The 69,092-nt window shown below is 49.9% G+C and overlaps 1 protein-coding gene across 2 annotated transcripts; it reads right to left on the bottom strand.

Moving 5' to 3' along the window:
- Positions 1-45,974: 45,974 nt before the first annotated feature.
- Positions 45,975-52,716, bottom strand: TARDBP (TAR DNA binding protein). Of its 2 annotated transcripts, XR_009933908.1 has the most exons (7): positions 52,666-52,716; positions 52,131-52,383; positions 51,257-51,420; positions 50,808-50,948; positions 49,657-49,827; positions 47,118-49,288; positions 45,975-46,296 (listed from the first exon to the last, which is right to left on the bottom strand). XR_009933908.1 is itself a non-coding variant. In XM_062507596.1 (6 exons), exons 2-6 carry the CDS (start codon positions 52,366-52,368, stop codon positions 48,758-48,760), a joined length of 1,245 nt encoding a protein of 414 aa, XP_062363580.1. In that variant the 5' UTR covers positions 52,369-52,383; positions 52,666-52,716; the 3' UTR covers positions 45,975-48,757. The 2 variants fall into 2 exon arrangements, 1 of the variants encoding a protein (XP_062363580.1); XM_062507596.1 differs by having other exon boundaries at positions 45,975-49,288.
- Between the last annotated feature and the right edge of the window lie 16,376 nt (positions 52,717-69,092).

Here is a 69,092-nt window from a genome sequence, read left to right as displayed (position 1 = left end):
TTGGCTTTGAAAGGAGGCACTTTTCCCCAAGAAGCCAAACTCAAGAGCCCACTTGGCAGGTGTCATTTTGTAGGGCACGTTTGGGCCTCCGATGGCAGCCAGGTTTGGAGGAGGGGGCAGCTTTGGTCTGGGAGAAATCCTCGTCCTTATGGAATTTTTGTAGTCTAATGCCCAGCACGGGCCGCAGGATAGTTAGGCAAGTTGGCTTTGAAAGGAGGCACTTTTCCGCAGGAAGCCAAACTCAAGAGCCCACTTGGCAGATGTCATTTTGTAGGGCACGTTTGGGCCTCCGATGGCAGCCAGGTTTGGAGGAGGGGGCAGCTTTGGTCTGGGAGAAATCCTCGTCCTTATGGAATTTTTGGAGGCAAAAGCCCTGCATGGGGCGCAGGCAAGTTGACTCCGAAAGGAGGCACTTTTCCCCAGGAAGCCAAAATCAAGAACCCTCAATGCAGGTGTCATTTTGTAGGGCGCGTTTGGTCCTCCGATGGCAGCCAGGTTTGGAGGAGGGGGCAGCTTTGGTCTGGGAGGAATCCTCGTCCTTATGGAATTTTTGGAGGCAACAGCCCAGGAAGGGCCGCAGGCAAGTTGGCTTTGAAAGGAGGTACTTCCACCCAAGAAGCCAAACTCAAGAGCCCACTTGGCAGATGTCATTTTGTAGGGCACGTTTGGGCCTCCGATGGCAGCCAGGTTTGGAGGAGGGGGCAGCTTTGGTCTGGGAGAAATCCTCGTCCTTCTGGAATTTTTGGAGGCAAAAGCCCTGCATGGGCCGCAGGCAAGTTGACTCCGAAAGGAGGCACTTTTCCCCAGGAAGCCAAACTCAAGAGCCCACTTGGCAGATGTCATTTTGTAGGGCGCGTTTGGGCCTCCGATGGCAGCCAGGTTTGGAGGAGGGGGCAGCTTTGGTCTGGGAGGAATCCTCGTCCTTATGGAATTTTTGTAGCAAAAGCCCGGGACGGGACGCAGGCAAGTTGGTTTTGAAAGGAGTCACTTTTCCCCAAGAAGCCAAACTCAAGAGCCCACTTGGCAGGTGTCATTTTGTAGGGCGCGTTTGGGCCTCCGATGTCAGCCAGGTTTGGAGGAGGGGGCAGCTTTGGTCTGGGAGAAATCCTCGTCCTTATGGAATTTTTGTAGGCAAAAACCCCGCATGGGCCGCAGGCAAGTTAGGCAAGTTGGCTTTGAAAGGAGGCACTTTTCCCCAAGAAGCCAAACTCAAGAACTCACAATGCAGATGTCATTTTGTAGGGCGCGTTTGGGCCTCCGATGGCAGCCAGGTTTGGAGGAGGGGGCAGCTTTGGTCTGGGAGAAATCCTCGTCCTTATGGAATTTTTGTAGCAAAAGCCCAGGACGGGCCGCAGGCAAGTTAGGCAAGTTGGCTTTGAAAGGAGGCACTTTTCCCCAAGAAGCCAAACTCAAGAACCCTCAATGCAGATGTCATTTTGTGGGGCGCGTTTGGGCCTCCGATGGCAGCCAGGTTTGGAGGAGGGGGCAGCTTTGGTCTGGGAGAAATCCTCGTCCTTATGGAATTTATGTAGTATAAAGCCCAGCACGGGCTGCAGGCAAGTTGGCTTTGAAAGGAGGCACTTTCCCCCAAGAAGCCAAACTCAGGAGCCCACTTGGCAGATGTCATTTTGTAGGGCGCGTTTGGGCCACCGATGGCAGCCAGGTTTGGAGGAGGGGGCAGCTTTGGTCTGGGAGAAATCCTCGTCCTTATGGAATTTTTGTAGGCAAAAGCCCAGGACGGGCCGCAGGCAAGTTGGCTTTGAAAGGAGGTACTTCCACCCAAGAAGCCAAACTCAAGAGCCCACTTGGCAGATGTCATTTTGTAGGGCGCGTTTGGGCCTCCGATGGCAGCCAGGTTTGGAGGAGGGGGCAGCTTTGGTCTGGGAGAAATCCTCGTCCTTATGGAATTTTTGTAGGCAAAAGCCCAGGACGGGCCGCAGGCAAGTTGGCTTTGAAAGGAGGCACTTCCACCCAAGAAGCCAAACTCAAGAGCCCACTTGGCAGATGTCATTTTGTAGGGCACGTTTGGGCCTCCGATGGCAGCCAGGTTTGGAGGAGGGGGCAGCTTTGGTCTGGGAGAAATCCTCGTCCTTCTGGAATTTTTGTAGGCAAAAGCTCTGCATGGGCCGCAGGCAAGTTAGGCAAGTTGGCTCCGAAAGGAGGCACTTTTCCCCAAGAAGCCAAACTCAAGAGCCCACTTGGCAGATGTCATTTTGTGGGGCACGTTTGGGCCTCCGATGGCAGCCAGGTTTGGAGGAGGGGGCAGCTTTGGTCTGGGAGAAATCCTCGTCCTTATGGAATTTTTGGAGGCAAAAGCCCAGGACGGGCCGCAGGCAAGTTAGGCAAGTTGGCTCCGAAAGGAGGCACTTTTCCCCAAGAAGCCAAACTCAAGAGCCCACTTGGCAGATGTCATTTTGTGGGGCGCGTTTGGGCCTCTGATGGCAGGCAGGTTTGGAGGAGGGGGCAGCTTTGGTCTGGGAGAAATCCTCGTCCTTATGGAATTTTTGTAGTCTAAAGCCCAGCACGGGCCGCAGGCAAGTTAGGCAAGTTGGCTTTGAAAGGAGGCACTTTCCCCCAAGAAGCCAAACTCAAGAGCCCACTTGGCAGATGTCATTTTGTAGGGCGCGTTTGGGCCTCGATGGCAGCCAGGTTTGGAGGAGGGGGCAGCTTTGGTCTGGGAGAAATCCTCGTCCTTATGGAATTTTTGGAGGCAAAAGCCCAGGAAGGGCCGCAGGCAAGTTGGCTTTGAAAGGAGGTACTTCCACCCAAGAAGCCAAACTCAAGAGCCCACTTGGCAGATGTCATTTTGTAGGGCACGTTTGGGCCTCCGATGGCAGCCAGGTTTGGAGGAGGGGGCAGCTTTGGTCTGGGAGAAATCCTCGTCCTTCTGGAATTTTTGTAGCAAAAGCCCGGGACGGGACACAGGCAAGTTGGTTTTGAAAGGAGTCACTTTTCCGCAAGAAGCCAAACTCAAGAGCCCACTTGGCAGGTGTCATTTTGTAGGGCACGTTTGGGCCTCCGATGGCAGCCAGGTTTGGAGGAGGGGGCAGCTTTGGCCTGGGAGAAATCCTCGTACTTCTGGAATTTTTGGAGGCAAAAGCCCAGGACGGGCCGCAGGCAAGTTAGGCAAGTTGGCTTTGAAAGGAGGTACTTCCACCCAAGAAGCCAAACTCAAGAGCCCACTTGGCAGATGTCATTTTGTAGGGCACGTTTGGGCCTCCGATGGCAGCCAGGTTTGGAGGAGGGGGCAGCTTTGGTCTGGGAGAAATCCTCGTCCTTCTGGAATTTTTGTAGCAAAAGCCCGGGACGTGACACAGGCAAGTTGGTTTTGAAAGGAGTCACTTTTCCGCAAGAAGCCAAACTCAAGAGCCCACTTGGCAGGTGTCATTTTGTAGGGCACGTTTGGGCCTCCGATGGCAGCCAGGTTTGGAGGAGGGGGCAGCTTTGGTCTGGGAGAAATCCTCGTCCTTATGGAATTTTTGTAGTCAAAAGCCCAGCACGGGCCGCAGGCTAGTTAGTCAAGTTGGCTTTGAAAGGAGGCACTTTTCCGCAAGAAGCCAAACTCAAGAGCCCACTTGGCAAATGTCATTTTGTAGGGCGCGTTTGGGCCTCCGATGGCAGCCAGGTTTGGAGGAGGGGGCAGCTTTGGTCTGGGAGAAATCCTCGTCCTTATGGAATTTTTGTAGCAAAAGCCCAGGACGGGCCGCAGGCAAGTTGGCTTTGAAAGGAGGCACTTCCACCCAAGAAGCCAAACTCAAGAGCCCACTTGGCAGGTGTCATTTTGTAGGGCACGTTTGGGCCTCCGATGGCAGCCAGGTTTGGAGGAGGGGGCAGCTTTGGTCTGGGAGAAATCCTCGTCCTTCTGGAATTTTTGTAGGCAAAAGCCCTGCATGGGCCGCAGGCAAGTTGACTCCGAAAGGAGGCACTTTTCCCCAGGAAGCCAAACTCAAGAACCCTCAATGCAGGTGTCATTTTGTGGGGCGCGTTTGGGCCTCCGATGGCAGCCAGGTTTGGAGGAGGGGGCAGCTTTGGTCTGGGAGAAATCCTCGTACTTCTGGAATTTTTGGAGGCAAAAGCCCAGGAAGGGCCGCAGGCAAGTTTGGCAATTTGGCTCCGAAAGGAGGCACTTTTCCCCAAGAAGCCAAACTCAAGAGCCCACTTGGCAGATGTCATTTTGTAGGGCGCGTTTGGGCCTCTGATGGCAGCCAGGTTTGGAGGAGGGGGCAGCTTTGGTCTGGGAGAAATCCTCGTCCTTATGGAATTTTTGTAGGCAAAAGCCCAGCACAGGCCGCAGGCTAGTTAGGCAAGTTGGCTCCGAAAGGAGGCACTTTTCCCCAAGAAGCCAAACTCAAGAGCCCACTTGGCAGGTGTCATTTTGTAGGGCGCGTTTGGGCCTCCGATGGCAGCCAGGTTTGGAGGAGGGGGCAGCTTTGGTCTGGGAGAAATCCTCGTCCTTATGGAATTTTTGGAGGCAAAAGCCCTGCATGGGCCGCCGGCAAGTTGACTCCGAAAGGAGGCACTTTTCCCCAAGAAGCCAAACTCAAGAGCCCGCTTGGCAGATGTCATTTTGTAGGGCGCGTTTGGGCCTCCGATGGCAGCCAGGTTTGGCGGAGGGGGCAGCTTTGGTCTGGGAGGAATCCTCGTCCTTATGGAATTTTTGTAGCAAACGTCCGGGACGGGACGCAGGCAAGTTGGTTTTGAAAGGAGTCACTTTTCCCCAAGAAGCCAAACTCAAGAGCCCACTTGGCAGATGTCATTTTGTAGGGCGCGTTTGGGCCTCCCATGGCAGCCAGGTTTGGAGGAGGGAGCAGCTTTGGTCTGGGAGAAATCCTTGTCCTTCTGGAATTTTTGTAGGCAAAAGCCCAGGACGGGCCGCAGGCAAGTTAGGCAAGTTGGCTTTGAAAGGAGGCACTTTTCCCCAAGAAGCCAAACTCAAGAGCCCACTTGGCAGGTGTCATTTTGTAGGGCGCGTTTGGGCCTCCGATGGCAGCCAGGTTTGGAGGAGGGGGCAGCTTTGGTCTGGGAGAAATCCTCGTCCTTCTGGAATTTTTGTACTCAAAAGTCCAGGACGGGCCGCAGGCAAGTTAGGCAAGTTGGCTCCGAAAGGAGGCACTTTTCCCCAAGAAGCCAAACTCAAGAACCCACAATGCAGATGTCATTTTGTAGGGCGCGTTTGGGCCTCCGATGGCAGCCAGGTTTGGAGGAGGGGGCAGCTTTGGTCTGGGAGAAATCCTCGTCCTTATGGAATTTTTGTAGGCAAAAGCCCTGCATGGGCCGCCGGCAAGTTGACTCCGAAAGGAGGCAATTTTCCCCAAGAAGCCAAACTCAAGAGCCCACTTGGCAGGTGTCATTTTGTAGGGCGCGTTTGGGCCTCCGATGGCAGCCAGGTTTGGAGGAGGGGGCAGCTTTGGTCTGGGAGAAATCCTCGTCCTTATGGAATTTTTGTAGGCAAAACCCCAGCATGAGCCGCAGACAAGTTGACTCCGAAAGGAGGCACTTTTCCCCAGAAAGCCAAACTCAAGAGCCCACTTGGCAGATGTCATTTTGTAGGGCGCGTTTGGGCCTCCGATGGCAGCCAGGTTTGGAGGAGGGGGCAGCTTTGGTCTGGGAGGAATCCTCGTCCTTATGGAATTTTTGTAGCAAAAGCCCAGGACGGGACGCAGGCAAGTTGGTTTTGAAAGGAGTCACTTTTCCCCAAGAAGCCAAACTCAAGAGCCCACTTGGCAGGTGTCATTTTGTAGGGCGCGTTTGGGCCTCCGATGGCAGCCAGGTTTGGAGGAGGGGGCAGCTTTGGTCTGGGAGAAATCCTCGTCCTTATGGAATTTTTGTACGCAAAAACCCCACATGGGCCGCAGGCAAGTTAGGCAAGTTGACTCCGAAAGGAGGCACTTTTCCCCAAGAAGCCAAACTCAAGAACCCTCAATGCAGATGTCATTTTGTGGGGCGCGTTTGGGCCTCCGATGGCAGCCAGGTTTGGAGGAGGGGGCAGCTTTGGTCTGGGAGAAATCCTCGTCCTTATGGAATTTTTGTAGTCTAAAGCCCAGCACGGGCCGCAGGCTAGTTAGGCAAGTTGGCTTTGAAAGGAGGCACTTTTCCGCAAGAAGCCAAACTCAAGAGCCCACTTGGCAGATGTCATTTTGTAGGGCGCGTTTGGGCCTCCGATGGCAGCCAGGTTTGGAGGAGGGGGCAGCTTTGGTCTGGGAGAAATCCTCGTCCTTATGGAATTTTTGTAGGCAAAAGCCCAGGACGGGCCGCAGGCAAGTTGGCTTTGAAAGGAGGCACTTCCACCCAAGAAGCCAAACTCAAGAGCCCACTTGGCAGGTGTCATTTTGTAGGGCACGTTTGGGCCTCCGATGGCAGCCAGGTTTGGAGGAGGGGGCAGCTTTGGTCTGGGAGAAATCCTCGTCCTTCTGGAATTTTTGTAGGCAAAAGCCCTGCATGGGCCGCAGGCAAGTTGACTCCGAAAGGAGGCACTTTTCCCCAGGAAGCCAAACTCAAGAACCCTCAATGCAGGTGTCATTTGGTGGGGCGCGTTTGGGCCTCCGATGGCAGCCAGGTTTGGAGGAGGGGGCAGCTTTGGTCTGGGAGAAATCCTCGTCCTTATGGAATTTTTGTAGGCAAAAGCCCAGGACGGGCCGCAGGCAAGTTGGCTTTGAAAGGAGGTACTTCCACCCAAGAAGCCAAACTCAAGAGCCCACTTGGCAGATGTCATTTTGTAGGGCACGTTTGGGCCTCCGATGGCAGCCAGGTTTGGAGGAGGGGGCAGCTTTGGTCTGGGAGAAATCCTCGTCCTTATGGAATTTTTGTACTCAAAAGCCCTGCATGGGCCGCAGGCAAGTTGACTCCGAAAGGAGGCACATTTCCCCAGAAAGCCAAACTCAAGAGCCCACTTGGCAGATGTCATTTTGTAGGGCGCGTTTGGGCCTCCGATGGCAGCCAGGTTTGGAGGAGGGGGCAGCTTTGGTCTGGGAGGAATCGTCGTCCTTATGGAATTTTTGTAGCAAAAGCCCGGGACGGGACGCAGGCAAGTTGGTTTTGAAAGGAGTCACTTTTCCCCAAGAAGCCAAACTCAAGAGCCCACTTGGCAGGTGTCATTTTGTAGGGCGCGTTTGGGCCTCCAATGGCAGCCAGGTTTGGAGGAGGGGGCAGCTTTGGTCTGGGAGAAATCCTCGTCCTTATGGAATTTTTGTAGGCAAAAACCCCGCATGGGCCGCAGGCAAGTTAGGCAAGTTGCTTTGAAATGAGGCACTTTCCCCCAAGAAGCCAAACTCAAGAACCCACAATGCAGATGTCATTTTGTAGGGCGCGTTTGGGCCTCCGATGGCAGCCAGGTTTGGAGGAGGGGGCAGCTTTGGTCTGGGAGAAATCCTCGTCCTTATGGAATTTTTGTAGCAAAAGCCCAGGATGGGCCGCAGGCAAGTTAGGCAAGTTGGCTCCGAAAGGAGGCACTTTTCCCCAAGAAGCCAAACTCAAGAACCCTCAATGCAGATGTCATTTTGTGGGGCGCGTTTGGGCCTCCGATGGCAGCCAGGTTTGGAGGAGGGGGCAGCTTTGGTCTGGGAGAAATCCTCGTCCTTATGGAATTTTTGTAGTCTAAAGACCAGCACGGGCTGCAGGCAAGTTGGCTTTGAAAGGAGGCACTTTCCCCCAAGAAGCCAAACTCAGGAGCCCACTTGGCAGATGTCATTTTGTAGGGCGCGTTTGGGCCACCGATGGCAGCTAGGTTTGGAGGAGGGGGCAGCTTTGGTCTGGGAGAAATCCTCGTCCTTATGGAATTTTTGTAGTCTAAAGCCCAGCACGGGCCGCAGGCTAGTTAGGCAAGTTGGCTTTGAAAGGAGGCACTTTTCCGCAAGAAGCCAAACTCAAGAGCCCACTTGGCAGATGTCATTTTGTAGGGCGCGTTTGGGCCTCCGATGGCAGCCAGGTTTGGAGGAGGGGGCAGCTTTGGTCTGGGAGAAATCCTCGTCCTTATGGAATTTTTGTAGGCAAAAGCCCAGGACGGGCCGCAGGCAAGTTGGCTTTGAAAGGAGGCACTTCCACCCAAGAAGCCAAACTCAAGAGCCCACTTGGCAGGTGTCATTTTGTAGGGCACGTTTGGGCCTCCAATGGCAGCCAGGTTTGGAGGAGGGGGCAGCTTTGGTCTGGGAGAAATCCTCGTCCTTATGGAATTTTTGTAGGCAAAAGCCCTGCATGGGCCGCAGGCAAGTTGGCTTTGAAAGGAGGCACTTCCACCCAAGAAGCCAAACTCAAGAGCCCACTAGGCAGGTGTCATTTTGTAGGGCACGTTTGGGCCTCCGATGGCAGCCAGGTTTGGAGGAGGGGGCAGCTTTGGTCTGGGAGAAATCCTCGTCCTTCTGGAATTTTTGTAGGCAAAAGCCCTGCATGGGCCGCAGGCAAGTTGACTCCGAAAGGAGGCACTTTTCCCCAGGAAGCCAAACTCAAGAACCCTCAATGCAGGTGTCATTTTGTGGGGCGCGTTTGGTCCTCCGATGGCAGCCAGGTTTGGAGGAGGGGGCAGCTTTGGTCTGGGAGAAATCCTCGTCCTTATGGAATTTTTGTAGGCAAAAGCCCAGGACGGGCCGCAGGCAAGTTGGCTTTGAAAGGAGGTACTTCCACCCAAGAAGCCAAACTCAAGAGCCCACTTGGCAGATGTCATTTTGTAGGGCACGTTTCGGCCTCCGATGGCAGCCAGGTTTGGAGGAGGGGGCAGCTTTGGTCTGGGAGAAATCCTCGTCCTTATGGAATTTTTGGAGGCAAAACCCGTGCATGAGCCGCAGGCAAGTTGACTCCAAAAGGAGGCACTTTTCCCCAGAAAGCCAAACTCAAGAGCCCACTTGGCAGATGTCATTTTGTAGGGCGCGTTTGGGCCTCCGATGGCAGCCAGGTTTGGAGGAGGGGGCAGCTTTGGTCTGGGAGGAATCCTCGTCCTTATGGAATTTTTGTAGCAAAAGCCCGGGACGGGACGCAGGCAAGTTGGTTTTGAAAGGAGTCACTTTTCCCCAAGAAGCCAAACTCAAGAGCCCACTTGGCAGGTGTCATTTTCTAGGGCGCGTTTGGGCCTCCGATGTCAGCCAGGTTTGGAGGAGGGGGCAGCTTTGGTCTGGGAGAAATCCTCGTCCTTATGGAATTTTTGTAGGCAAAAACCCCGCATGGGCCGCAGGCTAGTTAGGCAAGTTGGCTTTGAAAGGAGGCACTTTTCCGCAAGAAGCCAAACTCAAGAGCCCACTTGGCAGATGTCATTTTGTAGGGCGCGTTTGGGCCTCCGATGGCAGCCAGGTTTGGAGGAGTGGGCAGCTTTGGTCTGGGAGAAATCCTCGTCCTTATGGAATTTTTGTAGTCTAAAGCCCAGCACGGGCCGCAGGCTAGTTAGGCAAGTTGGCTTTGAAAGGAGGCACTTTTCCGCAAGAAGCCAAACTCAAGAGCCCACTTGGCAGATGTCATTTTGTAGGGCGCGTTTGGGCCTCCGATGGCAGCCAGGTTTGGAGGAGGGGGCAGCTTTGGTCTGGGAGGAATCCTCGTCCTTATGGAATTTTTGGAGGCAAAAGCCCAGGACGGGCCGCAGGCAAGTTGGCTTTGAAAGGAGGCACTTTCCCCCAGGAAGCCAAACTCAAGAGCCCACTTGGCAGGTGTCATTTTGTAGGGCACGTTTGGGCCTCCGATGGCAGCCTGGTTTGGAGGAGGGGGCAGCTTTGGTCTGGGAGAAATCCTCGTCCTTATGGAATTTTTGTAGGCAAAAGCCCAGGACGGCCTGCAGGCTGGTTAGGCAAGTTGGCTTTGAATGGAGGCACTTTTCCGCAAGAAGCCAAACTCAAGAGCCCACTTGGCAGATGTCATTTTGTAGGGCACGTTTGGGCCTCCGATGGCAGCCAGGTTTGGAGGAGGGGGCAGCTTTGGTCTGGGAGAAATCCTCGTCCTTATGGAATTTTTGGAGGCAAAAGCCCAGGACGGGCCGCAGGCAAGTTGGCTTTGAAAGGAGGTACTTCCACCCAAGAAGCCAAACTCAAGAGCCCACTTGGCAGATGTCATTTTGTAGGGCACGTTTGGGCCTCCGATGGCAGCCAGGTTTGGAGGAGGGGGCAGCTTTGGTCTGGGAGAAATCCTCGTCCTTATGGAATTTTTGTAGGCAAAAGCCCTGCATGGGCCGCAGGCAAGTTGACTCCGAAAGGAGGCACATTTCCCCAGAAAGCCAAACTCAAGAGCCCACTTGGCAGATGTCATTTTGTAGGGCGCGTTTGGGCCTCCGATGGCAGCCAGGTTTGGAGGAGGGGGCAGCTTTGGTCTGGGAGGAATCGTCGTCCTTATGGAATTTTTGTAGCAAAAGCCCGGGACGGGACGCAGGCAAGTTGGTTTTGAAAGGAGTCACTTTTCCCCAAGAAGCCAAACTCAAGAGCCCACTTGGCAGGTGTCATTTTGTAGGGCGCGTTTGGGCCTCCGATGGCAGCCAGGTTTGGAGGAGGGGGCAGCTTTGGTCTGGGAGAAATCCTCGTCCTTATGGAATTTTTGTAGGGAAAAACCCCGCATGGGCCGCAGGCAAGTTAGGCAAGTTGCTTTGAAAGGAGGCACTTTCCCCCAAGAAGCCAAACTCAAGAACCCACAATGCAGATGTCATTTTGTAGGGCGCGTTTGGGCCTCCGATGGCAGCCAGGTTTGGAGGAGGGGGCAGCTTTGGTCTGGGAGAAATCCTCGTCCTTATGGAATTTTTGTAGTCTAAAGACCAGGATGGGCCGCAGGCAAGTTAGGCAAGTTGGCTCCGAAAGGAGGCACTTTTCCCCAAGAAGCCAAACTCAAGAACCCTCAATGCAGATGTCATTTTGTGGGGCGCGTTTGGGCCTCCGATGGCAGCCAGGTTTGGAGGAGGGGGCAGCTTTGGTCTGGGAGAAATCCTCGTCCTTATGGAATTTTTGTAGTCTAAAGCCCAGCACGGGCCGCAGGCTAGTTAGGCAAGTTGGCTTTGAAAGGAGGCACTTTTCCGCAAGAAGCCAAACTCAAGAGCCCACTTGGCAGATGTCATTTTGTAGGGCGCGTTTGGGCCTCCGATGGCAGCCAGGTTTGGAGGAGGGGGCAGCTTTGGTCTGGGAGAAATCCTCGTCCTTATGGAATTTTTGTAGGCAAAAGCCCAGGACGGGCCGCAGGCAAGTTGGCTTTGAAAGGAGGCACTTCCACCCAAGAAGCCAAACTCAAGAGCCCACTTGGCAGGTGTCATTTTGTAGGGCACGTTTGGGCCTCCGATGGCAGCCAGGTTTGGAGGAGGGGGCAGCTTTGGTCTGGGAGAAATCCTCGTCCTTATGGAATTTTTGTAGTCTAAAGCCCAGCACGGGCCGCAGGCTAGTTAGGCAAGTTGGCTTTGAAAGGAGGCACTTTTCCGCAAGAAGCCAAACTCAAGAGCCCACTTGGCAGATGTCATTTTGTAGGGCGGGTTTGGGCCTCCGATGGCAGCCAGGTTTGGAGGAGGGGGCAGCTTTGGTCTGGGAGAAATCCTCGTCCTTATGGAATTTTTGGAGGCAAAAGCCCAGGACGGGCCGCAGGCAAGTTGGCTTTGAAAGGAGGCACTTTCCCCCAGGAAGCCAAACTCAAGAGCCCACTTGGCAGGTGTCATTTTGTAGGGCGCGTTTGGGCCTCCGATGGCAGCCAGGTTTGGAGGAGGGGGCAGCTTTGGTCTGGGAGGAATCCTCGTCCTTATGGAATTTTTGGAGGCAAAAGCCCAGGACGGGCCGCAGGCAAGTTGGCTTTGAAAGGAGGCACTTTCCCCCAGGAAGCCAAACTCAAGAGCCCACTTGGCAGGTGTCATTTTGTAGGGCACGTTTGGGCCTCCGATGGCAGCCAGGTTTGGAGGAGGGGGCAGCTTTGGTCTGGGAGAAATCCTCGTCCTTCTGGAATTTTTGGAGGCAAAAGCCCTGCATGGGCCGCAGGCAAGTTGACTCCGAAAGGAGGCACTTTTCCCCAGGAAGCCAAACTCAAGAACCCTCAATGCAGGTGTCATTTTGTGGGGCGCGTTTGGGCCTCTGATGGCAGCCTGGTTTGGAGGAGGGGGCAGCTTTGGTCTGGGAGAAATCCTCGTCCTTCTGGAATTTTTGTAGGCAAAAGCCCAGGACGGCCTGCAGGCTGGTTAGGCAAGTTGGCTTTGAATGGAGGCACTTTTCCGCAAGAAGCCAAACTCAAGAGCCCACTTGGCAGATGTCATTTTGTAGGGCACGTTTGGGCCTCCGATGGCAGCCAGGTTTGGAGGAGGGGGCAGCTTTGGTCTGGGAGAAATCCTCGTCCTTATGGAATTTTTGGAGGCAAAAGCCCAGGACGGGCCGCAGGCAAGTTGGCTTTGAAAGGAGGTACTTCCACCCAAGAAGCCAAACTCAAGAGCCCACTTGGCAGATGTCATTTTGTAGGGCACGTTTGGGCCTCCGATGGCAGCCAGGTTTGGAGGAGGGGGCAGCTTTGGTCTGGGAGAAATCCTCGTCCTTATGGAATTTTTGTAGGCAAAAGCCCTGCATGGGCCGCAGGCAAGTTGACTCCGAAAGGAGGAACATTTCCCCAGAAAGCCAAACTCAAGAGCCCACTTGGCAGATGTCATTTTGTAGGGCGCGTTTGGGCCTCCGATGGCAGCCAGGTTTGGAGGAGGGGGCAGCTTTGGTCTGGGAGGAATCGTCGTCCTTATGGAATTTTTGTAGCAAAAGCCCGGGACGGGACGCAGGCAAGTTGGTTTTGAAAGGAGTCACTTTTCCCCAAGAAGCCAAACTCAAGAGCCCACTTGGCAGGTGTCATTTTGTAGGGCGCGTTTGGGCCTCCGATGGCAGCCAGGTTTGGAGGAGGGGGCAGCTTTGGTCTGGGAGAAATCCTCGTCCTTATGGAATTTTTGTAGGGAAAAACCCCGCATGGGCCGCAGGCAAGTTAGGCAAGTTGCTTTGAAAGGAGGCACTTTCCCCCAAGAAGCCAAACTCAAGAACCCACAATGCAGATGTCATTTTGTAGGGCGCGTTTGGGCCTCCGATGGCAGCCAGGTTTGGAGGAGGGGGCAGCTTTGGTCTGGGAGAAATCCTCGTCCTTATGGAATTTTTGTAGTCTAAAGACCAGGATGGGCCGCAGGCAAGTTAGGCAAGTTGGCTCCGAAAGGAGGCACTTTTCCCCAAGAAGCCAAACTCAAGAACCCTCAATGCAGATGTCATTTTGTGGGGCGCGTTTGGGCCTCCGATGGCAGCCAGGTTTGGAGGAGGGGGCAGCTTTGGTCTGGGAGAAATCCTCGTCCTTATGGAATTTTTGTAGTCTAAAGCCCAGCACGGGCCGCAGGCTAGTTAGGCAAGTTGGCTTTGAAAGGAGGCACTTTTCCGCAAGAAGCCAAACTCAAGAGCCCACTTGGCAGATGTCATTTTGTAGGGCGCGTTTGGGCCTCCGATGGCAGCCAGGTTTGGAGGAGGGGGCAGCTTTGGTCTGGGAGAAATCCTCGTCCTTATGGAATTTTTGTAGGCAAAAGCCCAGGACGGGCCGCAGGCAAGTTGGCTTTGAAAGGAGGCACTTCCACCCAAGAAGCCAAACTCAAGAGCCCACTTGGCAGGTGTCATTTTGTAGGGCACGTTTGGGCCTCCGATGGCAGCCAGGTTTGGAGGAGGGGGCAGCTTTGGTCTGGGAGAAATCCTCGTCCTTATGGAATTTTTGTAGTCTAAAGCCCAGCACGGGCCGCAGGCTAGTTAGGCAAGTTGGCTTTGAAAGGAGGCACTTTTCCGCAAGAAGCCAAACTCAAGAGCCCACTTGGCAGATGTCATTTTGTAGGGCGGGTTTGGGCCTCCGATGGCAGCCAGGTTTGGAGGAGGGGGCAGCTTTGGTCTGGGAGAAATCCTCGTCCTTATGGAATTTTTGGAGGCAAAAGCCCAGGACGGGCCGCAGGCAAGTTGGCTTTGAAAGGAGGCACTTTCCCCCAGGAAGCCAAACTCAAGAGCCCACTTGGCAGGTGTCATTTTGTAGGGCACGTTTGGGCCTCCGATGGCAGCCAGGTTTGGAGGAGGGGGCAGCTTTGTTCTGGGAGAAATCCTCGTCCTTATGGAATTTTTGTAGGCAAAAGCCCTGCATGGGCCGCCGGCAAGTTGACTCCGAAAGGAGGCAATTTTCCCCAAGAAGCCAAACTCAAGAGCCCACTTGGCAGGTGTCATTTTGTAGGGCGCGTTTGGGCCTCCGATGGCAGCCAGGTTTGGAGGAGGGGGCAGCTTTGGTCTGGGAGAAATCCTCGTCCTTATGGAATTTTTGTAGGCAAAACCCCTGCATGAGCCGCAGACAAGTTGACTCCGAAAGGAGGCACTTTTCCCCAGAAAGCCAAACTCAAGAGCCCACTTGGCAGATGTCATTTTGTAGGGCGCGTTTGGGCCTCCGATGGCAGCCAGGTTTGGAGGAGGGGGCAGCTTTGGTCTGGGAGGAATCCTCGTCCTTATGGAATTTTTGTAGCAAAAGCCCAGGACGGGACGCAGGCAAGTTGGTTTTGAAAGGAGTCACTTTTCCCCAAGAAGCCAAACTCAAGAGCCCACTTGGCAGGTGTCATTTTGTAGGGCGCGTTTGGGCCTCCGATGGCAGCCAGGTTTGGAGGAGGGGGCAGCTTTGGTCTGGGAGAAATCCTCGTCCTTATGGAATTTTTGTACGCAAAAACCCCACATGGGCCGCAGGCAAGTTAGGCAAGTTGACTCCGAAAGGAGGCACTTTTCCGCAAGAAGCCAAACTCAAGAACCCTCAATGCAGATGTCATTTTGTGGGGCGCGTTTGGGCCTCCGATGGCAGCCAGGTTTGGAGGAGGGGGCAGCTTTGGTCTGGGAGAAATCCTCGTCCTTATGGAATTTTTGTAGTCTAAAGCCCAGCACGGGCCGCAGGCTAGTTAGGCAAGTTGGCTTTGAAAGGAGGCACTTTTCCGCAAGAAGCCAAACTCAAGAGCCCACTTGGCAGATGTCATTTTGTAGGGCGCGTTTGGGCCTCCGATGGCAGCCAGGTTTGGAGGAGGGGGCAGCTTTGGTCTGGGAGAAATCCTCGTCCTTATGGAATTTTTGTAGGCAAAAGCCCAGGACGGGCCGCAGGCAAGTTGGCTTTGAAAGGAGGCACTTCCACCCAAGAAGCCAAACTCAAGAGCCCACTTGGCAGGTGTCATTTTGTAGGGCACGTTTGGGCCTCCGATGGCAGCCAGGTTTGGAGGAGGGGGCAGCTTTGGTCTGGGAGAAATCCTCGTCCTTCTGGAATTTTTGTAGGCAAACGCCCTGCATGGGCCGCAGGCAAGTTGACTCCGAAAGGAGGCACTTTTCCCCAGGAAGCCAAACTCAAGAACCCTCAATGCAGGTGTCATTTGGTGGGGCGCGTTTGGGCCTCCGATGGCAGCCAGGTTTGGAGGAGGGGGCAGCTTTGGTCTGGGAGAAATCCTCGTCCTTATGGAATTTTTGTAGGCAAAAGCCCAGGACGGGCCGCAGGCAAGTTGGCTTTGAAAGGAGGTACTTCCACCCAAGAAGCCAAACTCAAGAGCCCACTTGGCAGATGTCATTTTGTAGGGCACGTTTGGGCCTCCGATGGCAGCCAGGTTTGGAGGAGGGGGCAGCTTTGGTCTGGGAGAAATCCTCGTCCTTATGGAATTTTTGTAGGCAAAAGCCCTGCATGGGCCGCAGGCAAGTTGACTCCGAAAGGAGGCACATTTCCCCAGAAAGCCAAACTCAAGAGCCCACTTGGCAGATGTCATTTTGTAGGGCGCGTTTGGGCCTCCGATGGCAGCCAGGTTTGGAGGAGGGGGCAGCTTTGGTCTGGGAGAAATCCTCGTCCTTATGGAATTTTTGTAGGCAAAAGCCCTGCATGGGCCGCAGGCAAGTTGACTCCGAAAGGAGGCACTTTTCCCCAGGAAGCCAAACTCAAGAACCCTCAATGCAGGTGTCATTTTGTGGGGCGCGTTTGGGCCTCCGATGGCAGCCAGGTTTGGAGGAGGGGGCAGCTTTGGTCTGGGAGAAATCCTCGTCCTTCTGGAATTTTTGGAGGCAAAAGCCCAGGACGGGCCGCAGGCAAGTTAGGCAAGTTGGCTCCGAAAGGAGGCACTTTTCCCCAAGAAGCCAAACTCAAGAGCCCACTTGGCAGATGTCATTTTGTGGGGCGCATTTGGGCCTCTGATGGCAGCCAGGTTTGGAGGAGGGGGCAGCTTTGGTCTGGGAGAAATCCTCGTCCTTATGGAATTTTTGGAGGCAAAAGCCCAGCACGGGCCGCAGGCTAGTTAGGCAAGTTGGCTCCGAAAGGAGGCACTTTTCGCCAAGAAGCCAAACTCAAGAGCCCACTTGGCAGGTGTCATTTTCTAGGGCGCGTTTGGGCCTCCGATGGCAGCCAGGTTTGGAGGAGGGGGCAGCTTTGGTCTGGGAGAAATCCTCGTCCTTATGGAATTTTTGGAGGCAAAAGCCCTGCATGGGCCGCCGGCAAGTTGACTCCGAAAGGAGGCAATTTTCCCCAAGAAGCCAAACTCAAGAGCCCACTTGGCAGGTGTCATTTTGTAGGGCGCGTTTGGGCCTCCCATGGCAGCCAGGTTTGGAGGAGGGGGCAGCTTTGGTCTGGGAGAAATCCTCGTCCTTATGGAATTTTTGTAGTCTAAAGCCCAGCACGGGCCGCAGGCTAGTTAGGCAAGTTGGCTTTGAAAGGAGGCACTTTTCCGCAAGAAGCCAAACTCAAGAGCCCACTTGGCAGATGTCATTTTGTAGGGCGCGTTTGGGCCTCCGATGGCAGCCAGGTTTGGAGGAGGGGGCAGCTTTGGTCTGGGAGAAATCCTCGTACTTATGGAATTTTTGGAGGCAAAAGCCCAGGACGGGCCGCAGGCAAGTTGGCTTTGAAAGGAGGCACTTCCACCCAAGAAGCCAAACTCAAGAGCCCACTTGGCAGGTGTCATTTTGTAGGGCACGTTTGGGCCTCCGATGGCAGCCAGGTTTGGAGGAGGGGGCAGCTTTGGTCTGGGAGAAATCCTCGTCCTTCTGGAATTTTTGTAGGCAAAAGCCCTGCATGGGCCGCAGGCAAGTTGACTCCGAAAGGAGGCACTTTTCCCCAGGAAGCCAAACTCAAGAACCCTCAATGCAGGTGTCATTTTGTGGGGCGCGTTTGGTCCTCCGATGGCAGCCAGGTTTGGAGGAGGGGGCAGCTTTGGTCTGGGAGAAATCCTCGTCCTTATGGAATTTTTGTAGGCAAAAGCCCAGGACGGGCCGCAGGCAAGTTGGCTTTGAAAGGAGGTACTTCCACCCAAGAAGCCAAACTCAAGAGCCCACTTGGCAGATGTCATTTTGTAGGGCACGTTTCGGCCTCCGATGGCAGCCAGGTTTGGAGGAGGGGGCAGCTTTGGTCTGGGAGAAATCCTCGTCCTTATGGAATTTTTGGAGGCAAAAGCCCTGCAAGTTGACTCCGAAAGGAGGCACTTTTCCCCAAGAAGCCAAACTCAAGAGCCCGCTTGGCAGATGTCATTTTGTAGGGCGCGTTTGGGCCTCCGATGGCAGCCAGGTTTGGCGGAGGGGGCAGCTTTGTTCTGGGAGAAATCCTCGTCCTTATGGAATTTTTGGAGGCAAAACCCGTGCATGAGCCGCAGGCAAGTTGACTCCGAAAGGAGGCACTTTTCCCCAGAAAGCCAAACTCAAGAGCCCACTTGGCAGATGTCATTTTGTAGGGCGCGTTTGGGCCTCCGATGGCAGCCAGGTTTGGAGGAGGGGGCAGCTTTGGTCTGGGAGGAATCCTCGTCCTTATGGAATTTTTGTAGCAAAAGCCCGGGACGGGACGCAGGCAAGTTGGTTTTGAAAGGAGTCACTTTTCCCCAAGAAGCCAAACTCAAGAGCCCACTTGGCAGGTGTCATTTTCTAGGGCGCGTTTGGGCCTCCGATGTCAGCCAGGTTTGGAGGAGGTGGCAGCTTTGGTCTGGGAGAAATCCTCGTCCTTATGGAATTTTTGTAGGCAAAAACCCCGCATGGGCCGCAGGCTAGTTAGGCAAGTTGGCTTTGAAAGGAGGCACTTTTCCGCAAGAAGCCAAACTCAAGAGCCCACTTGGCAGATGTCATTTTGTAGGGCGCGTTTGGGCCTCCGATGGCAGCCAGGTTTGGAGGAGTGGGCAGCTTTGGTCTGGGAGAAATCCTCGTCCTTATGGAATTTTTGTAGTCTAAAGCCCAGCACGGGCCGCAGGCTAGTTAGGCAAGTTGGCTTTGAAAGGAGGCACTTTTCCGCAAGAAGCCAAACTCAAGAGCCCACTTGGCAGATGTCATTTTGTAGGGCGCGTTTGGGCCTCCGATGGCAGCCAGGTTTGGAGGAGGGGGCAGCTTTGGTCTGGGAGGAATCCTCGTCCTTATGGAATTTTTGGAGGCAAAAGCCCAGGACGGGCCGCAGGCAAGTTGGCTTTGAAAGGAGGCACTTTCCCCCAGGAAGCCAAACTCAAGAGCCCACTTGGCAGGTGTCATTTTGTAGGGCACGTTTGGGCCTCCGATGGCAGCCAGGTTTGGAGGAGGGGGCAGCTTTGGTCTGGGAGAAATCCTCGTCCTTCTGGAATTTTTGTAGGCAAAAGCCCTGCATGGGCCGCAGGCAAGTTGACTCCGAAAGGAGGCACTTTTCCCCAGGAAGCCAAACTCAAGAACCCTCAATGCAGGTGTCATTTTGTGGGGCGCGTTTGGGCCTCCGATGGCAGCCTGGTTTGGAGGAGGGGGCAGCTTTGGTCTGGGAGAAATCCTCGTCCTTATGGAATTTTTGTAGGCAAAAGCCCAGGACGGCCTGCAGGCTGGTTAGGCAAGTTGGCTTTGAATGGAGGCACTTTTCCGCAAGAAGCCAAACTCAAGAGCCCACTTGGCAGATGTCATTTTGTAGGGCACGTTTGGGCCTCCGATGGCAGCCAGGTTTGGAGGAGGGGGCAGCTTTGGTCTGGGAGAAATCCTCGTCCTTATGGAATTTTTGGAGGCAAAAGCCCAGGACGGGCCGCAGGCAAGTTGGCTTTGAAAGGAGGTACTTCCACCCAAGAAGCCAAACTCAAGAGCCCACTTGGCAGATGTCATTTTGTAGGGCACGTTTCGGCCTCCGATGGCAGCCAGGTTTGGAGGAGGGGGCAGCTTTGGTCTGGGAGAAATCCTCGTCCTTATGGAATTTTTGTAGGCAAAAGCCCTGCATGGGCCGCAGGCAAGTTGACTCCGAAAGGAGGAACATTTCCCCAGAAAGCCAAACTCAAGAGCCCACTTGGCAGATGTCATTTTGTAGGGCGCGTTTGGGCCTCCGATGGCAGCCAGGTTTGGAGGAGGGGGCAGCTTTGGTCTGGGAGGAATCCTCGTCCTTATGGAATTTTTGTAGCAAAAGCCCGGGACGGGACGCAGGCAAGTTGGTTTTGAAAGGAGTCACTTTTCCCCAAGAAGCCAAACTCAAGAGCCCACTTGGCAGGTGTCATTTTGTAGGGCGCGTTTGGGCCTCCGATGGCAGCCAGGTTTGGAGGAGGGGGCAGCTTTGGTCTGGGAGAAATCCTCGTCCTTATGGAATTTTTGTAGGGAAAAACCCCGCATGGGCCGCAGGCAAGTTAGGCAAGTTGCTTTGAAAGGAGGCACTTTCCCCCAAGAAGCCAAACTCAAGAACCCACAATGCAGATGTCATTTTGTAGGGCGCGTTTGGGCCTCCGATGGCAGCCAGGTTTGGAGGAGGGGGCAGCTTTGGTCTGGGAGAAATCCTCGTCCATCTGGAATTTTTGTAGTCTAAAGACCAGGATGGGCCGCAGGCAAGTTAGGCAAGTTGGCTCCGAAAGGAGGCACTTTTCCCCAAGAAGCCAAACTCAAGAACCCTCAATGCAGATGTCATTTTGTGGGGCGCGTTTGGGCCTCCGATGGCAGCCAGGTTTGGAGGAGGGGGCAGCTTTGGTCTGGGAGAAATCCTCGTCCTTATGGAATTTTTGTAGTCTAAAGCCCAGCACGGGCCGCAGGCTAGTTAGGCAAGTTGGCTTTGAAAGGAGGCACTTTTCCGCAAGAAGCCAAACTCAAGAGCCCACTTGGCAGATGTCATTTTGTAGGGCGCGTTTGGGCCTCCGATGGCAGCCAGGTTTGGAGGAGGGGGCAGCTTTGGTCTGGGAGAAATCCTCGTCCTTATGGAATTTTTGTAGGCAAAAGCCCAGGACGGGCCGCAGGCAAGTTGGCTTTGAAAGGAGGCACTTCCACCCAAGAAGCCAAACTCAAGAGCCCACTTGGCAGGTGTCATTTTGTAGGGCACGTTTGGGCCTCCGATGGCAGCCAGGTTTGGAGGAGGGGGCAGCTTTGGTCTGGGAGAAATCCTCGTCCTTATGGAATTTTTGTAGTCTAAAGCCCAGCACGGGCCGCAGGCTAGTTAGGCAAGTTGGCTTTGAAAGGAGGCACTTTTCCGCAAGAAGCCAAACTCAAGAGCCCACTTGGCAGGTGTCATTTTCTAGGGCGCGTTTGGGCCTCCGATGTCAGCCAGGTTTGGAGGAGGGGGCAGCTTTGGTCTGGGAGAAATCCTCGTCCTTATGGAATTTTTGTAGGCAAAAACCCCGCATGGGCCGCAGGCAAGTTAGGCAAGTTGACTCCGAAAGGAGGCACTTTTCCCCAAGAAGCCAAACTCAAGAACCCACAATGCAGATGTCATTTTGTGGGGCGCGTTTGGGCCTCCGATGGCAGCCAGGTTTGGAGGAGGGGGCAGCTTTGGTCTGGGAGAAATCCTCGTCCTTATGGAATTTTTGTAGTCTAAAGCCCAGCACGGGCCGCAGGCTAGTTAGGCAAGTTGGCTTTGAAAGGAGGCACTTTTCCGCAAGAAGCCAAACTCAAGAGCCCACTTGGCAGATGTCATTTTGTAGGGCGGGTTTGGGCCTCCGATGGCAGCCAGGTTTGGAGGAGGGGGCAGCTTTGGTCTGGGAGAAATCCTCGTCCTTATGGAATTTTTGGAGGCAAAAGCCCAGGACGGGCCGCAGGCAAGTTGGCTTTGAAAGGAGGCACTTTCCCCCAGGAAGCCAAACTCAAGAGCCCACTTGGCAGGTGTCATTTTGTAGGGCACGTTTGGGCCTCCGATGGCAGCCAGGTTTGGAGGAGGGGGCAGCTTTGGTCTGGGAGAAATCCTCGTCCTTCTGGAATTTTTGTAGGCAAAAGCCCTGCATGGGCCGCAGGCAAGTTGACTCCGAAAGGAGGCACTTTTCCCCAGGAAGCCAAACTCAAGAACCCTCAATGCAGGTGTCATTTTGTGGGGCGCGTTTGGGCCTCCGATGGCAGCCTGGTTTGGAGGAGGGGGCAGCTTTGGTCTGGGAGAAATCCTCGTCCTTATGGAATTTTTGTAGGCAAAAGCCCAGGACGGGCTGCAGGCTAGTTAGGCAAGTTGGCTTTGAATGGAGGCACTTTTCCGCAAGAAGCCAAACTCAAGAGCCCACTTGGCAGATGTCATTTTGTAGGGCACGTTTGGGCCTCCGATGGCAGCCAGGTTTGGAGGAGGGGGCAGCTTTGGTCTGGGAGAAATCCTCGTCCTTATGGAATTTTTGGAGGCAAAAGCCCAGGACGGGCCGCAGGCAAGTTGGCTTTGAAAGGAGGTACTTCCACCCAAGAAGCCAAACTCAAGAGCCCACTTGGCAGATGTCATTTTGTAGGGCACGTTTGGGCCTCCGATGGCAGCCAGGTTTGGAGGAGGGGGCAGCTTTGGTCTGGGAGAAATCCTCGTCCTTATGGAATTTTTGTAGGCAAAAGCCCTGCATGGGCCGCAGGCAAGTTGACTCCGAAAGGAGGAACATTTCCCCAGAAAGCCAAACTCAAGAGCCCACTTGGCAGATGTCATTTTGTGGGGCGCGTTTGGGCCTCCGATGTCAGCCAGGTTTGGAGGAGGGGGCAGCTTTGGTCTGGGAGGAATCCTCGTCCTTATGGAATTTTTGTAGCAAAAGCCCGGGACGGGACGCAGGCAAGTTGGTTTTGAAAGGAGTCACTTTTCCCCAAGAAGCCAAACTCAAGAACCCACTTGGCAGATGTCATTTTGTAGGGCGCGTTTGGGCCTCCGATGGCAGCCAGGTTTGGAGGAGGGGGCAGCTTTGGTCTGGGAGAAATCCTCGTCCTTATGGAATTTTTGTAGGGAAAAACCCCGCATGGGCCGCAGGCAAGTTAGGCAAGTTGCTTTGAAAGGAGGCACTTTCCCCCAAGAAGCCAAACTCAAGAACCCACAATGCAGATGTCATTTTGTAGGGCGCGTTTGGGCCTCCGATGGCAGCCAGGTTTGGAGGAGGGGGCAGCTTTGGTCTGGGAGAAATCCTCGTCCTTATGGAATTTTTGGAGGCAAAAGCCCAGGATGGGCCGCAGGCAAGTTAGGCAAGTTGGCTCCGAAAGGAGGCACTTTTCCCCAAGAAGCCAAACTCAAGAACCCTCAATGCAGATGTCATTTTGTGGGGCGCGTTTGGGCCTCCGATGGCAGCCAGGTTTGGAGGAGGGGGCAGCTTTGGTCTGGGAGAAATCCTCGTCCTTATGGAATTTTTGTAGTCTAAAGCCCAGCACGGGCCGCAGGCTAGTTAGGCAAGTTGGCTTTGAAAGGAGGCACTTTTCCGCAAGAAGCCAAACTCAAGAGCCCACTTGGCAGATGTCATTTTGTAGGGCGCGTTTGGGCCTCCGATGGCAGCCAGGTTTGGAGGAGGGGGCAGCTTTGGTCTGGGAGAAATCCTCGTCCTTATGGAATTTTTGGAGGCAAAAGCCCAGGACGGGCCGCAGGCAAGTTGGCTCCGAAAGGAGGCACTTCCACCCAAGAAGCCAAACTCAAGAGCCCACTTGGCAGGTGTCATTTTGTAGGGCACGTTTGGGCCTCCGATGGCAGCCAGGTTTGGAGGAGGGGGCAGCTTTGGTCTGGGAGAAATCCTCGTCCTTCTGGAATTTTTGTAGGCAAAAGCCCTGCATGGGCCGCAGGCAAGTTGACTCCGAAAGGAGGCACTTTTCCCCAGGAAGCCAAACTCAAGAACCCTCAATGCAGGTGTCATTTTGTGGGGCGCGTTTGGGCCTCCGATGGCAGCCAGGTTTGGAGGAGGGGGCAGCTTTGGTCTGGGAGAAATCCTCGTCCTTATGGAATATTTGTAGGCAAAAGCCCAGGACGGGCCGCAGGAAAGTTGGCTTTGAAAGGAGGTACTTCCACCCAAGAAGCCAAACTCAAGAGCCCACTTGGCAGATGTCATTTTGTAGGGCACGTTTCGGCCTCCGATGGCAGCCAGGTTTGGAGGAGGGGGCAGCTTTGGTCTGGGAGAAATCCTCGTCCTTATGGAATTTTTGGAGGCAAAAGCCCTGCAAGTTGACTCCGAAAGGAGGCACTTTTCCGCAAGAAGCCAAACTCAAGAGCCCGCTTGGCAGATGTCATTTTGTAGGGCGCGTTTGGGCCTCCGATGGCAGCCAGGTTTGGCGGAGGGGGCAGCTTTGGTCTGGGAGGAATCCTCGTCCTTATGGAATTTTTGTAGGCAAAAGCCCTGCATGGGCCGCCGGCAAGTTGACTCCGAAAGGAGGCAATTTTCCCCAAGAAGCCAAACTCAAGAGCCCACTTGGCAGGTGTCATTTTGTAGGGCGCGTTTGGGCCTCCAATGGCAGCCAGGTTTGGAGGAGGGGGCAGCTTTGGTCTGGGAGAAATCCTCGTCCTTATGGAATTTTTGGAGGCAAAACCCGTGCATGAGCCGCAGGCAAGTTGACTCCGAAAGGAGGCACTTTTCCCCAGAAAGCCAAACTCAAGAGCCCACTTGGCAGATGTCATTTTGTAGGGCGCGTTTGGGCCTCCGATGGCAGCCAGGTTTGGAGGAGGGGGCAGCTTTGGTCTGGGAGGAATCCTCGTCCTTATGGAATTTTTGTAGCAAAAGCCCGGGACGGGACGCAGGCAAGTTGGTTTTGAAAGGAGTCACTTTTCCCCAAGAAGCCAAACTCAAGAGCCCACTTGGCAGGTGTCATTTTCTAATGCGCGTTTGGGCCTCCGATGTCAGCCAGGTTTGGAGGAGGGGGCAGCTTTGGTCTGGGAGAAATCCTCGTCCTTATGGAATTTTTGTAGGCAAAAGCCCTGCATGGGCCGCCGGCAAGTTGACTCCGAAAGGAGGCACTTTTCCCCAAGAAGCCAAACTCAAGAGCCCACTTGGCAGGTGTCATTTTGTAGGGCGCGTTTGGGCCTCCGATGGCAGCCAGGTTTGGAGGAGGGGGCAGCTTTGGTCTGGGAGAAATCCTCGTCCTTATGGAATTTTTGGAGGCAAAAGCCCAGGATGGGCCGCAGGCAAGTTAGGCAAGTTGGCTCCGAAAGGAGGCACTTTTCCCCAAGAAGCCAAACTCAAGAACCCTCAATGCAGATGTCATTTTGTGGGGCGCGTTTGGGCCTCCGATGGCAGCCAGGTTTGGAGGAGGGGGCAGCTTTGGTCTGGGAGAAATCCTCGTCCTTATGGAATTTTTGTAGTCTAAAGCCCAGCACGGGCTGCAGGCAAGTTGGCTTTGAAAGGAGGCACTTTCCCCCAAGAAGCCACACTCAGGAGCCCACTTGGCAGATGTCATTTTGTAGGGCGCGTTTGGGCCACCGATGGCAGCTAGGTTTGGAGGAGGGGGCAGCTTTGGTCTGGGAGAAATCCTCGTCCTTATGGAATTTTTGTAGTCAAAAGCCCAGAATGGGCTGCAGGCAAGTTGGCTTTGAAAGGAGGCACTTCCACCCAAGAAGCCAAACTCAAGAGCCCACTTGGCAGGTGTCATTTTGTAGGGCACGTTTGGGCCTCCAATGGCAGCCAGGTTTGGAGGAGGGGGCAGCTTTGGTCTGGGAGAAATCCTCGTCCTTATGGAATTTTTGGAGGCAAAAGCCCTGCATGGGCCGCAGGCAAGTTGACTCCGAAAGGAGGCACTTTTCCCCAAGAAGCCAAACTCACGAACCCTCAATGCAGGTGTCATTTTGTGGGGCGCGTTTGGGCCTCCGATGGCAGCCAGGTTTGGAGGAGGGGGCAGCTTTGGTCTGGGAGAAATCCTCATCCTTCTGGAATTTTTGGAGGCAAAAGCGCAGGACGGGCCGCAGGCAAGTTAGGCAAGTTGGCTCCGAAAGGAGGCACTTTTCCCCAAGAAGCCAAACTCAAGAGCCCACTTGGCAGATGTCATTTTGTGGGGCGCATTTGGGCCTCTGATGGCAGCCAGGTTTGGAGGAGGGGGCAGCTTTGGTCTGGGAGAAATCCTCGTCCTTATGGAATTTTTGGAGGCAAAAGCCCAGCACGGGCCGCAGGCTAGTTAGGCAAGTTGGCTCCGAAAGGAGGCACTTTTCCCCAAGAAGCCAAACTCAAGAGCCCACTTGGCAGGTGTCATTTTCTAGGGCGCGTTTGGGCCTCCGATGGCAGCCAGGTTTGGAGGAGGGGGCAGCTTTGGTCTGGGAGAAATCCTCGTCCTTATGGAATTTTTGGAGGCAAAAGCCCTGCATGGGCCGCCGGCAAGTTGACTCCGAAAGGAGGCACTTTTCCCCAAGAAGCCAAACTCAAGAGCCCGCTTGGCAGATGTCATTTTGTAGGGCGCGTTTGGGCCTCCGATGGCAGCCAGGTTTGGAGGAGGGGGCAGCTTTGTTCTGGGAGAAATCCTCGTCCTTATGGAATTTTTGTAGGCAAAAGCCCTGCATGGGCCGCCGGCAAGTTGACTCCGAAAGGAGGCAATTTTCCCCAAGAAGCCAAACTCAAGAGCCCACTTGGCAGGTGTCATTTTGTAGGGCGCGTTTGGGCCTCCGATGGCAGCCAGGTTTGGAGGAGGGGGCAGCTTTCGTCTGGGAGAAATCCTCGTCCTTATGGAATTTTTGTAGGCAAAACCCCTGCATGAGCCGCAGGCAAGTTGACTCCGAAAGGAGGCACTTTTCCCCAGAAAGCCAAACTCAAGAGCCCACTTGGCAGATGTCATTTTGTAGGGCGCGTTTGGGCCTCCGATGGCAGCCAGGTTTGGAGGAGGGGGCAGCTTTGGTCTGGGAGGAATCCTCGTCCTTATGGAATTTTTGTAGCAAAAGCCCGGGACGGGACGCAGGCAAGTTGGTTTTGAAAGGAGTCACTTTTCCCCAAGAAGCCAAACTCAAGAGCCCACTTGGCAGGTGTCATTTTGTAGGGCGCGTTTGGGCCTCCGATGGCAGCCAGGTTTGGAGGAGGGGGCAGCTTTGGTCTGGGAGAAATCCTCGTCCTTATGGAATTTTTGTAGGGAAAAACCCCGCATGGGCCGCAGGCAAGTTAGGCAAGTTGCTTTGAAATGAGGCACTTTCCCCCAAGAAGCCAAACTCAAGAACCCACAATGCAGATGTCATTTTGTAGGGCGCGTTTGGGCCTCCGATGGCAGCCAGGTTTGGAGGAGGGGGCAGCTTTGGTCTGGGAGAAATCCTCGTCCTTATGGAACTTTTGTAGCAAAAGCCCAGGATGGGCCGCAGGCAAGTTAGGCAAGTTGGCTCCGAAAGGAGGCACTTTTCCCCAAGAAGCCAAACTCAAGAACCCTCAATGCAGATGTCATTTTGTGGGGCGCGTTTGGGCCTCCGATGGCAGCCAGGTTTGGAGGAGGGGGCAGCTTTGGTCTGGGAGAAATCCTCGTCCTTATGGAATTTTTGTAGTCTAAAGCCCAGCACGGGCTGCAGGCAAGTTGGCTTTGAAAGGAGGCACGTTCCCCCAAGAAGCCACACTCAGGAGCCCACTTGGCAGATGTCATTTTGTAGGGCGCGTTTGGGCCACCGATGGCAGCTAGGTTTGGAGGAGGGGGCAGCTTTGGTCTGGGAGAAATCCTCGTCCTTATGGAATTTTTGGAGGCAAAAGCCCTGCATGGGCCGCAGGCAAGTTGACTCCGAAAGGAGGCACTTTTCCCCAGGAAGCCAAACTCAAGAACCCTCAATGCAGGTGTCATTTTGTGGGGCGCGTTTGGGCCTCCGATGGCAGCCAGGTTTGGAGGAGGGGGCAGCTTTGGTCTGGGAGAAATCCTCATCCTTCTGGAATTTTTGGAGGCAAAAGCGCAGGACGGGCCGCAGGCAAGTTAGGCAAGTTGGCTCCGAAAGGAGGCACTTTTCCCCAAGAAGCCAAACTCAAGAGCCCACTTGGCAGATGTCATTTTGTGGGGCGCATTTGGGCCTCTGATGGCAGCCAGGTTTGGAGGAGGGGGCAGCTTTGGTCTGGGAGAAATCCTCGTCCTTATGGAATTTTTGGAGGCAAAAGCCCAGCACGGGCCGCAGGCTAGTTAGGCAAGTTGGCTCCGAAAGGAGGCACTTTTCCCCAAGAAGCCAAACTCAAGAGCCCACTTGGCAGGTGTCATTTTCTAGGGCGCGTTTGGGCCTCCGATGGCAGCCAGGTTTGGAGGAGGGGGCAGCTTTGGTCTGGGAGAAATCCTCGTCCTTATGGAATTTTTGGAGGCAAAAGCCCTGCATGGGCCGCCGGCAAGTTGACTCCGAAAGGAGGCACTTTTCCCCAAGAAGCCAAACTCAAGAGCCCACTTGGCAGATGTCATTTTGTAGGGCGCGTTTGGGCCTCCGATGGCAGCCAGGTTTGGAGGAGGGGGCAGCTTTGTTCTGGGAGAAATCCTCGTCCTTATGGAATTTTTGTAGGCAAAAGCCCTGCATGGGCCGCCGGCAAGTTGACTCCGAAAGGAGGCACTTTTCCCCAAGAAGCCAAACTCAAGAGCCCGCTTGGCAGATGTCCTTTTGTAGGGCGCGTTTGGGCCTCCGATGGCAGCCAGGTTTGGCGGAGGGGGCAGCTTTGGTCTGGGAGGAATCCTCGTCCTTATGGAATTTTTGTAGCAAAAGTCCGAGACGGGATGCAGGCAAGTTGGTTTTGAAAGGAGTCACTTTTCGCCAAGAAGCCAAACTCAAGAGCCCACTTGGCAGATGTCATTTTGTAGGGCGCGTTTGGGCCTCCGATGGCAGCCAGGTTTGGAGGAGGGGGTAGCTTTGGTCTGGGAGAAATTCTTGTCCTTATGGAATTTTTGTTGGCAAAAGCCCAGGACGGTCCGCAGGCAAGTTAGGCAAGTTGGCTATGAAAGGAGGCACTTTTCCCCAAGAAGCCAAACTCAAGAGCCCACTTGGCAGATGTCATTTTGTAGGGCGCGTTTGGGCCTCCGATGGCAGCCAGGTTTGGAGGAGGGGGCAGCTTTGGTCTGGGAGAAATCCTCGTCCTTATGGAATTTTTGGAGGCAAAAGCCCAGCACGGGCCGCAGGCTAGTTAGGCAAGTTGGCTCCGAAAGGAGGCACTTTTCCCCAAGAAGCCAAACTCAAGAGCCCACTTGGCAGGTGTCATTTTGTAGGGCGCGTTTGGGCCTCCGATGGCAGCCAGGTTTGGAGGAGGGGGCAGCTTTGGTCTGGGAGAAATCCTCGTCCTTATGGAATTTTTGTAGGCAAAAGCCCTGCATGGGCCGCCGGGAAGTTGACTCCGAAAGGGGGCACTTTTCCCCAAGAAGCCAAACTCAAGAGCCCACTTGGCAGATGTCATTTTGTAGGGCGCGTTTGGGCCTCCGATGGCAGCCAGGTTTGGAGGAGGGGGCAGCTTTGGTCTGGGAGAAATCCTCGTCCTTATGGAATTTTTGTAGCAAAAGTCCGAGACGGGATGCAGACAAGTTGGTTTTGAAAGGAGTCACTTTTCCCCAAGAAGCCAAACTCAAGAGCCCACTTGGCAGATGTCATTTTGTAGGGCGCGTTTGGGCCTCCGATGGCAGCCAGGTTTGGAGGAGGGGGCAGCTTTGGTCTGGGAGAAATCCTCGTCCTTCTGGAATTTTTGGAGGCAAAAGCCCAGGACGGGCCGCAGGCAAGTTAGGCAAGTTGGCTCCGAAAGGAGGCACATTTCCGCAAGAAGCCAAACTCAAGAGCCCACTTGGCAGGTGTCATTTTGTAGGGCGCGTTTGGGCCTCCGATGGCAGCCAGGTTTGGAGGAGGGGGCAGCTTTGGTCTGGGAGAAATCCTCGTCCTTCTGGAATTTTTGTAGGCAAAAGCCCTGCATGGGCCGCAGGCAAGTTGACTCCGAAAGGAGGCACTTTTCCCCAGGAAGCCAAACTCAAGAACCCTCAAAGCAGGTGTCATTTTGTGGGGCGCGTTTGGGCCTCCGATGGCAGCCAGGTTTGGAGGAGGGGGCAGCTTTGGTCTGGGAGAAATTCTTGTCCTTATGGAATTTTTGGAGGCAAAAGCCCAGGACGGTCCGCAGGCAGGTTAGGCAAGTTGGCTCCGAAAGGAGGCACTTTTCCCCAAGAAGCCAAACTCAAGAGCCCACTTGGCAGATGTCATTTTGTGGGGCGGGTTTGGGCCTCTGATGGCAGCCAGGTTTGGAGGAGGGGGCAGCTTTGGTCTGGGAGGAATCCTCGTCCTTATGGAATTTTTGTAGTCTAAAGCCCAGCACGGGCCTCAGGCTAGTTAGGCAAGTTGGCTTTGAAAGGAGGCACTTTCCACCAAGAAGCCAAACTCAAGAGCCCACTTGGCAGATGTCATTTTGTAGGGCGCGTTTGGGCCTCCAATGGCAGCCAGGTTTGGAGGAGGGGGCAGCTTTGGTCTGGGAGAAATCCTCGTCCTTCTGGAATTTTTGTAGGCAAAAGCCCAGGACGGGCCGCAGGCAAGTTGGCTTTGAAAGGAGGCACTTCCACCCAAGAAGCCAAACTCAATAGCCCACTTGGCAGATGTTATTTTGTAGGGCGCGTTTGGGCCTCCGATGGCAGCCAGGTTTGGAGGAGGGGGCAGCTTTGGTCTGGGAGGAATCCTCGTCCTTATGGAATTTTTGTAGGCAAAAGCCCGGGACGGGACGCAGGCAAGTTGGTTTTGAAAGGAGGCACTTTTCCCCAAGAAGCCAAACTCAAGAGCCCACTTGGCAGGTGTCATTTTGTAGGGCGCGTTTGGGCCTCCGATGGCAGCCAGGTTTGGAGGAGGGGGCAGCTTTGGTCTGGGAGAAATTCTTGTCCTTATGGAATTTTTGTTGTCAAAAGCCCAGGACGGTCCGCAGGCAAGTTAGGCAAGTTGGCTTTGAAAGGAGGCACTTCCACCCAAGAAGCCAAACTCAAGAGCCCACTTGGCAGATGTCATTTTGTAGGGCGCGTTTGGGCCTCCGATGGCAGCCAGGTTTGGAGGAGGGGGCAGCTTTGGTCTGGGAGAAATCCTCGTCCTTATGGAATTTTTGTAGGCAAAAGCCCTGCCTGGGCCGCAGGCAAGTTGACTCCGAAAGGAGGCACTTTTCCCCAAGAAGCCAAACTCAAGAGCCCACTTGGCAGATGTCATTTTGTAGGGCGCGTTTGGGCCTCCGATGGCAGCCAGGTTTGGAGGAGGGGGCAGCTTTGGTCTGGGAGAAATTCTTGTCCTTATGGAATTTTTGTTGGCAAAAGCCCAGGACGGTCCGCAGGCAAGTTAGGCAAGTTGGCTATGAAAGGAGGCACTTTTCCCCAAGAAGCCAAACTCAAGAACCCACAATGCAGATGTCATTTTGTAGGGCGCGTTTGGGCCTCCGATGGCAGCCAGGTTTGGAGGAGGGGGCAGCTTTGGTCTGGGAGAAATCCTCGTCCTTATGGAATTTTTGTAGGCAAAAGCCCAGCACGGGCCGCAGGCTAGTTAGGCAAGTTGGCTCCGAAAGGAGGCACTTTTCCCCAAGAAGCCAAACTCAAGAGCCCACTTGGCAGGTGTCATTTTGTAGGGCGCGTTTGGGCCTCCGATGGCAGCCAGGTTTGGAGGAGGGGGCAGCTTTGGTCTGGGAGAAATCCTCGTCCTTATGGAATTTTTGTAGGCAAAAGCCCTGCATGGGCCGCCGGCAAGTTGACTCCGAAAGGGGGCACTTTTCCCCAAGAAGCCAAACTCAAGAGCCCGCTTGGCAGATGTCCTTTTGTAGGGCGCGTTTGGGCCTCCGATGGCAGCCAGGTTTGGCGGAGGGGGCAGCTTTGGTCTGGGAGGAATCCTCGTCCTTATGGAATTTTTGTAGCAAAAGTCCGAGACGGGATGCAGGCAAGTTGGTTTTGAAAGGAGTCACTTTTCCCCAAGAAGCCAAACTCAAGAGCCCACTTGGCAGATGTCATTTTGTAGGGCGCGTTTGGGCCTCCGATGGCAGCCAGGTTTGGAGGAGGGGGCAGCTTTGGTCTGGGAGAAATCCTCGTCCTTCTGGAATTTTTGTAGGCAAAAGCCCAGGACGTGCCTCAGGCAAGTTGGCTTTGAAAGGAGGCACTTCCACCCAAGAAACCAAACTCAAGAGCCCACTTGGCAGATGTCATTTTGTAGGGCGCGTTTGGGCCTCCGATGGCAGCCAGGTTTGGAGGAGGGGGCAGCTTTGGTCTGGGAGAAAATCTCGTCCTTATGGAATTTTTGTAGGCAAAAGCCCTGCATGGGCCGCAGGCAAGTTGACTCCGAAAGGAGGCACTTTTCCCCAAGAAGCCAAACTCAAGAGCCCACTTGGCAGATGTCATTTTGTAGGGCGCGTTTGGGCCTCCGATGGCAGGCAGGTTTGGAGGAGGGGGCAGCTTTGGTCTGGGAGAAATTCTTGTCCTTATGGAATTTTTGTAGCAAAAGCCCAGGACGGTCCGCAGGCAAGTTAGGCAAGTTGGCTATGAAAGGAGGCACTTTTCCCCAAGAAGCCAAACTCAAGAACCCACAATGCAGATGTCATTTTGTAGGGCGCGTTTGGGCCTCCGATGGCAGCCAGGTTTGGAGGAGGGGGCAGCTTTGGTCTGGGAGAAATCCTCGTCCTTATGGAATTTTTGTAGGCAAAAGCCCAGCACGGGCCGCAGGCTAGTTAGGCAAGTTGGCTCCGAAAGGAGGCACTTTTCCCCAAGAAGCCAAACTCAAGAGCCCACTTGGCAGGTGTCATTTTGTAGGGCGCGTTTGGGCCTCCGATGGCAGCCAGGTTTGGAGGAGGGGGCAGCTTTGGTCTGGGAGAAATCCTCGTCCTTATGGAATTTTTGTAGGCAAAAGCCCAGGACGGTCCGCAGGCAAGTTAGGCAAGTTGACTCCGAAAGGGGGCACTTTTCCCCAAGAAGCCAAACTCAAGAGCCCGCTTGGCAGATGTCCTTTTGTAGGGCGCGTTTGGGCCTCCGATGGCAGCCAGGTTTGGCGGAGGGGGCAGCTTTGGTCTGGGAGGAATCCTCGTCCTTATGGAATTTTTGTAGCAAAAGTCCGAGACGGGATGCAGGGAAGTTGGTTTTGAAAGGAGTCACTCTTCCCCAAGAAGCCAAACTCAAGAGCCCACTTGGCAGATGTCATTTTGTAGGGCGCGTTTGGGCCTCCGATGGCAGCCAGGTTTGGAGGAGGGGGTAGCTTTGGTCTGGGAGAAATCCTCGTCCTTCTGGAATTTTTGGAGGCAAAAGCCCAGGACGGGCCGCAGGCAAGTTAGGCAAGTTGGCTCCGAAAGGAGGCACTTTTCCCCAAGAAGCCAAACTCAAGAGCCCACTTGGCAGATGTCGTTTTGTAGGGCGCGTTTGGGCCTCTGATGGCAGCCAGGTTTGGAGGAGGGGGCAGCTTTGGTCTGGGAGAAATCCTCGTCCTTATGGAATTTTTGTAGTCTAAAGCCCAGCACGGGCCGCAGGCTAGTTAGGCAAGTTGGCTTTGAAAGGAGGCACTTTTCCGCAAGAAGCCAAACTCAAGAGCCCACTTGGCAGATGTCATTTTGTAGGGCGCGTTTGGGCCTCCGATGGCAGCCAGGTTTGGAGGAGGGGGCAGCTTTGGTCTGGGAGGAATCCTCGTCCTTATGGAATTTTTGTAGTCTAAAGCCCAGCACGGGCCGCAGGCTAATTAGGCAAGTTGGCTTTGAAAGGAGGCACTTTTCCGCAAGAAGCCAAACTCAAGAGCCCACTTGGCAGATGTCATTTTGTAGGGCGCGTTTGGGCCTCCGATGGCAGCCAGGTTTGGAGGAGGGGGCAGCTTTGGTCTGGGAGAAATCCTCGTCCTTCTGGAATTTTTGTAGGCAAAAGCCCAGGACGGGCCGCAGGCAAGTTGGCTTTGAAAGGAGGCACTTCCACCCAAGAAGCCAAACTCAAGAGCCCACTTGGCAGGTGTCATTTTGTAGGGCACGTTTGGGCCTCCGATGGCAGCCAGGTTTGGAGGAGGGGGCAGCTTTGGTCTGGGAGAAATCCTCGTCCTTCTGGAATTTTTGTAGGCAAAAGCCCTGCATGGGCCGCAGGCAAGTTGACTCCGAAAGGAGGCACTTTTCCCCAGGAAGCCAAACTCAAGACCCCTCAATGCAGGGGTCATTTTGTGGGGCGCGTTTGGGCCTCCGATGGCAGCCAGGTTTGGAGGAGGGGGCAGCTTTGGTCTGGGAGAAATCCTCGTCCTTATGGAATTTTTTGAGGCAAAAGCCCAGGACGGGCTGCAGGCAAGTTAGGCAAGTTGGCTCCGAAAGGAGGCACTTTTCCCCAAGAAGCCAAACTCAAGAGCCCACTTGGCAGATGTCATTTTGTGGGGCGCGTTTGGGCCTCTGATGGCAGCCAGGTTTGGAGGAGGGGGCAGCTTTGGTCTGGGAGAAATCCTCGTCCTTATGGAATTTTTGTAGTCTAAAGCCCAGCACGGGCCGCAGGCTAGTTAGGCAAGTTGGCTTTGAAAGGAGGCACTGTCCCCCAAGAAGCCAAACTCAAGAGCCCACTTGGCAGATGTCATTTTGTAGGGCGCGTTTGGGCCTCCGATGGCAGCCAGGTTTGGAGGAGGGGGCAGCTTTGGTCTGGGAGAAATCCTCGTCCTTATGGAATTTTTGTAGGCAAAAGCCCAGGACGGGCCGCAGGCAAGTTGGCTTTGAAAGGAGGCACTTCCACCCAAGAAGCCAAACTCAAGAGCCCACTTGGCAGATGTCATTTTGTAGGGCGCATTTGGGCCTCCGATGGCAGCCAGGTTTGGAGGAGGGGGCAGCTTTGGTCTGGGAGAAATCCTCGTCCTTCTGGAATTTTTGTAGGCAAAAGCCCTGCATGGGCCGCCGGCAAGTTGGCTTTGAAAGGAGGCACTTTTCCGCAAGAAGCCAAACTCAAGAGCCCACTTGGCAGATGTCATTTTGTAGGGCGCGTTTGGGCCTCCGATGGCAGCCAGGTTTGGCGGAGGGGGTAGCTTTGGTCTGGGAGAAATCCTCGTCCTTATGGAATTTTTGTAGGCAAAAGCCCAGCACGGGCCGCAGGCAAGTTGGTTTTGAAAGGAGTCACTTTTCCCCAAGAAGCCAAACTCAAGAGCCCACTTGGCAGGTGTCATTTTGTAGGGCGCGTTTGGGCCTCCGATGGCAGCCAGGTTTGGAGGAGGGGGCAGCTTTGGTCTGGGAGAAATTCTTGTCCTTATGGAATTTTTGTTGGCAAAAGCCCAGGACGGACCGCAGGCTAGTTAGGCAAGTTGGCTATGAAAGGAGGCACTTTTCCCCAAGAAGCCAAACTCAAGAACCCACAATGCAGATGTCATTTTGTAGGGCGCGTTTGGGCCTCCGATGGCAGCCAGGTTTGGAGGAGGGGGCAGCTTTGGTCTGGGAGAAATCCTCGTCCTTCTGGAATTTTTGTAGGCAAAAGCCCAGCACGGGCCGCAGGCTAGTTAGGCAAGTTGGCTCCGAAAGGAGGCACTTTTCCCCAAGAAGCCAAACTCAAGAGCCCACTTGGCAGGTGTCATTTTGTAGGGCGCGTTTGGGCCTCCGATGGCAGCCAGGTTTGGAGGAGGGGGCAGCTTTGGTCTGGGAGAAATCCTCGTCCTTATGGAATTTTTAGAGGCAAAAGCCCTGCATGGGCCGCCGGCAAGTTGACTCCGAAAGGAGGCACTTTTCCCCAAGAAGCCAAACTCAAGAGCCCACTTGGCAGATGTCATTTTGTAGGGCGCGTTTGGGCCTCCGATGGCAGCCAGGTTTGGAGGAGGGGGCACCTTTGGTCTGGGAGGAATCCTCGTCCTTATGGAATTTTTGTAGCAAAAGTCCGGGATGGGATGCAGGCAAGTTGGTTTTGAAAGGAGTCACTTTTCCCCAAGAAGCCAAACTCAAGAGCCCACTTGGCAGATGTCATTTTGTAGGGCGCATTTGGGCCTCTGATGGCAGCCAGGTTTGGAGGAGGGGGCAGCTTTGGTCTGGGAGAAATCCTCGTCCTTATGGAATTTTTGGAGGCATAAGCCCAGGACGGGACGCAGGCAAGTTGGCTTTGAAAGGAGGCACTTCCACCCAAGAAGCCAAACTCAAGAGCCCACTTGGCAGATGTCATTTTGTAGGGCGCGTTTGGGCCTCCGATGGCAGCCAGGTTTGGAGGAGGGGGCAGCTTTGGTCTGGGAGAAATCCTCGTCCTTCTGGAATTTTTGTAGGCAAAAGCCCTGCATGGGCCGCCGGCAAGTTGGCTTTGAAAGGAGGCACTTTTCCGCAAGAAGCCAAACTCAAGAGCCCACTCGGCAGGTGTCATTTTGTAGGGCACGTTTGGGCCTCCGATGGCAGCCAGGTTTGGAGGAGGGGGCAGCTTTGGTCTGGGAGGAATCCTCGTCCTTATGGAATTTTTGTAGCAAAAGTCCGGGACGGGATGCAGGCAAGTTGGTTTTTAAAGGAGTCACTTTTCCCCAAGAAGCCAAACTCAAGAGCCCACTTGGCAGATGTCATTTTGTAGGGCGCGTTTGGGCCTCCGATGGCAGCCAGGTTGGGAGGAGGGGGCAGCTTTGGTCTGGGAGAAATCCTCGTCCTTCTGGAATTTTTGTAGGCAAAAGCCCAGGACGTGCCTCAGGCAAGTTGGCTTTGAAAGGAGGCACTTCCACCCAAGAAACCAAACTCAAGAGCCCACTTGGCAGATGTCGTTTTGTAGGGCACGTTTGGGCCTCCGATGGCAGCCAGGTTTGGAGGAGGGGGCAGCTTTGGTCTGGGAGAAAATCTCGTCCTTATGGAATTTTTGTAGGCAAAAGCCCTGCATGGGCCGCAGGCAAGTTGACTCCGAAAGGAGGCACTTTTCCCCAAGAAGCCAAACTCAAGAGCCCACTTGGCAGATGTCATTTTGTAGGGCGCGTTTGGGCCTCCGATGGCAGGCAGGTTTGGAGGAGGGGGCAGCTTTGGTCTGGGAGAAATTCTTGTCCTTATGGAATTTTTGTAGCAAAAGCCCAGGACGGTCCGCAGGCAAGTTAGGCAAGTTGGCTATGAAAGGAGGCACTTTTCCCCAAGAAGCCAAACTCAAGAACCCACAATGCAGATGTCATTTTGTAGGGCGCGTTTGGGCCTCCGATGGCAGCCAGGTTTGGAGGAGGGGGCAGCTTTGGTCTGGGAGAAATCCTCGTCCTTATGGAATTTTTGTAGGCAAAAGCCCAGCACGGGCCGCAGGCTAGTTAGGCAAGTTGGCTCCGAAAGGAGGCACTTTTCCCCAAGAAGCCAAACTCAAGAGCCCACTTGGCAGGTGTCATTTTGTAGGGCGCGTTTGGGCCTCCGATGGCAGCCAGGTTTGGAGGAGGGGGCAGCTTTGGTCTGGGAGAAATCCTCGTCCTTATGGAATTTTTGGAGGCAAAAGCCCAGGACGGTCCGCAGGCAAGTTAGGCAAGTTGACTCCGAAAGGGGGCACTTTTCCCCAAGAAGCCAAACTCAAGAGCCCGCTTGGCAGATGTCCTTTTGTAGGGCGCGTTTGGGCCTCCGATGGCAGCCAGGTTTGGCGGAGGGGGCAGCTTTGGTCTGGGAGAAATCCTCGTCCTTATGGAATTTTTGTAGCAAAAGTCCGAGACGGGATGCAGGGAAGTTGGTTTTGAAAGGAGTCACTTTTCCCCAAGAAGCCAAACTCAAGAGCCCACTTGGCAGATGTCATTTTGTAGGGCGCGTTTGGGCCTCCGATGGCAGCCAGGTTTGGAGGAGGGGGCAGCTTTGGTCTGGGAGAAATCCTCATCCTTCTGGAATTTTTGGAGGCAAAAGCCCAGGACGGTCCGCAGGCAAGTTAGGCAAGTTGGCTCCGAAAGGAGGCACTTTTCCCCAAGAAGCCAAACTCAAGAGCCCACTTGGGAGATGTAATTTTGTAGGGCGCGTTTGGGCCTCTGATGGCAGCCAGGTTTGGAGGAGGGGGCAGCTTTGGTCTGGGAGAAATCCTCGTCCTTCTGGAATTTTTGGAGGCAAAAACCCAGGACGGGCCGCAGGCAAGTTGGCTTTGAAAGGAGGCACTTCCACCCAAGAAGCCAAACTCAAGAGCCCACTTGGCAGGTGTCATTTTGTAGGGCACGTTTGGGCCTCCGATGGCAGCCAGGTTTGGAGGAGGGGGCAGCTTTGGTCTGGGAGAAATCCTCGTCCTTCTGGAATTTTTGTAGGCAAAAGCCCTGCATGGGCCGCAGGCAAGTTGACTCCGAAAGGAGGCACTTTTCCCCAGGAAGCCAAACTCAAGACCCCTCAATGCAGGGGTCATTTTGTGGGGCGCGTTTGGGCCTCCGATGGCAGCCAGGTTTGGAGGAGGGGGCAGCTTTGGTCTGGGAGAAATCCTCGTCCTTATGGAATTTTTTGAGGCAAAAGCCCAGGACGGGCTGCAGGCAAGTTAGGCAAGTTGGCTCCGAAAGGAGGCACTTTTCCCCAAGAAGCCAAACTCAAGAGCCCACTTGGCAGATGTCATTTTGTAGGGCGCGTTTGGGCCTCCGATGGCAGCCAGGTTTGGCGGAGGGGGTAGCTTTGGTGTGGGAGGAATCCTCGTCCTTATGGAATTTTTGTAGCAAAAGCCCGGGACGGGACGCAGGCAAGTTGGTTTTGAAAGGAGTCACTTTTCCCCAAGAAGCCAAACTCAAGAGCCCACTTGGCAGGTGTCATTTTGTAGGGCGCGTTTGGGCCTCCGATGGCAGCCAGGTTTGGAGGAGGGTGCAGCTTTGGTCTGGGAGAAATTCTTGTCCTTATGGAATTTTTGTTGGCAAAAGCCCAGGACGGGCCGCAGGCTAGTTAGGCAAGTTGGCTATGAAAGGAGGCACTTTTCCCCAAGAAGCCAAACTCAAGAGCCCACTTGGCAGATGTCATTTTGTAGGGCGCGTTTGGGCCTCCGATGGCAGCCAGGTTTGGAGGAGGGGGCAGCTTTGGTCTGGGAGAAATCCTCGTCCTTCTGGAATTTTTGTAGGCAAAAGCCCAGCACGGGCCGCAGGCTAGTTAGGCAAGTTGGCTCCGAAAGGAGGCACTTTTCCCCAAGAAGCCAAACTCAAGAGCCCACTTGGCAGATGTCATTTTGTAGGGCGCGTTTGGGCCTCCGATGGCAGCCAGGTTTGGAGGAGGGGGCAGCTTTGGTCTGGGAGAAATCCTCGTCCTTATGGAATTTTTGTACGCAAAAGCCCTGCATGGGCCGCCGGCAAGTTGACTCCGAAAGGAGGCACTTTTCCCCAAGAAGCCAAACTCAAGAGCCCACTTGGCAGATGTCATTTTGTAGGGCGCGTTTGGGCCTCCGATGGCAGCCAGGTTTGGAGGAGGGGGCACCTTTGGTCTGGGAGGAATCCTCGTCCTTATGGAATTTTTGTAGCAAAAGTCCGGGATGGGATGCAGGCAAGTTGGTTTTGAAAGGAGTCACTTTTCCCCAAGAAGCCAAACTCAAGAGCCCACTTGGCAGATGTCATTTTGTAGGGCGCATTTGGGCCTCTGATGGCAGCCAGGTTTGGAGGAGGGGGCAGCTTTGGTCTGGGAGAAATCCTCGTCCTTATGGAATTTTTGGAGGCATAAGCCCAGGACGGGACGCAGGCAAGTTGGCTTTGAAAGGAGGCACTTTCCCCCAAGAAGCCAAACTCAAGAGCCCACTTGGCAGATGTCATTTTGTAGGGCGCGTTTGGGCCTCCGATGACAGCCAGGTTTGGAGGAGGGGGCAGCTTTGGTCTGGGAGAAATCCTCGTCCTTCTGGAATTTTTGTAGGCAAAAGCCCTGCATGGGCCGCCGGCAAATTGGCTTTGAAAGGAGGCACTTTTCCGCAAGAAGCCAAACTCAAGAGCCCACTTGGCAGGTGTCATTTTGTAGGGCACGTTTGGGCCTCTGATGGCAGCCAGGTTTGGAGGAGGGGGCAGCTTTGGTCTGGGAGGAATCCTCGTCCTTATGGAATTTTTGTAGCAAAAGTCCGGGACGGGATGCAGGCAAGTTGGTTTTTAAAGGAGTCACTTTTCCCCAAGAAGCCAAACTCAAGAGCCCACTTGGCAGATGTCATTTTGTAGGGCGCGTTTGGGCCTCCGATGGCAGCCAGGTTTGGAGGAGGGGGCAGCTTTGGTCTGGGAGAAATCCTCGTCCTTATGGAATTTTTGGAGGCAAAAGCCCAGGACGGGCCGCAGGCAAGTTAGGCAAGTTGACTTTGAAAGGAGGTACTTTTCCGCAAGAAGCCAAACTCAAGAGCCCACTTGGCATGTGTCATTTTGTAGGGCGCGTTTGGGCCTCCGATGGCAGCCAGGTTTGGAGGAGGGGGCAGCTTTGGTCTGGGAGAAATCCTCGTCCTTATGGAATTTTTGAACTCAAAAGCCCAGGACGGGCCGCAGGCAAGTTAGGCATTTTGGCTCCGAAAGGAGGCACTTTTCCCCAAGAAGCCAAACTCAAGAGCCCACTTGGCAGGTGTCATTTTGTAGGGCGCGTTTGGGCCTCCGATGGCAGCCAGGTTGGGAGGAGGGGGCAGCTTTGGTCTGGGAGAAATCCTCGTCCTTATGGAATTTTTGTCGGCAAAAGCCCTGCATGGGCCGCAGGCAAGTTGACTCCGAAAGGAGGCACTTTTCCCCAGGAAGCCAAACTCAAGAGCCCACTTGGCAGGTGTCATTTTGTAGGGCGCGTTTGGGCCTCCGATGGCAGCCAGGTTTGGAGGAGGGGGCAGTTTTGGTCTGGGAGGAATCCTCGTCCGTATGGAATTTTTGTAGCAAAAGCCCGGGACGGGACACAGGCAAGTTGGTTTTGAAAGGAGTCACTTTTCCCCAAGAAGCCAAACTCAAGAGCCCACTTGGCAGGTGTCATTTTGTAGGGCACGTTTGGGCCTCCGATGGCAGCCAGGTTTAGAGGAGGGGGCAGCTTTGGTCTGGGAGAAATCCTCGTCCTTCTGGAATTTTTGTAGGCAAAAGCCCAGGACCGGCCGCAGGCAAGTTAGGCAATTTTGCTCCAAAAGGAGGCACTTTTCCCCAAGAAGCCAAACTCAAGAACCCTCAATGCAGATGTCATTTTGTGGGGCACGTTTGGGCCTCCGATGGTAGCCAGGTTTGGAGGAGGGGGCAGCTTTGGTCTGGGAGAAATCCTCGTCCTTATGGAATTTTTGGAGGCAAAAGCCCAGGACGGGCCGCAGGCAAGTTAGGCAAGTTGGCTTTGAAAGGAGGCACTTTTCCCCAAGAAGCCAAATTCAAGAACCCACAATGCAGATGTCATTTTGTAGGGCGCGTTTGGGCCTCCGATGGCAGCCAGGTTTGGAGGAGGGGGCAGCTTTGGTCTGGGAGAAATCCTCGTCCTTATGGAATTTTTGTAGTCTAAAGCCCAGCACGGGCCGCAGGCTAGTTAGGCAAGTTGGCTTTGAAAGGAGGCACTTCCACCCAAGAAGCCAAACTCAAGAGCCCACTTGGCAGATGTCATTTTGTAGGGCGCGTTTGGGCCTCCGATGGCAGCCAGGTTTGGAGGAGGGGGCAGCTTTGGTCTGGGAGAAATCCTCGTCCTTATGGAATTTTTGTAGGCAAAAGCCCTGCATGGGCCGCAGGCAAGTTGATTCCGAAAGGAGGCACTTTTCCCCAGGAAGCCAAACTCAAGAGCCCACTTGGCAGGTGTCATTTTGTAGGGCGCGTTTGGGCCTCCGATGGCAGCCAGGTTTGGAGGAGGGGGCAGCTTTGGTCTGGGAGAAATTCTTGTCCTTATGGAATTTTTGTAGGCAAAAGCCCAGGACGGGCCGCAGGCAAGTTAGGGAAGTTGGCTATGAAAGGAGGCACTTTTCCCCAAGAAGCCAAACTCAAGAACCCACAATGCAGATGTCATTTTGTAGGGCGCGTTTGGGCCTCCGATGGCAGCCAGGTTTGGAGGAGGGGGCAGCTTTGGTCTGGGAGAAATCCTCGTCCTTCTGGAATTTTTGTAGGCAAAAGCCCAGGACCATGTGCAGGGAATTTGGCTCCGAAAGGAGGCACTTTTCCCCAAGAAGCCAAACTCAAGAGCCCACTTGGCAGGTGTCATTTTGTAGGGCGCGTTTGGGCCTCCGATGGCAGCCAGGTTTGGAGGAGGGGGCAGCTTTGGTCTGGGAGAAATCCTCGTCCTTCTGGAATTTTTGTAGGCAAGAGCCCAGCACGGGCCGCAGGCAAGTTGACTCCGAAAGGAGGCTCTTTTCCCCAAGAAGCCAAACTCAAGAGCCCTCAATGCAGATGTCATTTTGTGGGGCGCGTTTGGGCCTCCGATGGCAGCCAGGTTTGGAGGAGGGGGCAGCTTTGGTCTGGGAGAAATCCTCGTCCTTCTGGAATTTTTGTAGCAAAAGCCCAGGACGTGACGCAGGCAAGTTGGTTTTGAAAGGAGGCACTTTTCCCCAAGAAGCCAAACTCAAGAGCCCATTTGGCAGGTGTCATTTTGTAGGGCGCGTTTGGGCCTCCGATGGCAGCCAGGTTTGGAGGAGGGGGCAGCTTTGGTCTGGGAGAAATCCTCGTCCTTATGGAATTTTTGGAGGCTAAAGCCCAGGACGTACTGCGGGCAAGTTAGGCAAGTTGGCTCAGAAAGGTGGAAGTCTTCCCCAAGAAGCCAAACTCAAGAACCCACAATCCAGGTGTCATTTTGTGGGGCGCGTTTGGGCCTCCGATGGCAGCCAGGTTTGGAGGAGGGGGCAGCTTTGGTCTGGGAGAAATCCTCGTCCTTATGGAATTTTTGTACGCAAAAGCCCAGCACGTGCGGCCGGCAAGTTGGGCAGGTTGGCTCAGAAAAGGTGGAAGTCTTCCCCAAGAAGCTAAACTCAAGAGCCCTCAATGCAGATGTCATTTTGTGGGGCGCGTTTGGGCCTCTGATGGCAGCCAGGTTTGGAGGAGGGGGCAGCTTTGTTCTGGGAGAAATCCTCGTCCTTCTGGAATTTTTGTATGTAAAAGCCCAGGATGGGCCGCAGGCAAGTTGGCTTCGAAAGGAGGCACTTTCCCCCAAGAAGCCAAACTCAAGAGCCCACTTGGCAGATGTCATTTTGTGGGGCGCACTGGGGCCTCCGATGGCAGCCTGGTTTGGAGAAGGGGGCAGCTTTGGTCTGGGAGAAATCCTCGTCCTTATGGAAATTTTGTAGGCAAAAGCCCAGGACGTGCTGCAGGCAAGTTAGGCAAGTTGGCTCAGAAAGGTGGAAGTCTTCCCCAAGAAGCCAAACTCAAGAGCCCACTTGGCAGATGTCATTTTGTGGGGCGCGTTTGGGCCTGCGATGGCCGCCAGGTTTGGAGGAGGGGGCAGCTTTGGTCTGGGAGAAATCCTCGTCCTTCTGGAATATTTGTAGGCAAAATCCTAATATTGGCTGCAGTTAACTTGGATATGAAATATAGCACTTTTCCTCAGCAAACAAAGTTTAGTAGCCCACATTCCAGATATCATTTGGGATGATACATTTGGCACTTCATTGGTAGCTGGTTTTGTCGGATGTGGCAGATTTTGTCTGGTAGAAAACCTCCCAATATTTCCCCAAAATTTTTCCAGATTTCCATCGACTTTCCCCAAAATATTCCTTAAAATTCCCCCAAAATCCCCTCATATTTTCTCAAATCTCCCCGAAATCTCCCCAAAATTCCCTCAAATTCCCAAAAAAGTGAATTCCCCCATATTTTACTTATAATACTGTCAAATGCCCCCAAAATCTAGCCCAAAACCCCCTAAATTTTCCCCCAGATTTCCTCAAAATTTCCTTCAAATTGCCACAAAATTCCCCCTAAAATCCCATCAAATTTCTCCTCAAACTTCCCTCAAATTTCCATTAAATCTTCTCAGAATTCCATTGATTTTCCCCAAAAGAATTTTCTCAAACCCCTCAAAATCTCTCCCAAAATTCCCTTAAATCCCCCCTTAATTCAAAATCCCCCAAAATTTCCTCTAAATTTCCAGCAATTCTGTCAAATCCCCCCAAAATTCCCCAAAGTATTCCCTCAAATTCCCCACATATCCCCTCAAATTTCCCCCAAAATTCCCACGTATTTCCCCAAATCTCCCCAAAATTCCCTCAAATCCCCTCAAATCCCCCCAGATTCCACCAATTTGGGAATTGGAATCAATCGCCATATCATGGAGTCATCAATCCAGGCATGAGCAATCGATCGCTGAATCATCGATCCATTGATTTGGGATTGGGGGGGGGAAGCGTTGGGGGATTTTTGGGAGGGATTCTGCAGGATTTTTTGGGATATTTTAGAGCAGTTTTGGGGGGATTTTAGTGATTTTGGGGGATTTTGGGCCATATTTGGGGTTACTTTGGGGGATTTTTGGCTATTTTGGGGTATTTCAGGCTGGGTTTTGGATTATTTTGGGTAGTTTTTGGGTGTTTTGGATGATTTCAAGCAGGTTTTGAATGGATTTGGGCGGGATTTGCGCATGTTTTGGGTTGTTTTTTGGGTAATTTTGGGTGATTTTTGGTCGGATTTGGGGTGATTTGGGGCTGTTTTGGGTGATTTCTGGCTGGTTTTTGGGATATTGTGGGCCAGTTTGGTGCGATTTGGGGTCATTTTGGACTGGTTTTGGGAGCATTTGGGCTGTTTCAGGGTGATTTTTGGGGAATTGGGGCTATTTTGGGTGACTTCAGGCAGGTTTTTGGTGTATTTTGCCTATTTTGGTGTATTTTAGACAGGATAGGTTTTTTGGTGATTTTTGAGGCTCTTTCAGGTGATTTGGGGGCTATTTTGGGGTGATTTGGGGATATTCTTGGGGTGGTTTTGGGGTTTTACTTAGGGGTGTTCCCAGCGCTCTCCTGGATCCAGCACCTGCAGGGGGCTGTGGGGGGGGGAGGGTCCCAAAAAATTCCTCATCCTCCACGAGGGTCCCATCCTTGGCCACCACCAGGGACAGGGGCAGCCTCAGTGCTGAGCTCACCTGAGCCCGAAACTTGGGGAAAAATTTGGGGGATTTGGGGGAAATTTTGGGGAGATTTGGGGGGGATTTGGGGGAAATTTTGGGGAGATTTGGGGGGGATTTGGGGAATTTGGAGATTTTAGGGGAAAGTTGGGAGGGTTTGAGAAATTTTGGGGGGATTCGAGGGGATTGGGGAAATTTGTGGGAAATTTCAAGGGGATTTTGGGGAATTTCGAGGCGATTTGGGGGAAATTCTAGGCGATTTGGGAGGAATTTAGGGAGCTGGGGGAGATTTGTAAGATTTTGTGTGGATTTGGGGGGAATTTGGGCGAATTTGGGAAGGAATATGGGGGAATTTCAGGGATTATTTTGTGAACTTTGAGGGGATTTGCAGGGAACTTCAGGAATTTTAGGGGGAATTTGGGATATATTTGGGGATTTAGGGGGAACTTTGCGGGAATTTTGTCGGGATTTGGGGGATTTTGGGGAGGAGTTTTGGGAATTTGAGAAGGACTATTCACTGTAACTATTTCACTGGAGAATATTCAATTTAACAGTCAATTGCTACCTTTATGTTACAATGATTTTCAAAATGGCAAGTGCTACAGGTGCTGTTTAACAGGGGGGAATGCTAACAAAAATGAAAATTTTATAACCTCACAGTGTGAGTTTCTATTATCAACCGTAGATTATTAAATCATTTACTATTGAACATGCCTTGGTCATGCCTGAGGCTCCCTACTGCAGAGTAATGCCCAGAACTCAGTTCAGTTCTCAGTGAGGAGAGTAAAAAGCCAAATGTTCCTGTATTCCAGCTCTCTTCGGAAAACAGCTTCATAATTGACTAAATTGTCATTTTTAAACTGATTGGCATGGCTTCTGACAGGAAGATTGAACCACACTACAGCAGTATTTGTGAGAGGAAAAGAATCCCCCCTTACTGCTGAGTACAGGGCTGTGGAGTTTATTTAGCTTTTTAATGCCTGAGCTGCTAAATTCATCATTCTGCAAAATTAGTCAAGATCCAAGTCTGCTTTGGGAGAAAACTGTACAATGTAATAGCATAATTGCCCCTCTACCTTTTAGATTAGAACATCAATATATTCCAATTACCTTAATTTACATTCAGAACAAATGCACTTCCTCCTCCATGCCCAAATTCCTCAGCAATGCTGTCTTTCTTGATTACAGAACTTTTCCAAAGGATGCAATACTATTGAAAATTGTATTCTAAATCAAATATTCATTTGCATGCAATCTCACCATTCCAAAACAATCCAGGAATTACGTGTAGCATCATTAACTTAATTTAATCCATATAATCACAATAATTCAGTATTTAGATTTCAAACCGTTGAACAGCTTTCACTGCCACTGTTGTTTCGCACTTTGTGGAGCAAGTTCCCGGAGGAAGGGAAGTTGAGCCCAGAAAGCCTCCCTGATAAAGTGGTCTTAACTACAGGGTAAGGAGAGTTAGGTGGCTCAGTTGGGCGTGACAGTGGGGTTCTAAAAGCTGCCTACCATATAGCTGGTAAAAAAATCTCATCTTTGAATAAATTGGAAATTTTGAGAAAGGTGGTGAAGGAGAAAGAAATCTAACTCATGAAGGTTCTAAAAATTATCTTCTCCCCTTTGATAACGGTGTTGGTTACAGTAGAGCAGGGAATCGCCACCAGTACTAATCTTTCACGTGCCTGTTTACCAGGAAGATTGACTGCAGATGATGGGGTGGGGAGAAAATGTCCCAGCAGCTGCTAGAAATCTCCTTCGGCTATACAAGGATGCCATCTTTGTTTCCTTTCAAATAGCGTTGTGAATTCGTTTGACTGCAGCTTCTGACTCAACACAGGTCTAGTGAGGGCCTACAGAGCACCAGCATCTCTTCACCCACCCTTCAGCTGTGGGGGCATTTACCAGCCCTGCTGTCCCTGTGCCCCAAAAGGTTTTGGCTGCACATCCCATGCCCAAGAAGTTCTTGCTCTCAGCTGTAAAAATAGTGTTTTTCTGAGCAGTTTTCTGAAGAACAACTTGTTCAGAGTTTCAGTCCAAGCACAGCAGACAACAGATTTCTGGAACTAATGAGCAGTATTAGAAAAAATTTTTCTTCTAGCATATCGACCCCCTTACAATATACATAAACTTCCTCTTTCTTCTATCTCAGACTCATTCCGTACCATTTCACTTTGTAAAGTAATGTAACTGAAAATGAAGTCTCTCTTCAAAAAAAAAACAACTCAAAACACTTCAGTGTATTTTCAGTGACAGTTTATTTACTTACTTATAAACATTAAAGTATGCAAAACAGTTAAAAAATGCTACTGAAACTTGAAATTCTAACATTTTCAGATTTTGTTTGAAGGTGAAGGAAGGCTAACATTATGAGCAAAGACTACTCAGTGCTGCCAACCAGCCTCTTAAACCTAAACCTGAACAATTAAACAGAATTCAAACCATGCTAATTACAAAAACTTACCATGAGGTTCCTTGCAGGGGGTCAGTTAGTCTTTGGAGGTCCAAGAATATCATTTTAAAGTGTTACTCAGCAGAAGTAGCTGGTAATAGTGCAAGTGCTAAAATGCAAAATTCACAGATGGGACAGTTTGGAGATTATTCTCATTAAGGTGCAGAAAAGAAAATGTAAGCAACTTTTTCAGTGGAATATGAATGTGTGGGATTTCTCTCTCAGCCTGAGTGTTTAGAAGCCCTCTTTTAACCAAGCACATTAAGGCACAACTGATTTTTTAATTCTGCAGGTAGAAAACTGTCATGCAATTTTGTCCTGCTGTTTAGGTGCTCTGCCATTCACAAGCCTCAGTAGGATACAGAGTAATGAAGATTCACTTGAAACTAACACAGGTTAAAAACTGTAAATATCCATATTCTGTCTATTCGCAGCTACAGTACAGTACTATGGTGTACAGAAAAATACAGATCCAAGCTTCAGTGGGTTGCAACCCCAAGCACACAAGACAACTCAAGCTCATACCACAAGTGGAAATAACTGTTCACTAGTTCCTGCTCTAACGCCGCATACTTTGTTAAGAAGCTGCTTCCCATGTGACACCTCTGCACCTGTCATAACTTAGTTCAAACTTTATCGTCTGTATATATATTTTTAGTGCTTTACTCATCTGTAAAGTCTTTCCTGTGACTAGTTTTAACAGGAGTTAACAGCATTCTCCTGGGCTGGAAGTGTGGCAGAAGCCTGTCTCCCATGAGTGGGCTGATCTTTTAAAAACAAGTTAAAAATCCCCAAAGGAGATGCTGTGGACAGAAACCCATCATGACAGCAACTCTGTTTCCCCCAACCCACTTCTGATAAGGAACTTCAATTGCTAAAAGAACAAGTAACGTTCCTTGGCACAGATGAAATTTGGAGGGAGCTGCTTACCAGTCTAGGTGCGGACACCTCAAGGTGTGGGACCTGGACTTTAGATCTATGTCACTGCACAGTGCAAGGGTACAGTGGCTTAGAGGTGAGTGTCGGGTATCGATACGTGCTGAGCGGTGGCTCCTTTAGAACCTGCTTATCCTGAAACAAACCGAGTGACTGCAAAAAGCTATACAGAAGTTCATCGCAAAAGGATAAAATTAATTAACTGCTATGAATTCTTTGCATTCAGGGCTGCAAAACAAAGACACATATTACTTAAATCAGTTTTATTTAAGAATTTCCTACAGTGACAAATCTTATAAAAAGCATCCAAACACGAAACTGCAGCAAACAGCATTCTTCTGGATATCTTACAGACAGTGGAACTTCCACCCTGGAGAGGCACACTGAGCTCTAGTGATCTCTGCTGAAAGAGCTACTGCAAAGCACACCACAAGCTCAATGTTCTCATCACAACCCCCCATCATCTTCAAGTCACATTACCACACTTACAGATCATTAACAGAAAAAAACCACACACCATACAGCATTCACAGCAGTTGACATAAGGGAAAAGAAATACAAATATTCCATTTCACATAACACATTCAACTAATTTATTAACTAGGTAGAGAACCCACTTAAAAGTCTTCCACATGTGGATGTTCTTTGAATGCAATAAACACTCGTACGTTATCTGCTATCATTGCTCTCCGCACACTCTCTCACCAAAGCCACAGGATTGAGAGACATCTCGCCAAGTCAAATAAAATCCCATTAATGCACCACCAGGTCTCTGCATGCGCTCGCTCCTTTATCTCGCACATACCAGACCTCTCATGCCTCGGCACCACCACCAATCCCACACATGGTTTCAAAAGTTCAAACAGCCTTCTGGTTCCATCTCACAGCCTTGCGTTCACAGCGTTGATACGACTCCATGAAATAAAGAGTAGCGGATAAAAATGGAACACCCACCGTCTAAGACGCAGCATGTGCAGTGTGATGAAGTATTCTTGGATGAGAAAGCATGTAGACAGAAGTATTCCTAAGGCAGAATATTTACAGCACTGCTTTCAATGAAGTGCTTCTTCCATACACATTTGAAATGAGATGAACTGCAGAGATTAAATGAAGCCTTCATATTGTACTTTAGTATGGAGGGGAGACAGTGTTAAAAAAAACAAACAAACACAAACAAAAATGACACCGTGTTGTCCAACGGGGCACTTGGAGAGTCTTATGGTGGGATCAAATTAAAAACAAGAGGGAGAGAATGCTGTTTCTGACCAATGGTTCCATTTTGAACATGCAAAGAATTCAGGTAGCTGGGAAACAAGGGATAAAGTATTACAGGAGAAACCTTTCCTATCGACTGTAGTGTTAGTTCACCTATCAGGCAAACAGCAGTCCACTTCAAACATTCAGAATTCCAACTAGTTATGTAACAAAACTTAGAAAAGTAATTTTACCTTTCTTTTCTTTTTTTCCTTTTTTTTTAAGAAAAGAAAAATGTCAAAAATACTGCTGAATATACTGCACACTGAACAAATTAATTTGGAAAACTTCAGTATATATGTAATAAATTACAGTATACTTACCAATAGTTAGAAAAATTTCATTTCCCACCACAGAGTCAGTATCAGAGCCCACTGTGTCTACATTCCCCAGCCTGATGACTTGGAATCCATGCTTGAACCAAAGCCTCCGTTAAACCCACTGCTGGAGCTTGCATTCGAGGCTGAGCCCCAGCCTATTGCTGACCCCGAGCCAGATCCTCCATACGAGCTGTTGCCTGAACTAAAACCCTGGTTCTGCTCCCGCTGCATGTTGCCCTGAGGCTGGTTGTTTCCCGAGGGCCCTGACTGGTTCTGCTGGCTGGCCAGCATGCCCATCATGCCCCAGCTGCTCTGCAGGGCCGCCTGTGCTGCTGCCATCATGGCAGGGTTAATGCTAAAGGCCCCAAAGTTCATACCCCCACCCATGTTGCTGCCCTGGTTGCTGCCCAGTCCTCCCCCACCTCCTCTACTGTTACCAAACCCCCCCTGATTCCCAAAGCCTCCTGGGTTACCACCAAATCTTCCACCTCTCTCTAACTGCCTGCTGCTATTGTGCTTAGGTTCAGCATTGGATATATGTACGCTGGTTCCTTTAATGATCAAGTCCTCTCCACAAAGAGACTGGGCAACCTATAAGACATAAGGAATTGATTAAATGTATGTCAGATTTCCTTTTTTCCAAAAATTTTAGTAGTACAAGATAAAACACAAAACATCCCCTACAATTCAGAGCAGATATTTATCCTGCAAAGAAAGCATATGCATGTACTTTACTCAATTTGAAGTGATTTAGGTTTGCATTCATCATTAACTACCTGCAATATAAAATCCTGTCTGCACAGCTGCATCTAAAATTGTAGTCTCAGTCCAAATCAGAGCAAACTGATACCACTGCAATTCTCAAGACAGTGGACAAGTAAGCATGTACAGTTCCAGAAATGATACTTTATCTTGCTACTAAAATGCAGACTATGAAGTTAAAATATTTTAAGACTTACCTGATCATCTGCAAATGTAACAAAAGCAAAAGCTCGGAAGGGTTTAGGAATGAAGACATCTACCACTTCCCCATACTGGGCAAAGAATTGTCGGAGTTCATCTGCCGTCATATCCTCAGTGCAGCGTCCAACAAACACCTTCCTGCTGCGCAAAGGCTCGTCAGGACTTTGCTGGAGAGAATTGGGGGAAAAAACTATCACAACTACAGTCCTTAAGAACTTGGATGGTAAATGACGCTCTTAATCTAGCCTGTTCTGATAGCTGCTGATGGAAGAAAGTTTGAGACTGTAAATTTAAGACTTAAATAAATTTTAGAAATTCTATTCCAAGAACATGGCCTGCAGTGCAAGCTTGGTTTGTGCTGTGGTTGCCTTGGAAACCCAACTCGATTCCATGGGCTGGCCCAAGTGGATACTGATCCAATCAGGTTCCACCTAGCCTGTAGACATACCATTGGTCAAAGAAGCTAGGTGGCACCGACCTCCATCAATGACACGGTCAGGCGCGCAAATTTTGAGCCCCCTATAAAAGCTAGCTTCCATGAATAAACCAACACTGCTGTCCAAAAGAAGATAAGCAGTGTGTTGTGTCTGTCTCCGGCCTCTCCCTTACTACAACAGCAAGCACTACAAGGTAACGACTGCAATTACAGCACCTTGGCAGAGGTTGGGGGGAAGAGCCACAAGAAAACGAGCATGGGAGCAACACACAGGGATAGTGACAAGGCCATTGCAGAACACTTTTTTGTAATAATTGCATATAGAGACAAGAATAGAAGTTGTAGGTTCAGTTTGGAACTCAAAGACTTGTTCTGCTCTTCCGCAAATTAGTTATTCCATCTGCTTTATTCTGCATTTATTCATGCAACAGACAAGTTAGGCAGGTGTTGTTGGACATCAAACACATATTTCTACCTGTACTTCATCCTCTCAACATAATGGGCTATTTTCCCAACATTTCAATTACTTCCAGCTCACTCACCTCCTCCCTGCTTTCCTTCATTGCTCTCACTTGTTCTGTTCGTTCACAGTAAAGCCACATCCTAGAGTGGACAGTTAATCTGTGCAGCGGCTCTCCCCTAACACAGCTGACAAAGAGGTGCACTAGGAGTGTTTGGTACAAATAAAACAAGCAGTAAATCCCGAAGTACCTTAGAGTTGGGAAGTTTACAGTCACACCATCTTCCATCGATCATGTGCCGCTGAGACATTACTTTCACTTGGGTTTCGTAATCCGTGAACCGAACAAACCCAAAACCTTTTGAGTGGCCTGTTTTAATATCTTTCTTAACCTAGGTGGAAAAAAACCAAAAGCCAGAAGTAACCACTAGTATGAAGCATGTTGTTACTGAATGAATTCGGTAAAAATCTGTTTGAGAGTTCATCCATCTTACAACCATTCTTACCACAGCAACCTCTAATTCCTTAACATCTTCTCCCAAAATTAACAGTCTCATGGAAAAAAAAAAGACACCCTTAGGAAGAGACACGGCTTCTGATCTTGTCCAAGTTTAGAAAGCTCCTCTGTTTCTGCTTGCTTTCTCAGGAGCCTGATATCTACCCAATGTCCCTCCTTACTCGAGCTGCAAATGGATTTTACCTGCACCATCAGAACTTCTCCAAAGGTACTGAAATATTCCTTTAAGTCTTGTTCAGTGGTTTTCCAGGGAAGACCCAACACTATTAAATCTGAAGTCTTCTGTACTGCTCGTTTCACCTTCACAGCTGATGATGCATCAGTTTCATCCATTTTTCTCTTATTATCTGAATATAAAAAAGTATATTAGACATCCTCAGCTCTGGAAATAGACCCACTGACTATGAACTGCATGGTATTAAATTATAACCCATGATGAGAAAGAGTACAGACTGCAAGAAACACCCGCTGCTGAGCGCTAAATGGAACACGTATCTGACTGCCCTGAACCAAAGCCAGTCCACAATCCAGTCCTCCAAAATGCAATTTGACTCACTTAGCTCTGCATTAGTTTATTTAAGTACTATCCAGCAATATTTACAGTCCTATAAGGTGAAGAAAACGTGAATGTTTAACAGGACTACTTCACTAGCAATTTACTTCCTTCCCCTCTTTTTTGGGGGGATGGAGCAAGGTGGTCAAGTTTCTCCTTTCCTGTGCACTTCTAAATGGCACGTCTGACCAAACCATGCCTTGAGGAAAAGTGTCTGTGAGTACAGAGATTACAGTACACTACAGTCCTTGAAGGCCTATACGAGGCTATCCTTCAAGGACAGTGCAAGACCTTGTCATTAAAGTACTTGTTTAAGTACAGTGTTAAAAAAATTAAAAACTCGATGGGGTCAAACCTACTCGGGCAGGACAGGCACTTGAATAAATTACTGATCTCTGTGAATTAAAGAGCTGAAGAGTAACAGTGCTCCCATGTTAGATCAGCAGTGACTGGGACCTTACAGAAAGCAGCCTTGTAGAGAGAACCGAAACCACGAGGACAAACCTTTGGGATAATTCACAACGTAAACAAGGTTGCCCCAGCCGGCCTCGGGGGCGTGCAGGATGCCTTCGACCAGCCGGACGCCCCGCATGCACTGCGACACCGGGTTCCTGTAGCGCAGCCCGCACGCCCCGGGGAACTGCGCCGTGACCGTGGACAACAGCACAGTGCCGTCGTCCTCCGACGGGATTTCGATGGGCTCATCGTTCTCGTCCTCCGTCACCCGGATATACTCCGACATCTTCGCTGGAAGTTACTGAAGTACAAAAGGGATAGAGCAGGCATAAGCGATCACCCTATCCCCCCTGACTTGGCTTTCATCTTCTTCGCCTCGAGTCTCTCCGTATTTATTACACAACAGGGGGCACTGAAACGCGCCATTCATTAACGCCACAGGCTCCCTCCCCGGAGCCGGGAGCACAGCCGCCCTCGCCCCCTGCCGGGCCCGCCCGAGCCCGGGACCTCCGGATGTAGCTCCACCCGCCCCAACACCGCAGGCAGCCACGCCGAACCTCACACGGCCCCCTGTCCCGCTCACCGGCCAGGGAAGGGAGCCACGTCCCAACAACCCCTCAACACCCCCTCCACCGCACTCTCCCCGCCGCCGCACAAAATGGCGGCCGCGGCCCCTCAGAGGCCGGGCCGGGCCGCGGGCCGAACCATTCCAGGCGGCTAGGAGGGGGGGCGAACTGCGGCGGCGGGGACACGGGAGAGCGTGGAGCCCCAGCCGTGCCCTAGCGCGCGCCACCCGCTCTCAGCCGGAGCTTGGCCGGCATTCTCGGAACCGCTGGCGGAGACGGCAGCGCTCCGATCCTCGTTCCCCCAAGCGCGGGGCCGGTGGTGCGGTCCTGCCGGCCCCAGCGCGCGAGCTGCCGGGAGCCGGCGCCGTCCGGGACCTGTCGGTGAGGGTGGCGAGGGGAAGAGCTCCGCCTTCGGAGTAGGCGTCCCGCGTAGCTCGTCCGGAGCAGCCGCTAGCAAAAGCAACCTTGCCAAAGCTGGGCGAGGCGTCTCTACCGTCTCCGCTACCGGAAAGAACGAGCGCACCTCATTTTAAAAATAACCAAAACCCAAACTTGGTCATCTGGCGTGTTCAGCATTGAGAAGAATGAGGGAAAGCCTCATCGTAGGATACTACTTCCTCGTGAGGGGCAGCGGAGGGGTAGCTCCGATCTCTGCTCTCTGCGACCAGTGACAGGACCCGAGGGAGCGGCTGGAGGTGTGTCAGGGGAGGTTTAGGCAAATATATCAGGAAAAGATGTTTCCCCCAGAGGATGGTCGAGCACTAAACAGGGTAGTGGTCACGGTCCCAAAGCTGGCAGAGTTCAAGGAGTGTTCAGATAAAGGTCTCGGGGACAGGGTGGGATTGCTGGGGTGTGCTGTGCAGGAGTTGTACTGAATGATACCATGGGTCCCTTCCCACGCAGAAGAGTCTGTGATTTCTAGAATAAAACCAACAGCAACAAAAATCCTAACTAACAAAAAAACAATCAAAAACCCCTCCAATAACTTAGGAACAAAACCAAACCAATCAGAGTCCCCGCAGACTCTTCTTACAAGGCTTAAGTAGTGGAGCAGTGTTTCCAGGGAAGATGAGGGGTCTCCACCCGTGGGAGAACTTTTCTGTGAATCATCTGAAATAGGGCTCTTCCAGTTGCACAGGAGACTCCACATGCACTTGAAGATCCCTTTTTCACAGTTCTGAACAGAAGAGGATGGAAACATCAGAGATGCAGTCATTTGTTACCAGCATCACTCTGGCAGTGCAGGTGTTGAATGTTATTTGTAAGTCGGAAAAGATCACAAACCCTGTCTCCAGCAGAGGCATGTGAGCAATACTGGCTAAGGCATCTTGGCATGTGAACAGCATCATTCTGCACTGGGCAGGAAGAATTGATCCAACGTGCCTCTGCAGATTTTACGCAGGTATTCCCTGAGGACCTTGGGAAGAACTAGATCAAGCAGGCTGACTGATGCAGAGTTTCATGGTTGCTCATTTCTGTATCTCATACTTGTCTAGTCTGACACTGTCCCCAACAACTGGTTCATTGCTCAGAATCAATGTCTTCATTAATTCCTCAAGATGTTTGGGTTTTTTTGTGCCTCTCCCCATTTACTTCCCTGCTCACTGAGCTTGTATAAAACAATTTTTCAGGATTGCTAGAAGTTTAAAAAAGCTAGTAATTCTACCCTTGTCCTTTAATACCCAGTGTTTGCTATAACATGGCTTAATCTTTTCTAAACCAAATTTCCCCTTACTTAATTGAAAGACTTAATGGTTATATCTCATTGTACGGTATTACAAACTTCTGAACTTCAAAGCCATTATGGCTAAGGAATGCTCATGTTCTTACTGCTGCTTTTCTGCCTCTTAAAAAAAGAAGTTCAGAGGAGCTCATCTACACAGGTCTTCCTGAGCTACAATCACAGGAAGAACAAGAGAGAACCACAGTGAGGAGAAAAACACTACTGGCAGGAAAGCACGGTATTTTCCACCTGGTCTTTTATAAGGTTAACTGTCTGCTTTCCATAGCATTACCCTCCAGGTAAACCCTCTTCCTTTTTTTTTTTTTTTTTTTTTACTTTGCAGTGATAATATTAAAAAGCTATACATTAATAACTGTTCTACAGTTTTAATCTCTCATTTTCCATTTGGATAACTGCCATTCCACATCTCCCACTTATTTTATTCTGGTGTTTTACTAAATAGGCTTGTCTGGTCTGTCAGTCACATTAGCCAGGAATCACACCAGAGACATCTGTAACGCAATCACTATTTATTACAAGATCTGTATGAACAGGGAGCCACACAGGGTTGGCATTAGCAGAGCTACGAAGTCCTGCGTGCCATCATCATAGCAAAAGTGCATAGAAAAAAAGTGCACTGCAGAGCTTTCTATAACCAGCTCAGCAACTTAATCTCTGGACTGTACCATACTATTATAAGGAAGATAATTTTAGCACCTTTTTCTTTTCTCATCTGCTCCTTTGTGGCACTCATCCAATCTGTGTACTCCTTCTAGCTTGACCTTCTTTGCACTGGTCTACCAAAAAACCAAGCCAAACCAACCAACCAAACAAAACAAAACAGACAAAATACCAACAACAACAAAAAACAAACCAAACAAGAAAAAAAAACCCAACCACCAAATAACATGCACCCTCCTCCCCAAAAAAATAATCCCAAAAAGTCCATAAAAATAAAGGGCTGTTAGTAAGGACAGATGACCCTACTGCTAGAGAAGGTTATCCAGAACCTTGCAGTAATGGCTTCTTGTGGTTTCTGCTGAGAGTATTTAAGACTCCCACTTTAGATTTCTTCAAGTGCAAAAATGGGCTCCCAGCACCACTGAAGCTCAGCTCACCTATGTCAGTGTGACTTGAGACTCAATGTTACTATTTAATTACCATTTTCCAACAGAGTTCTGAGAGGACCTGACTAGACACAGGCTAACAAGAGAAAGTAATGCTCCTACATTTTCTAGTGATCCACAATATACATCCGAAAGTCAGTTCTGGTGTTGCCAAGTCATCATGAATGTGTCATCTGAATGTGCTGTGAGGACGGAGTGGGAATTGCAGTGTGTCAGTATTACATGCTGCACCATTTCCACTCAAGAGTTTAGCAAGAGTGCTGTTGAAGAGGTTGTTGTGGTGCTGAGCAAGAGCGACCTCCATCTCACACAGCATCTGGTGGTAATTTCACTAATGAGCAGAGTAAGCATCAGCCTTGGACTAGATTTCATGCAGGCAAAAGCTTGATGAGAGCAGGGAGCTCTGTGCTGGCTGTAAAACAGGGAGGGAAAGAAGGACAATTACCCTTAAGAGATTTCTGCCCAAAAAAACTTCTTCCTCAGTTTTGGCAACAAGCAAGCTTAGAATTAAGCAAATATCACTATTCCTTTTCTGTGTGATTCGGGATTCTTGCAGCACTTTCATTCTGTTATTTAACATTATAATTAGGTTTAAGTTAAGCAATTAACAGTAGCATTGCTCTTGAAGTAAGTACACCAGTGGGCATACCACAAGTTATATTCACCAATTCCCTCACACTGGCAATTCCAAGGGCCCATGGGTGCAGACAAATACAATATGTGGTACTAGCCATCATGTATATTGACTAAAGTGTGCCCACAGGCACAAAACAAAATGCAATACAATAACTATTTGCTGCTCTAGGTTAAGCGTGCTCATGGGTACAAGCAAACTCAGTGTAATGCTCAACTGTTCACCCTCCCAAAAGCACTTGGGATGAAAAACAACGTCAGTGGGCACCCAAATATAAGCTTCTGATACAAAAACACCATGCAACTGTGGCTGCTGAAAAACATGAAGTGCCTGGGCCTATTCCTAATCACAGAGCAGCAAAAGACAGAATTTTATGAATAATAGTGTATCATGTATTCAGATGGTAGACAGCCTCATTTTGTCATTAGTTAATAAATCTGATCTTTCTTTCTTACTCAGTGGAAGTCTTCTCCCCCACAGCATCTAGTTTCTCAGAATAATGCAGGAATATAAGGAGGATGAACAGTTTCTCCATAAATATCTACCATAATTAGAGCTTTCCATTCACAAGCAAGTTATCACTATAAGAATTTACTCATGCCCAGCAGTCTAAAACAACTACTAAAGCCAAGTTTCCCTGAAACAAAATAAGTAGCTTTCATCTACATAAAGTACCTGGAAAGACCACTTAAGACCATGATACTCACACTTCTCCTAATTCCTTCAGTTAAAACAACACTTAATACTTCATTATAGTGCCTGAAATATTTTAGGCAATTTTACCGTGATCCTATGAAATGATGATTCCAATTAACTCATTTCTAATCCACCCAAGGTAGTTTCGTCCTGTTTTGTAGAGAGGAAGAGTTTATGCATTCTTTTTGATTAATATCCTTATTTACTTAACTCTTCCAGACTGATTAGAACAAGTGATGTGTTTTTTAATCTCTCAGCAAACACAATGAAAATCAGATTTTTTTTTATAGGTTTGGCTCTTCTACAGTTCCAGAAGGGTTCAGCAGCTCAGTCTGGGCCCTTTCAGCCTGATTAGCTATTGGGTGAGGCTGTTTGGAGTCCGTGTCACTGGAACTCTGGGGCTAACCAGCCACATGTGGTGCTGTCCTGACTGCTACTTAGCAAACCCAGCCCCAGCAAACAAAAGGAGTGGCCTGGCTGAAAGCTCTGGTAGGAACTAAAAAAATCTTCTGTAGTTACTGGAAACCTAAATGGTGACAAAAAGGCCCCTCTGAGCTCCAGAGCTACTGCTGGCATTGGCCTGCTGGCTCCTAACTTTCCAAGTTGTGAAGAGTTCAGAACAGTCAGGATTATCTGCCATCTCCACCCTCTTGTTTGAGTGGTACCTGTGGGAACCGTCTTGCACAGGGAATGCAAAACTCACTTTGCTCTGTTTCGTTTAGCAGAGTTAGATCAAACCATCTTCAAGTCATCTCCTTTGCCTTTCTAGAGCATCCAGTAGCAGCGCCCGGGAAGAATTTCTCCCTGTGATTCATGGAGGTATCTAGTCAGCTCCCAGAGCTCAGTTCCCAGTGTTGATGTGCCAGGTATCCTTCAAATGAATTTGATGCCTTGCACTGGTGTACTGGAGCTGGGATTCAGAGACTCTTTTTGCCTAGATTCTATAGTAACTCATACCATGGAAGAGCATGAACTTTCATCACCATAGGTTGGCATAAACCAGAAGATAAAACCCACAGACTGGGAACTGGTCCATAAAATTGCATGTGTTGGTGTGTGACAGGTTGAAAATACTGAATACAAATACTGAAATTTACATAGGGTGATGGAAATAGACTCCTTCAAAAGGAGTCCGCTCCATGGGTGGCTTGGGTAAGGTGTGGCAACTGTTCTGTGACATCTGGAATAGTGTGAAGGACAGCTTTGTCAGGATCGGTTCACAAGCTGTTTTGTCCAGTTTTTTTTCTATGTTTTTTTTAATCTTTTTCTGCTTTTTCTCTCAAGGACAGAGCAGACAGAGTATTTTCCTGCTGGTTTTGAATGATGCACATTGAGGCAAGAGCTGAAGGGTAAGACAAAGACTGCTTTTAAAATAGTTAGGCTTTACTGCCTGGTGATATTTTTTTGAAATAGATTTACTGAAGATTTATGTAAAATCTATCTTTTGTCTACTTAAAATATCTCAAATGGATGTACAGGTCAAAATTTAATGCATATGGGTTTTCATTATTTTAAATCATTTGCAATATAAATGATTTACAATAACATCAGACCATTGTTCGTTGGCTGTCCACCATAAATTGAGGCCCACCCAAATTTCCAGCCTTAGCTTTATCTCTGCATTTCCTGCCCCAGTATCTATAATCTCAGCTCTGTGATTCTTCATGTAAATGAACAAGGAAAGGAAGGGTACACATAATTTACCTTAATACAGGCAATTTTGAAAGAGGAGCAAGACCTTTACATGAGAAATAGTTGACATCCACAAAAAGGGGAGAACTAATGCTTGTAGAAGTGAAAGTCATCCTTGATGAGGGTGGCGAGAGCTACCAATCAACCAAATGTGACCAAATGAACTTTTTGTGCAGTTGAAACCGCCAAAGGTGATCGACTTCTGTCTTTCTGCATTTTTTCATGTCTTCTTTTTGCCCTTAAATTTATAATTCAATTAATTAATCCAGTTCTGGCCAGTAATGTTGTAGTAACTGCTTGGAAAACTGAGGTGTTCGGAAAAGCCAGGTTCCCAAGGTCATTCTGCATGCCCTTAGTGAAAAACATTAGTGACACCTGACGCCCAGGATTGTGCTGTTATAACAAGTTCAACAACCATGAAAATTTTGAAATGCTCGGAGTTTTTGAAAGATGTTGTGAGAACTGCATTCCTTATCATGTTTGCAGGTTGTCCTGTGACAGTTAATGTATACAGACCTTTGGATCCATCACAGCCTAGATTTGAAACCTTCCTAGCTCAGTACTTTCTGAAAATTGCTGCCAACAAACACCTTTTCTGTGGCTACACTACAAGAATTATACCCTGAATTCAACTCAGTTTCTCCTTCGTGGACTTCATCTCAAAACCTATGACATCAAGACTCTGCCACTCCTCTAATTTCTCTTCATGAAACTGAAAGACACATCTGAAACAAACATGTTATTTTTGCAAACTTCCCACAGCGCTTAGCCTTGACATAGCCTCCTTCCTGTTCTGTCAAAGGATGTATTTGTTTTCACAGTTTCACGCATTATTGCTCATGCATGTAGTTTTAAGTACACCTCTGAAATTTGACCTGCCTGAGGAATTGTGGCAATTCTGAGCCATTTCGTAAATTACAGCAACATCCTAAGGGGAATCCTACTGCTGACATCCAGGCTGTCTATGCAGTGCTCTAGATACAGGAGTGTCTGACAAGGCAAATTAATCTCTTTCTGCTGTCTTTCCTACAGTGTTCGTCCTTAACCAAAAACAAGCACTGCCAGCAATCTTAACTCTGAAATCAGAGTGGGGTCAGATGTTGTTGTGGGCCTGCATGTGCTTTTCGGCATTTGAGTTTCCAGTGGCTTTACCATTATGAGATCCAGTGAGAAAATCTCAGTGTAGTCGTGATTTATGTGCATGAGTGCAGAGGAGAGCAAAAGCTTTTAGTATCTTGCGAAGTTGTTAGGGACTAAGGCCAAGGAAAGGACAGTCATGTCAATTACATGCTAAAAAAAGAAAATTCAAGTGAAAGTCCTGGCTCCTGGACCATTTCTGGGCTGGCAAATGTTCACAGTTTCCTTGGCAGATCCTGCTGAAAGCTAATGGACCCATTTAGATCCCCTCCCATACACCATGGCATCAGTTTCACCATTCTGAGGGAGGCCTGGTGGGAATCTGATAATTCAGCATTTTTTTCTGAAATTAAATTAGGGAATGCATTCATTATTTTCTGATCTCTGATGTTCTCTTGTCAGGAATCTCCACTGAACCCAGCGCTTCATTCCAGATGTGGACGAGGGAAGTAAACCTCATGCAAAGTGCAAGGCTGACACCTGGAGGGACTGTGAGAGGCAGACGGGGAGCCCCGAGCAGCCACAGATCCTGCAACACAGCTGGGTGGGGAAAGCTCAGAGGGAGTGGCTGATCCCAGGATTTCAAAGTATGCTTTTCTAGTGAAGGCATGCTTTCAATATGCTTCTGTCTTCCCTTTTCCTACAATAAAGAAAAATACAGTTTTCTATTTCAGATTTTCCATGTAGAAAAGAGTAGAAAAGAAACACAGGAGCTGAGACTATGTCACTCAATTATTCACGTCTTCCATGCTCAGAAATATTTGGATCAAAACTTATCTTGGTCAGTAAACTACTACAAATAATGCAAGGTTATTTTTTCAGTTGGTTGGTCAGTTGGTCTAATATATTTGAATTGCTTCATGTCAGACTTCCCACTTCTTTGCCATTTGTTTAACACTGTGTTGAGTTTCTGAAACATACACTTGCGGAGCAATTGCTGCTGTCAAAGCTGCAGCTGGAAGATTTGGCATTAGGTAGAGTTTGTTCTTTTCATGTCTGATTCTGCCAGCACCCACAGTAAGGCGCTTCCTGAAGCTGATCCTAATCAAGGAGAGCAAGGCAGCTTGTGGGACAAAGTCTTCATGCTTTTCAAAGCTTGCTTTCCAGCCTGGCAGTCACTCTTTCATAACACTTGTTCAAATATTTTCAGTAATCTCTCCTCGCTGACAGGAATTGTCTCAGTATTAGTGAATGCTTGTTTTGCTTGATCTTGTTTTAGAATATGTTAATAACTCAGTTATTTGCTATTTTGGCATTACCATACATTTAGTAGCTCACAGATCCAAAGATTACATGTCCATTACCTATCCTTAATTCTCTTTGTAATTTCCAGTGTGGTTCCAATCATAAAATTTGCCTATCAGTGAGTAGTTGCTTATGGAAATGGGAAAAATAAACCAACAAAAAAACAACAACAGTTATTTTCAGAACTCTTTTATGCAGTTCTATTACCCCATCTGAAGTATAGCTCCCTGAGTCTCCACATGCCTTCTCTGGTGTACCTCAATACTGACTGCCTGCATTTCTTTCCCTTCTAGCCTTCTGACTCCCAAAATATCATTGATGCTCAGTTCATCCCGATGAACATACTAAGCCACTGCAAACATTCTCCACCCAGACTAGCCAGGGGCTAAAGAGTGAGTCACGAAAAACACTTGCTCCATTCTGGGGAAGAGAAGAGGGGCACACTGAAAGCTTCAGAGGCAGCACAGGACATGGGGTGTGTTGGGGATGCTCTGCTTTTCAGCAGACTTGGAGGGCTAATGCCATGTCTGTGCCATACTGTTTCTTCAGTGCTTCTCATTAACTGTGCCATGACTGCGAAGGCAGTAACATCTTTCTCTCCACCCAGACAATATTGTCAGTGCTGGATTGTCAGTTACACTGAATTACACTGGATGACTTGTAATTACTCAGTGATGTGGACAAATAACAATTCAAGATCAAGGGTGAACCCTGGCCACTAAACTTGTTTCACCTGTGACTCATTCCAGACTTAAAACCTGGCTCTTGCTGACATTTTATTAACCCAATTTGTCATCCTCCTAACCCCATTATCCAACTGAAATGATGTACAGATAGCTTCCATGCAAATTCTAAGTAGAGCCAGGTGCCACAGCTAGATTCTAGAGGGAGCTATAGTCATGAGACACGTGCTGGTAAAATAACTTCTATCCTAGATGCTTCCAAACTCAGTGACATTCTCTCTGTTTAGTATTTTCTGGAGTCTTACTCCTGCAAAGCAGCTTGGCACCAGTATGGGGAAGTGTCCATGTTCATACCTTCAGACCTGTGTGTGTTCCCAAAGAGATCAGAAAAGGTAAATTTAAGCACATATTTAAAATTAAGGACATTCTCTTGCTTTGGAGTTGGAATCTCTGACTACCCCTTCCTAAGTGACTCCCTCTGAATCTTCGCATTTTTCCAAAAATAAAGTGTTCAAGTTAAGAATAACTTGCTGCCTTCTAGAGAATTTGTCATTTCCAGCTTGAAAAGAGAAATCCAGGAAGCATCATCAATAAATCCACTTTGTCAGTGAAGTAAAGAGCTGTAAAAGGAGTAACCTGTCATGGTAATGTGACTTAATTTCTCAGAGAAAGATCCTTTCTTTAGAAATGAAATGAAGATGCCTGCAAAGTGAAATAGCAGGAAATGTCACACTTGATTGTCTCTCAGTAGGACAGAAATTGAATAAAAAGAAGGCAAGGTAAACCACAGGGTTTAATGTTTAACGAGGGAAGTAATAACATTAACTGAGAATAATAACATCCACTGAAAATCTATGCACAGCAACCCGAGTATGTCAAAGGGGTGTGTTCCCACAGAAGCGTTCATTTAATGTACACATTCTTCCTTGAACAAAAGGCGGATTCTGTGCCGAGTGCAGGATTCGTGGAGATGCTGTGATCGGACATACGGGGGCAGCCTTACCTGCAGGTTATCTCAGCCTTGCAACCGTGGCCAGGCCGCTGCAGCTAGTTCGCCTTGGCCTCCCAGTTTCCCATGGCAAGCTCTGGAGCTTTGCCCCTTTCGAAACAAGGGACCCATGCAGGCTTTCCATATTTCCTTATTCAAAGGGTGATCACTGTCCCTTTAAATAAACACAGAGATCTCAGTCCAAATGGGAACCCGAGCCCAGGCTACCCTCGGTTATGAAATCTCCCTTTCAGAGCTCACAGGCTGGGGGGCTGCTGCTACAATCCGAGGTTAATAATCAGTTTTAATATTCACTTAGGGGGCTGTAAAAAAAGAATGGAAATTTCCTAATTTGAAAATGGACTTGATTGGCAGCTTTATTATCTCTATAAGGTGCATGGCATTCCATACAATCAAGTAATTTTTAAAAATAATCTCACTGCTTAAGTCGTACGTGCTGCTAATTGCATTTTAATAAGTCTCTTTAAAGTCTTTCCATATTTTTTAATATCCTAATATTAGATAAGTGATTGCTGGGGACACTGGAGGGCACTGAGGTTTATAGAAAGAGGAACACCATAATGAAGCTTTATTGGGATGGCATCACCAAACAATTGCTGTGATAGCAACACTCCCAAGCTTGGAGAAATGCCAGCCATTCCCCCTCTAGAACTGACTCAGGCACAAGGCTCCCTGGCTCAGGACTGACACAGAAAATGGATGCTTTCTGGATCATAAAATGGCCTCTTTCCGTCTTGGAAATGTCTGAGGAACTATCCACTCTGGATTTGGAAAGGATTTGGGAACTGTTTTTTCCCCATTGAACAATGACTTTGATTTTTGTTTTGCTTGGTTCTGGCTTGAAAATAAAAGTTCTTTTGCTGTTGTTGTTGTGGGGTTTTTTTTGTTTGTTATTGTTGTTGTTGTTTTATTTTGGGGGGGGGTTTGTTGGTTTTTTGTTGGTTTTTTGTTTGCTTGTTTTTGGTTTTGTTGGGGTTTTGTTGGTTGTTTTTTTGTTGTTGTGTCAAGGTTAGACAGAAAGAAGATTTCTTTACCAGCTCTATACAGTAGCAGACAATGGGAAAGGCTTCCATGGAACTAGAAACTAAGGCTGTAAGTAGAAGAGATGAGTCCATCGCAAAGGTGAAACCCAGTTGGGAGAGCATTTGGGAAAAATGCAGTATGGTATGGGGTCACTGGGTGTCTATATGCAACAGGGAGCATTATCTAAGTACACCAATCCAAACTTAATCACTCTAAAATTTAAAAACAAACAAATAAACAGGCAAAGAAATCAAAGAAGAGGGAGGCTGAACTGACAAACTATAGATTCAAGTACCCTGAACAACAGAAAATTTCCAACTCAGGTCCTGCTAGGATCCCATGTGTGCATCCACAAGGTGAGCTATTGCAGTTACAACCCAGTGGTGCAGGCAGGTAGTCCACCACGTTCCATGTGCAGAGCCCAACATTTTCTGTTGGAAGTATATCTTTATATTGAAAGTGCTGTCTTCTCTCTGTATATAAAATTGCATTTCTCCAAATTATGACTGTTGGGCAACTAACGCTGCTTTCAGTGTAATTTAACACCATGTCCACGAGGGAGGAATATAATCCCAAATTAATGTGTAACTGGCTTTCAGGGAACTTCACTGGGATAAAGGGACTTTTTTTGCCAAAACAGAAAGGCAGTGCCAAATTTTACATTATACTGCATTTTGTCCTCTGCAGTTTGTGTACTGGGATCTGAGATCAAAAAGTTATTTTGAGAACAATAATGACTTTAATATATTGCCTGCTTTTATATGATTTTTTTCCTCCTGACTCCTGTCTTCTGAAAGCATACTATAATAAAGCACAATGTTAATTTCAGTTTAAAAAAATAATCAAGCTTCTAGCAGTCCATTATAAGTAAAGGAAACCAGAAAAAACGTGATATCTTCTTGAAGATTCAAAACCTAGGAAAGAAATACAGAGAATCTATAGCTGATTTTTTTTTCCTTCCAAGGCTCATAATATTTAAGTAAAGTTGTATTTTTCGACCCAAAAATTACTTTTAATACTTGAAATGGGCAATACTGATATAAACATCTTGCATTAGTTTGTTTGAAAGTGAGCCATCTTCTGACTAACTGAAGCTCTGTCTATCCATGTGTTTCTTCTGTACATCATCAGAGAATCGTAGAATTCTTGGATTCAGTCCATAATATCTTTAGGCCTGATCTTACTTCCACTGAAACCCAAAGGAGTTCTGTCCCTGATCACCAATTAAAAATGGATCAGGCTCAATTTTAACATATAGTACAAATAAGAATAGTTCATTAATACTAAATTTCTTATTACTAGTTGTGCATCTTCCTGATTTTAAGGTGCATGAGATGCCACTGTAAAGAACTGTCAATGTATCTGACAGAAGCCATGAAATAGAAAGGAGTTGTCATGTCTTCCTCTCTTCTCCCTTTTTTTTTTTTTTCCTTCTGAGAATAAGAGCAGAAGGTCTTGTTTTGCACTGACAGGCTGGGAGGCACATGTTCAGCGAACTTCTGCACAGGAAGTAAATGTCCAGGTCATATTTATCCCTTTTCATGTGGTTCTTTTAATCCTCAGATTGGGTTTCAGAAGAGTTTTACAGTTTCAGTTTTACAAAGCAAACCTTCCTTTAATGTTGGCATTTTAAAGAAAAAGCTTCAGTCAAAACATGTGTGTTTTACATCAGCCAGATGTGACGTTCAGGGAAACAGGCCACAATGTGGCAGCCAGCTCTGCTGCAAAAGCTGGACATCAAATGTGACCTACTAGTCCCCAATTGAGGGATCAGCCTCCTGAATCTCTCATCCAGTGGGGAAAAAAAAAATTAGAAAAAAACCCCAAGAAAGTTAGAGATCTTAGAGAGCATAGCCAGCATTGCTATGACTTCCATGCCAGTATCCTGTATGGCCATAGGACAGAGCACAGCCCTACTGTGCACAGACCTGTACACCCAAGAATGCTTTCTTGCCTAAAAATGGTTAAATTAAAACAAAGCAAGAGGTGTTAATGGCAGCAGAAGTACATTAACATCTCCAGCACTGCACCAGCAGTCTGTGGGTACTCCAGAAATAAAACCTGACTTCACAACTTCCACTGAACATCACTGTCCCTTTAACCTGTCTTTTCCAGGGCCTAATTATGGCCATTTAAATTAAAAAATAATGAAGCATAATCAGACTATTAACTTTCTCTAGGACTTATCTCACAGCCATGCCAGGTGAGGCAGGTCCCATTTTCAGATGTTCCCTCTAAGTTACAGTCAGCTGTGACAGGGCAGGGATTTTTTTTGTACCTCTGAAGGCCCTTCCTGAGAGTGTTCTGTGAGTATGGCTGGAGTTTACACTGGAGATAAGGCTTTCAGCAGCAGGTGCTATGGCTGGTGGGTCAGCTGGGCCCGTGTCTGTGGGAGACTGAGGCCAGTTCAGGGGCCCCTGAGGCAGCCACTATTTGCTGCCATTTTTTGCCATCTTTCTTAGTCCATCAGGCAGTGCCTCAGGAGGAGCAGGCACCAGACTCCTGCCATGGCTACCTTTCCTCACGGTCTATGCAGCACTATCTGACTGTGTCATCTCCATGGAGCTGTGCTGGTTCCTCAGTGAGCTGAGTACTGGGCACCCTCCCACAGCCATAATGTTGTAACGGTTAGAGGCCCTGACCAGCCCCTGACCAGGTTGACCTGACCTGAGGCTGTTTTGTCCTGGGCTGGGGCAGCTGGGACTGGGCTGGGTCCGTTAAGGCTGACCTGTGGCAGTTGAGGCTGACCTGAGGTGGTTGAGGCTGGGTTGGAGTGGTTTAGACTTACCTGAGGGGGTTAAGGATGAGCTGGGACAGTTGAGGAAGTTGAGAAAAGGCTAAGGCAGAAAAGCATGCTCTGAGGCAGAACTGGGGAATCTGAGGCCTTAAAATTCATCCTACCAGTCAGTGTGTGTGGCCTCCGGACCCTTCAGCAGGTGTCTCACCCCCTGCCACCTCCTCACAGTTACTGGGTAGGAGACCCCAAAGGGAGCACCTTCTGGAGACCACTCCATGAAAAGCTCTCTATGGTGAGTAGTACCTTCTTCCAGAAAAGCCACTACAAAGTGTCACACTACACCTGGTGCCACCAAGAACCTGTCTGTGTGGCACAGGCAGCCGTCCTGAGAGTCCTGGGAAAGCTGCTCTATGCCTCTGTTCCTGTACCAGCAATTAGTGAGTATTTGCTCTATTTCCAAAATTAAGCACTTTTCCTTGGTCAATAAGCCGCAGGGCTGGCTTTTGAATTCTCTGGAATAACAGTTATGGTCTCTTGAATTGAGACAATTTATTTTTTTCCTTTAAGTTTTGTGTTAATGCAAGGTAACTGTCCTCCAGACCTGGGCTCTCCATTGATCTCCTTGAATGATATAATTACGTTTTCTGCAGAGTTGCCTGCTTTCCTCACTGAAGCTAGGTATAGATTTTGTCTTTACTGTGGCCTAAATTGTATGGTCAGATGGACTGCAGTAAATTTGGCAGGGGAGTAATTTAATGTCCTGGAGTCTGGATGATTGGGTGGAGTAGGGCTGGAATATGTTGTTTCTCTGGAGTGAATCTGAAGCAAGTATGCTTTATAAACTGTCCTGTACAGTATATGTCTTCCTAGTATCCTGGAGAAGAGACTGTAAGACTGGGTTTTTTTCCTTCTTGGGGAGCTGGGTTGAGCAGGATCATGTTTGGGCATTGGGATTACTTGGATGTTGTGCTGGGCTGGAACAACTGTCTGCTTCTTTTCTTGGGAGCAGGAGAAATGCTGTTAAGACAAGGAAACATGGTTAAGTTGTATGTTATATGTGGATTAGTCTAAGCTTTTTGGACTGACCAAAGTAAGGCTGAAGTGTCTTTTAGAGGGTTTAGCAGGTATTATATTTGGTGAAACCAGATTTTGCCCTCAGACCTGGCTAGATTTGCATAATCACCTTAAAAGTCTTTACTCAACTAGTGTGCCCCCATTTCTCTTTGGCTGGTAAATATCTTGATAGATAGCACAAATAAATAAGTAAATATAAGCATGCATAGTTGTGTTTTTTCTTTTGAAGTGTGTGAGTATCAAGAGCTTGGTTGTTATTTATCTCTGTCTGTTCCTCTTATCTCTACTTAAGATTTTTACATCTTGTTAATTGATATTGTTGCTATCATACTCCACCTTTCATTTTTAAGGCCCACTGACTGAAGTTAAACTTAAGGCGATACGAGCAGCAGCAGTTTGTGAAGCTATTGTTTTATGAAGTATCAATTACCAGCAGTTTTGTCTGATTTCACTTGTATATATGGCTCTTTACTACACCTAGAAATTAGTCCTGAAAATAAGGAACAGCAAATCTAGATGTTTTTCTACCATCATCCTCTTAAAGTTAGAACATGTACTATGGATGACTGGACTAACGTTAAATTCTTGTCTGAAAACTACTCTAGTGAGTGAAAGAAACAAACCACAAAATGTTATGATAGGAATAGAGTAATGCACAACAGTGACTCCCTTTCCAGACCACTTGCCCCTCATCCAGCAGGAAGACAGCCATAGTGTGACTGGCCAGTGTAGGATGAAGGGAAGGTGGCTTTCTCTCGTGTCTTCAGATCCCAAAATCCATACAACTAGGATGAAAGTCAAATGGCTGTGTCAGAAGTTTAGGAAATAAATGATTAGTCCTGACTTTGCCACATATTCTTTGTGTGACTGGGTCCATTCCATTCCATGTGCCATTTGCCTTGCTTTCCTCTGCAACAAACCTATGATAGAGGGAGGTTAAAAAAAAAAAAAGGCATCTGTGGCTGTGAGGCACTCAGCTGCTGTGGTCAGATAAGTACCACAGTGAAGGAAACTCCTCTAAGTATCTATTAAGGACAGCACTTCACAGGGCTCTTGCCCCTTCTATCCAAGGTGCATGAAGCATTCCATCAATGCTACTCATATTCCTTCAATACCCCTGAGAAGCAGCGCATTATAAATCCCATTTTACAGATGGGCGAACTGACTTTTCCCCAGGTCCCAGAGCGGTTCAGTGACAGGGCTGGGAATTGAGCCATTAGACATTTCCCTCTTTATGACAGCTCTGTACAATCCCAGGACTCATTTATTTTCTCTATTAAAAAGAAGTAAACAAGTGTTTTCTTTCTGAGACCCACTGAGGATGGGGGACTGGGGGGAAAATGGAAGTAAAATTAAAAATAAAATGACATAATTCCCTACTGGCCCCGAGTTGTCCAGTCTCCTTTACATTCTCACTTCTCTTTGTTATGTTTCCTTGAAGTTGAACCTCCCTGGAGAAGGAAACCTCAGAGTTTCTGGTGCTGGGGAAGAAATGCTTCAAGAAAAAGAAAAATAATCGCAGCTGCAATGTTAAAAATAAGAAGCTAATCAAAGGCAGCCCATGTGGGCGCCACTTTCATCTCTCATCTTCAAAGAGGTGCAAACAAACATTGTCGGCGTGCCAAGCAGCAGCCTCAGCGCCTGATGATCCCATTACTCCTCCA

Source organism: Cinclus cinclus, chromosome 23 (assembly GCF_963662255.1).
Source record: "Cinclus cinclus chromosome 23, bCinCin1.1, whole genome shotgun sequence".
Lineage (NCBI taxonomy): Eukaryota > Metazoa > Chordata > Aves > Passeriformes > Cinclidae > Cinclus > Cinclus cinclus.
This window is presented reverse-complemented; position numbering and strand designations above follow the sequence as displayed.

Excerpts from the sequence above, each read along its gene's own strand:
- TARDBP (XM_062507596.1), bottom strand. The coding sequence starts at position 52,368 with ATGTCGGAGTATATCCGGGTGACGGAGGACGAGAACGATGAGCCCATC. Across the intron at positions 49,828-50,807 it reads GTAAACTTCCCAACTCTAAG|CAAAGTCCTGACGAGCCTTT; the intron begins GTACTTCGGGAT and ends AATTCTCTCCAG. Across the intron at positions 49,289-49,656 it reads TTACATTTGCAGATGATCAG|GTTGCCCAGTCTCTTTGTGG; the intron begins GTAAGTCTTAAA and ends TATGTCTTATAG.